This window comes from Neolamprologus brichardi, chromosome 3 (assembly GCF_056152115.1).
Source record: "Neolamprologus brichardi isolate AB-2024 chromosome 3, ASM5615211v1, whole genome shotgun sequence".
In the NCBI taxonomy this organism is placed as follows: domain Eukaryota; kingdom Metazoa; phylum Chordata; class Actinopteri; order Cichliformes; family Cichlidae; genus Neolamprologus; species Neolamprologus brichardi.
In genome coordinates, this window is record NC_142106.1 from 31149396 (window position 1) to 31220083 (window position 70688).

The 70688-nt window shown below is 41.9% G+C and overlaps 4 protein-coding genes across 8 annotated transcripts; 1 reads left to right on the plus strand and 3 right to left on the minus strand.

Annotated features, from left to right (window-relative positions):
- Nucleotides 1-1624: 1624 nt before the first annotated feature.
- mfap3l (microfibril associated protein 3 like) lies at nucleotides 1625-11831 on the minus strand. 4 transcript variants are annotated; one of them, XR_015717206.1, is made up of 4 exons: nucleotides 11543-11831; nucleotides 9612-10012; nucleotides 2516-3453; nucleotides 1625-2428 (listed from the first exon to the last, which is right to left on the minus strand). XR_015717206.1 is itself a non-coding variant. In XM_087836424.1 (3 exons), exons 2-3 carry the CDS (start codon nucleotides 9877-9879, stop codon nucleotides 2579-2581), a joined length of 1143 nt encoding a protein of 380 aa, XP_087692550.1. In that variant the 5' UTR covers nucleotides 9880-10012; nucleotides 11543-11831; the 3' UTR covers nucleotides 1625-2578. The 4 variants fall into 4 exon arrangements, 3 of the variants coding, with proteins under 3 accessions (XP_087692550.1, XP_087692553.1, XP_087692556.1); XM_087836424.1 differs by having other exon boundaries at nucleotides 1625-3453; XM_087836427.1 differs by having other exon boundaries at nucleotides 1625-3453; nucleotides 11452-11831.
- Nucleotides 11832-15461: 3630 nt separating this feature from the next.
- On the minus strand, nucleotides 15462-26632 carry aadat (aminoadipate aminotransferase). The gene is made up of 14 exons (XM_087836458.1): nucleotides 26335-26632; nucleotides 25777-25848; nucleotides 24172-24340; nucleotides 23849-23981; nucleotides 23571-23645; nucleotides 23279-23488; nucleotides 23020-23085; nucleotides 22822-22904; nucleotides 20655-20751; nucleotides 19903-19964; nucleotides 19735-19799; nucleotides 18111-18217; nucleotides 16874-16975; nucleotides 15462-16793 (listed from the first exon to the last, which is right to left on the minus strand). The coding sequence occupies exons 2-14, from the start codon at nucleotides 25841-25843 to the stop codon at nucleotides 16752-16754; spliced, it is 1278 nt and encodes a 425-aa protein (XP_087692584.1). The 5' UTR covers nucleotides 25844-25848; nucleotides 26335-26632; the 3' UTR covers nucleotides 15462-16751.
- Nucleotides 26521-31632, plus strand: ino80b (INO80 complex subunit B). Its single transcript, XM_006805504.3, has 5 exons — nucleotides 26521-27013; nucleotides 29349-29529; nucleotides 29616-29767; nucleotides 30434-30606; nucleotides 30760-31632. Exons 1-5 carry the CDS (start codon nucleotides 26974-26976, stop codon nucleotides 31222-31224), a joined length of 1011 nt encoding a protein of 336 aa, XP_006805567.1. The 5' UTR covers nucleotides 26521-26973; the 3' UTR covers nucleotides 31225-31632.
- A 25-nt stretch (nucleotides 31633-31657) lies between these two features.
- intu (inturned planar cell polarity protein) lies at nucleotides 31658-60277 on the minus strand. 2 transcript variants are annotated; one of them, XM_035914233.2, is made up of 17 exons: nucleotides 59842-60277; nucleotides 56902-57491; nucleotides 54222-54307; nucleotides 47569-47784; nucleotides 43778-43896; nucleotides 42856-42945; nucleotides 42150-42227; nucleotides 39609-39795; nucleotides 39252-39305; nucleotides 38625-38687; nucleotides 38138-38347; nucleotides 35202-35294; nucleotides 34688-35119; nucleotides 34155-34249; nucleotides 33878-34067; nucleotides 33363-33505; nucleotides 31658-32238 (listed from the first exon to the last, which is right to left on the minus strand). In XM_035914233.2, exons 1-17 carry the CDS (start codon nucleotides 59925-59927, stop codon nucleotides 32127-32129), a joined length of 2844 nt encoding a protein of 947 aa, XP_035770126.2. In that variant the 5' UTR covers nucleotides 59928-60277; the 3' UTR covers nucleotides 31658-32126. The 2 variants fall into 2 exon arrangements, with proteins under 2 accessions (XP_035770126.2, XP_006805566.2); XM_006805503.2 differs by lacking the exon at nucleotides 59842-60277 and adding an exon at nucleotides 58951-59261.
- Between the last annotated feature and the right edge of the window lie 10411 nt (nucleotides 60278-70688).

The window sequence follows — 70688 nt, forward strand, 5'->3', positions numbered from 1 at the left end:
TCCTCCAAGGACACGCTGACACTGTGTGTGTGTGGCAGGACAGAACAAACAGCTAATAGGTTTCCACTGATGATTCTTCTACTGATGATTTGCTGTGCATAGACAGTATGAAACATCTCTCTCATTCAGTCTCTCCTAATAATCTCTGTGGTTGCAGCTTTCTCAACAACTGCTCTGTCATATTGGAAGAAATCTGACACGTGAAGTTATTTGTTTATACATGTTTGTAAAACAGATATTAATTGCTTTTTTTGTGATGTTAAAAAAGGATTTCAAGTCTAAAATGAACTCTTGTGTCTTACTGAAGCGTCTGAGGTTCCCTTTAGGTGTAATGCAACAGCCTGCTGCTGAAACAGAAAATGCTTCTCTCAGATCGAGACATTTGTTTATTCGCACTGCACTTTGTGATTTAGCTCTTGTCCTCAGACTAGCAGAAGCTAATTAGTGCACACAGGAAATCTTATAATGTTGTCCCAAACGCAGGAATGGGGTTGAGTTTGAGAGGTTCAGGTTTCCCAGAGATGAACCAGCTTCTGTGAGCAGTCCCTGCCCAGTGTCTCAGCGACCTGACAGCGATCCACGTCTCCTCATATCCACTTACACATCTATCATTCATGACTCTGTCCTTTCCCTGTTCACCTATATTCACAAAACAGCGTCTGATCCTCTTGCAGATTCAAAAACAAACAGGGCTTTCTCACCTAAATCCATATTATCATCGGATTAGCTGTGTGAACATTTTGTGTGCAGCTTCTCAGTTTGTTGTTTGAATGAATGTGCTGCTGTTCACCTGCATTCTGAAAGAAATGAGACTTATTTTTTCTCTTCTCAGGAGATCTGTTTCCTCCATCACCTGTGTCTGGCACAGCCTCGTAGCCATGGCTACCACAGCCATTACACAAAAAGGTCTAACTTGCATTATTAACGCCTTTCACATGAATGCCTTCGGGAGCATACCATTTCAAGTTGAGGAAAAAGCACAGACCTTGAATGGTTTGTTATTGGACTGCAGTGAAAAAGAATAAAAGGACCAAAACTTCAATAACTTTGTTTTTCTTTTATCCTTTTTGTCTTTATTCAGCTTTTAAAGGAGGTCAGTTACTCCCACTTCCATCTTAGATTTTTATTCTTGATTCTACTAGAGTAACTTTGCATGAGTCATGGCTCAAAATAAGCTTTGTTAGTGTATTAATAAAGGGCATAGTTGCAGCCACGTGATGCTTTAGCTTCACTTCTCTCAGGCAATCAGAAGTAAGATGACTGTTCCATTTTTTTCACAAGAGGTCACCACAGCTCCATGTTTTTGTTTTGTTTTTTTCATGTTACACTGGATGCTCTTTCTGATACAACCCCAAAGACATTTGTCTCCTCCTACAATTGATCCAGGAACCTTTTGCTTGTTGGGAAAAAAAGGAAACACCAGAAAAAGCTGAGAACTACTGGTGTAAATGGAGAGGTGCTAATAATGGCTTATTTCATACAGGGTTGCTTGTGATAAATGATTACTTTGAACTGTGAATCATGCAAAGCTGCTGTAATAGCTGGAAATGAGTATAATAAGTTCCATTTAATATGCCAACTTCATGACTGATAATGAAAAAAGACATCAGACCAAACTGTGGAATCATTTTAAGCACAGCACTTTCATTTTATTCCACTACAAAAGAGAAGCATCTCAAGAGCACCAGAAGAAGCAGAACATCGCCCACTCATATCTGCCACAGACTGGACTGTAAGCCAAGCGAAGGGCCAAACAAAATGAGTCATTTCAGTCCCAGAGAAAGATGTCTAAAATCCCAACATGCAGCAGAAATACGACTGTACTGTAAAGCTTCTGCAGAAGCAAGACGAAGACGCAGAAATCGGGTCAGGAGTCAAATTAAAATAAAATCACAAAGGAAGCAAAGCTGCTCTTCTCTACTCAAGCGAAAACAAGACACTAGTCTTAGTAAGAAGATAAAAATGACTAAGAAACAAAAATCACAGCACAAAATGGGCAGTAATAATAAAAATACTCTAAGTATTTCAAAGGAAACATATCTAAGCTCCACCCAGTGTGTGTGTGTGCTCTCTCTCCTCGCTTACTTCCATGTTGTTAGAGATGCAGAGAGCTGTACAATCATGAGTAAGCAGTCAGACTGTCGGCTATTGCTCCTCGAGTCCGGCATGCATCTGTAGGCTGTGACAGTAGCTGGATGTGAATTCTGGAGTGGATCTAGGAAGCTCGAGGCAGATTTCTGAAGTATGTTGTTAAAAACCCCTAGCACTGTAAGAAACTACCAACTGAAAAATCCCCACAACTCTTTAAATAAGAACACAGGAAATGCCCGTTTACAATGCTTTGCTTTTACATTTACACTGATATTCCTCCGCCCGGATACATTCAAGCACCCAGAGTCTCCTTTTGATTGATTTTCAGTAGATGAGCCTGCAGAGGTTTAGAGAGATTGTTCACAAACGATAAATACAACTGATTGTTTCTCTTCGAAATGTGAACTTACGAATGTTTATGGACCTTTTTCAAGTGGAAATGCATAGCAGGGTAACATATCGTCTCTCTAGAGCTCGCCACAGTTTGTCACACGTGGCTCTCGTAGAACACCTGGCATGTGGGGGTCTTGCTTGCCACCGGTTCGTCGGCGGCAGCGACCTCCTCGGTGTCCTCGGGCTGCTCATTGTGGTGAAGAGACGACGGCGGTGGGGACGGGGACGCCATAGCCTCTGGCTGCTCTGCGGCTTCCTCGCTGTACCCGCCGACAACGAGTGGCGGGTGGACCGACACCTGGATGGCGATGTGCTGCGGCTGCTCGTGATCGGAGGAGTTGTCGGAATCGGCGGCGGGTGACTCGCTGCGTCCCCGCTCCCTCTCCTGCAGGATTGTGAAGACATCTCTCACCCCGATGGAGGTGAGCCGGCGTCCGTCGGGAGCCTGCCTGAGGAAGGTGTGCCTCATCTCCTCCACCCCCACCACCTCCAGGATCTCCTCCATGAAGGTGCGGCAGTTCATGATGAGTGGGGGCAGCGGGATGCTCCGGGCCAGCTCCTCGATGTAACGCGCAAACTCCATGGTCTTGAACTGCGTCACCTTGGCGAGCTCCAGCGTCTTGGCCGAGGTGATGATGGGGATCCTCTTGGCGATCTCAAAGGCTTTCTGCAGCTTCTCTGCGCCTTCGGTGCGGAAGAACTCGTTGATGGCTTTCTCCGTCTTCTTCAGGTGGCTGCTCATCATGCAGAGGCGCGTGACGTTCAAGACCATGATGATGGTGAAGGTGACCAGGCACACCACCATGTAGTACACGCCCATGTCGCCGTTGGTGAACACCACACGCAGCGTCACCGTGCAGTTGGAGCTGCCGTACGCGTTGGACGCCATGCAGGTGTACTTCCCGCGGTCGGCGAACTCAATGCCAGTGATGTTGAGGACACCGTTGTCGAGCAGCGACCACTTCCCTCCTGCAGACACAGAGAAGGTCACGGTAAAAGCACGGACCAATAAAAAAACTTTTAAAGAAGCAGGATTTTTGTTTTTGTGGCCCATCTGTTTGAAATGTGTTTGAAGAATTTGACTGTGTCACTGCTGCTGGTTTTCCCTGTTAACGTGCAGATTCTGTTCCTTGGAAGTTATTTTGGTCATGGCTGTTTTATCCTTACTGACTGAGCCAACAACATGAGATTTTTCCTGGCCCACACTGAGCCTCTGAGGAGTGACTTATGGGCACAAATGGTCTTTGTCTATTTAAGGCAATGACTCTGTTACCTTGTTTGACAGAAATGTAGACATTTTTATCTTCTATCATTTAGTCAAAGGAGCTTGCAAAGAAAAGCGTCTGGACTTCTTTAAGTTACTTGAAGACGTTTCACCTCTCATCCGAGAAGCTTCTTCAGTTCTAAGGTCAAATGGTGGCGAGTCCCAGATATAAACCTGGTGGGAGTGTCCCCCCACAGAGGGACAAAAGGACCCCCTGATGATCCTCTAATCGCCTGAGCCAAGGTGTGGAACTGGGTGTGGGTCCCAATCAGCCAGAGTTTCGGGTGAGTTCATTGTGAAACCTGGCCCCACCTTATCGTATGATAAGGACACTCCCACTAGGGTTATATCTGGGACTCTCCACCATTTGACCTTAGAACTGAAGAAGCCTCTCGGATGAGAGGTGAAACGTCTTCAAGTAACTTAAAGAAGTCCAGACGCTTTTCTTTGCAAGCTCCTTTGACTACGATGACCTGGATGACTGAGAACCTTCACAGACTTCTATAATTTAATAAGAAAAGCTGTCTGTTATGTTTGAGTAAATTAAATCCCAATCAAAAAATCTGGTTAAAAATAATTTTATCACAGCAGCTCCGACTGAGACGTCTTCGCGGTTGCCAAACATTTTAGACCATGCAGAAAGAAATTCCCGTCATTAGTTTTAGCAGAAACTGGACATCCTGACCAGATTTAGAATCATGACCACTCAGTGGTACAACACGGCCTACTGAAGTCAGAGTTTAAACCCTGAAAATCCTCTTAATGCATCAGTCTCCCTGCTCTGCGAGTCTGCTGTAACCTCTCCTCAGCTGTGTTTCTGCAGCTGCTGCTTTTGAAGAGGAGCACTCTGTTTTTTTTATCCCTTCTCACTCTGCGTTTTAGAATCTGTTCGCTCAGGAAATCACGGCGTTTTATCTTCATGCCTGTCCTGTTACTGTACAGAAAGTCTTTTAAAGCATCGGCACTCTCTTATTCACCTCTATGCTCAATTCAACAGTGCTACATGTTAATGAGATAAATGAGCTGACTCATTTTAGGGTAACATGTGGTTTGCATATGTGCGTGTGAGCGCAGAGCTGAAGTGACCTTAGTGTTCCTGCCATGCTTTCAATATTTAAACATGTCTCGGTGTGCTGGGGTTTCCAGCACTGATCGGCACACAAGCGATCTGTTTACCCACTTGTAAACAGATCACAGGTAATGACGTCATCTATAAAGTTTGGTTCCCTGCTAGCCTACATTTGATAACCTCAGTGACAGGGTTGGCCACCAGTTGTGGTGACAGATAACTAACAGCACCTGTCAGGCAGCACAGGAGGTAACTCGAGAAGTGTCTAATTAAAATGTGGTTTACAGTCAAATCCATGGCAGAGCGATTCATACAGGGTGTGTGTGTGTGTAGCCTAAATGTTTGCTGGTTCTGTATCAGTTCTCATTAGAATAGTGAAGTGGCTGTTTTAGCTGAGAAACTGCCTGGAGTCAGTGTGGTGCTGTTAACACCTGTGTGTGGTTTAAAGGGAAAGGAGAAAAAGCGCTCGATGCCTGCTGTTCTTACCCTCATGAGTTATTCTAGTGAGTGACAGAGAAGCAGACGAGTTCCTCTCACAGTCCAAAGACGTGCTTGTTAGTGAGGTAGCACATACCACATTGTCAATACCTGTATACATTTTTAAGTGATATAAAATACCACATGATGACTTCATTGTCACAGCAGCTCCACATGGTTATGCTCGCTGGTGCGTACAACACTCATCATCAAAACAATTAGATCACAGGGAGTTGCTTCAGCCTCTTCCAACACAGCAGAATACTTGGAAGAAAACTGTGTTCACCAGGGCTGGACTGGGACAAAAAATCAGCCCGGGCATTTTGACTAGAGACCGGCCCACCAGGTATTATAGGAAAAATCATAAAGCCTTTGAATGAAAACAAATGTTGTTGTGACAGTGATGTACACTGTCTTGTTGGTATATGTATGATTTCTATACGTTGTACATCAGATAAAAACTTTGGTTGTAAGATTCAGATAATTATTTAATAAAAGCTAGATATTTTAAACGAGAGTAAGAAAGAAAAGTATTTCTTTCCAGCGAACATCAGCTGATACTAGAAATTAATATTAAATAAATTCTAACAGCAGCTGATCAAACGTGCTGCTGTTGTTTAACGCTACAACCGCTGGTTTCCTCTTTCTGGCACAAAGTGGGAGATAAAGAGAGAAAAGCCGATCAGCTGATCATTGATGAGTTTCATGATTGAATGAGAGAAGAAGAGATAGCTGACAGCGTAAAGACAGAGAAAAACTCCAGCTTTGTGTCTTTTTCCATCCTAGCTGAAGTACGGGACAAACTGTGTTCCTTTTCACCTCAATACGAAACGCGTAATATTTTCTCTGAATATGGGACAATTCCGTTTTTTAGGGGATGGTTGGCAACTCTACTAACTAACTTTATGAATAAAATAAAGTTCACCATCAGTAACATCATAGCACCCACCCAGCCGTAGAAACTCTGTCATGCTAGCTATTACGCAGTACGAGTTATTGTAACTGACGGTAAAAAGTCAGCACAACGAAAATAAACTCCACCTAAACTTGGTTTATATCTGACCCAGATAGACTGCAGGTCATAACTTCTTACCTGAAGTTCAGTTCACCTGACACTCGGACCGGCGCCCGCCTCGGGTCTCTGCTCCTCCTGCCTCACCTTTCCCTCATCCACCTGGCCTCTTGTGGCAGCTCCGCCATAGCCACCACCAAACAACTGAGTTATTTTTACACATCTGCCAGCATCTGGCCAATCCATCACCTTTCATTGTTTATACTGTTATAAAAATAAATAAAAACAAAAAATCACCATCGGCCCACAGGGCAAATGCCCGGTATGCCCGATGGCCAGTCCAGCTATGGTGTTCACTGAAGGTGGAAACTTGTTTTACCACTTGAGGCAAAGATAAATAAATAAAATAAATAATAACAATAACCCATCATTAAGCATAACAAGGATATGCTTTGCTGGAGTATTTGCTAGCTGCACTCCATATGACAAATGGTGGATGAAAGTTACAGTAACTGTGTGGAAACATCCCAGGCAGAAAATATCAATTTCATTTTTATGTGACAATACTGTGCAGCTCCTGACGCGTTACAGGCTTAGATTATTAATAAGAACAATTAAAGCAAAGCGTTAAGCAGCTGTGTTATATTTGTGTGCTTACATTTAAACTTGTACTGCGTCACTCCTACTTTATCCATAATGTTGTAACCGGTCAGTGTTTTTTCTTCTTCTATATCATCATAAATATCATAAATTCTGCTGACATATTATAATATGACTTAGAGTATATCATCCACCTGTAATACCAAGTTAATTAGTGAGTGACCGTGGATGTGAGGTAGACCAAAGTGTATAGAATAAAGCATTGTATGAACATATTGCTGAGTGGGCTGCGGAGGTGCTGGTGGAGACATTGTTACTTTCAGACCAAACAACGTTTGTTGTTTCAACCTGATTCCAATCTTTGTGCTGAGCTCAGCTTAAGAGATGCTTGTCTGATAAGGTTTTGCAGCCCAGCACAGCGCAGGTGCATTCTAGTCGCTCTGCAGTCTTTCTGCAGATGCAGTTAACATCCCTGAGTTATTGCCGTTTTCTACCTTTGGCTGAAAGTTGTTTTTAACGACCTTATTTGCTGCATATTTCCCCCACAGAGCAACGTTTTAGTGCAGCGGTCCCCAACCCCCGGGCCTCGGACCAGTACCGGTCCGTGAGTCGTTTGGTACCGGGCCACGAGAGTTGAGGCTCAGGTGTGAAATGTATAGTTTTCTGGGGTTTTATCGGTTTTCAGCGTTATTTTGTTATCGTTTTTATCGTTTACTCGGTTTTCCTTGGTCTTTTCATGTGTGTTATTAATAAATTTTCTTTTTTTCGGTACCGGTACTAGTTTTATTTTGTTGTATTTATCCGCGACACATTAAAGGCCGGTCCGTGAAAATATTGTCGGGCATAAACCGGTCCGTGGTGCAAAAAAGGTTGGGGACCGCTGTTTTAGTGCATTCATCTCCAGCTACTCACTGTCTCTACTGTGTGGGAGCAAGAGATGGACAGAAATCGCAGAGGGCTTTTACAAATCTGCAGTATGAGGTCTTAAAACAACTTCTGCTCCTTTCTACTCGGCAATCACGATCAATTTCCCACACTGCTATCCTCCGGAGGAGAAGGATGAATGGGCATTCAGGAAATGTAGCCTGGCCGACAAGCAGTGTCCCACCCATCCGCCTTTTTCATGTGGAGGCAAGCATTTCTAATTTTATCACCACCACCGGATTATAAAATGACTGATGTGCTGCCGAGTACTACGAGCTAACAAACCGCAGAAGCCTGTGCTACCAAGTAGGATGTGGGGCTTATCGAGGGAACTTCAGAGTTAACCTTGGGTGTTTTACTCTTGCTTCACCTGCCACCTGCTCTTGAGCATGTTCTGTTTAAAATAAGAGATCAACAGGTACAAAACTACTGATCAATCAGCTCTAGGGAAAGGCACTATTCCTGGAGTATCCCTCAGATCTTAGCACTGAGTTAGTAAGAAGGTTTAAGGTTTGTTTTTTTTAAATTGGGTCTAAAAGTTGCTATTGTTCCCGGATGAGCATCAGTTTCAACTGTTTGAAAATAGTTTTTGTTCTTTTAACCTTAACATATGATCATAAAACAGGACACATATGTACTTTTGGACCTTCGCTTATCCTTTGATGAAGCCAGACACACACATTCATACAGCCCTTTTCCTCTCACACACCCACATCTGCTCCCTTCAGTCATTACCATGTGTTTAACATGTAACATTAAGTCTTTATCTTTGTAAAAAGCATGCATCGAACTTTCACCAGCAGATCTGTGCATGTTTCCGATTGGCCAGGTACTGCTAACGTCACCCCTCTTTCATTTGAAAGTGTTGGCAGCTACATTGATAAACCCTGAGTAGACTTATCGAGTCGATAACCAGCTTCTTGTGACAGTTTGACTGGTAATGTTACAATAAGTGAGACCTGATAACAGAAAGATGTCCTGGGTATGGTGAACTGGCTTCGTTTTACAGGATCCAGGTTAGTGACTCTGCTACATTTATTGCTCAGTGAAGTACTGCCAGGTATGGGAAAATCTATCTGCCCCTAATTATATTCCTGAGTGTAACCCAAGGGAAAAGCTGAGTGGTGGGTATAGACGCACTTCTGGGTTTGTAGGTCATAATAACAACTGCGGCTTCTCTTTCTCTCGCTCTCAACAGCAGGTTTCAACAGGTCGGTTCAGGAGGATCGCGAAAACAACAAACCACTGCTCCCTCCCTGTTTCTACTAAGGCGGATCACAAGCACAGACAAAAGGATAGTGGGCTCGAAAGAAAATCACTAGTTTAAGGCTTCCTGAATCTAATTGACACAGACCATCCATCAGAAAAAGAATAATCACTGCTGCCAGACAAAATAGAGAATAATTGGGCCACAATCCCCCCAGGAACACAAGTCAGACTCCTTTTTGAATACAGAGCCAGCAACGCTTCTGGTCTTTAGATTCTTACGATGACTGCTCAGAATGTTTAAAGCCCACAGCACAAGCTCCCGTGGGGAGAAACCTGTTGTGTTTATGCTGATTTCTAAGTCCTGGTTAACTTACTCCAATTAAGAAAATCACCCTAAACTCATGTGGTAACAATGATGATGCTGCAAGTAAATAAAAATGTCACTGCAAAAAGAAAAACAGTCAGGAACCACTCACTTCAGTGGGCTGCTTTAATGTAATGTGATCATTTTATAATGGGAAAGTGAGAACAGGAAACCAGGTTTATAATGAATAAAAAAAAGTCTATCTCACCGCTCGTGTCCACCCGGTGACCGTGGGAGTTGAACCACTGAACGCTGGGGAATGGGTCTCCAGTGACATTGCAATCAATCAGTGTACAGCTCCCCTCTCGGGCAATTATCTGGCTCACGCTTGTGAACACAGCGGGGACAGATCCTTCGTCTGTCGTGTTACCGGTTTCCGTGTAGTTTCCGTCTGCGTTAAGCTGTGAGGCCCCGGCAGTTTGCGAGGTGACAAAGAACACCAGGACCAGAAAAACGAATCCACCGGCCCAGTTCATTTTCTCTAGCTGAAGGTTTGTTACCCAAAGGGGATGAAACTGTCATTCCTCCAGGGACTCCATCCTGCAGACTGGCTATCTCGTGATGCTTGAGGGTAATTTGGTATTCAGCTCAGGTCCATGAAGCATCTCACTGGAGCAAGAAAGTGAGGGCATGCAATAATTAGAGACAGCCCAGGAACAAACAAATAATAATCAGATGTTTTGATAACTAGAACTCCAACCATAGGTTAATACACTTCTGTGAGACAGGATTACGTTTTTACATTTGAATTTTGTTCACACAAAGATCTAATATCTAAAAGTATCCATTTACAATTACACTATAAGGACAAAAGTACTGGGCCACCTGCATATTGCTCCTACAAGAGCTCCTTGGCCTCAAAGCTCCCAGGGCAGTTTTTGTGCTGATGTTAATGCCTATGCCACATCCCTCAGCACTCAGCGACCCCACTCCGTAACTGTATCTGGGACTTTGTGGGTGAGTTGCTGTGGTTCCTAAAGGCTCCCACGTTCCAATAACACCACTCAGGGTTGATTTTAACCACCTGAATTCAAAGATTATGAGGTGTGGCCCAGCACTTTGTTTTATATACACTATGAAGAAACGCACTCCATGTTTAATAACCTGCAGCAGATTCTGTTTCTGTGCTAGATTTAAAGTGACAACAATCTTAACCCTGCAACCTCGCAGTTACTTCCCCTACACTGCGTTCTTATTCCGGTAAATACCATATTTTTGACCACTGCTGCTGTTATACTATTACACTAATCGCCCATTTCCTTTGTGTCTCGCAGGGTTAACGGTATCTACTGTTCAATCAGCTTTCACTGCAATAAACTGCATCCGCATCTGAGTCAGTCACAAAGAAATCCACTCGAAAACACCGTTAAATGTTCATTCATAGACTTCAAAGTTAGCGACATCAAACGGCAGCATTTTTGCTAGTCTGAAGCTGACATCGAGCTAATATTCCAGCTAAAGGCTGGTAGTGTTACATCAGACAGATATAACGCACATAGTACAGCTTAACAACAACTACGATTAACAATGTTTTTTAACGTTTTATCCATATAAGCAGCCTTGCTTTGCGTTACAACCGCATCTTTGGGCTCGATTAGTATGAAAATAAAGGGAGACTGCCACATAACGGAGCTGTGTGTGGGCTCCGGCTATTTTCCGCTGTCACACGTAAAGTCCCGACGAAAATAACGTTACCTACATTACTTTATCAATTAGATAGAATACAGATATGTCAATGCGGATATTAGTCATGTGTGGTTGAGCTGTTAAGATTTTAAACTGTGCTTGAGGATAAAATAAAATAAAACAAGGGCGTGGGACCCGGCTACGTGCTGGACAGCAGATATATGTATGGGGACCCTTCCAGAACTGTGCCACCGCAGACTGTTTACACGGGACGAGGGTTCATTTCATGTATCGCTACAGTTAAATTGTCAACGTTACTGGACCAAAAGAGGAGAAACAAATAGCTGAAAAGACACCGGGTAATGCTGCAACGTTACCTCCTCGGCGGAGAGCCAAGCGGTCCAGCAAACCGGTCAACTTACCGTTGACAACGGCAGCGGCGGCGGATAAACGGTCCTAAAAATGGCAAAATCCGCGACTCTCCCGCTAATAAAACTCGGGCTTCATACTCACATCATGGTCGGCCGCTGTTTCACCTCGAAAGTTCGGTAGAAACTACCATAGTCGGCGGTTATCGCTGTGCTATTTCTGCTCGGGCATCATCGTCCTCCTCCTCATCGGACCGCTGACAGCTCGCTCTGCAAACGACGACGACTGAGCTGCTTCAAGGCACGGAGGGAGGCAACGTCGCCCAGTTGCTTGGGTTGCCCTGCCTCTACAGATGGCTGCCAGACTCAAACTGAATTCTCACTTTATACAATAAAATAATATTTGTGACATGGTTTCTATAACTTAATCCATTTTAACATTCTTTTCTTGATTTTTGATCACGTGGGGTGCGCAGAGGGTGGGGAAAATGCAACACATGAACAAATACTGGTGCAGTGCAATACTGCAAATTTTGGTGTCGATCTCATACCGAGTAAATACAGGGCCAGTACTGCCGATGCTTTCAACTTATCCAAACCATCACTAAACCTGTTTTCTGGAACGCTTTCAGGTGACCTCTTATGCTCTCTGGTTAATTTATTAGCAGCTTACACCAGGCAGGGAAGATATTGGAAATTATGTTAACTTGAGCTTGAGAACTTAAACCACAAAAAGCCACAAGTTAATACACAAAACAGGTTTTAAAAAAATTAGATTTTTTTTAAAATTTAATTAAAGATTAAGCATCCTGGTCTGATTTAAAATGATACCTGTGTTTAAATGGTTTACTTTCAGATAGATCAGACAAACCTAGATACACGAGGTAAGATATTAAATGGAAGCTTTAATACACAACACACCTGTGAGCATCAGTGCTGGAGCCTGGTTTATCCTTCCTCACACAGGCTATAACTGCTGCATGTTTATGCAGCCCAGCCTCCAGACTCCCACGAGGACAGAAGTAAGGTCTGAACAGCTTTCCAGTGCAAAAGACTGATAACCTCGCTCACATAAAGCCTTGTGGCATTTAATAGCATGGCACACTAAGTAGGTTATTTTGTGCATGTCTGCATTACAGCGTAGGCCTATAGTAAGAGGTAAATGGGCTGTGGTGAAAACACATTCTAAAAGGCCGTTCAATGAAAAGACTGTATGTGGATCACAGTGCCAGCTTCCTTTTGAAACAATTAAAGGCAGAATAAAGGCTGCTCTAAATTTAGACCCGGCCAGGGTCATTCAGCCTGTACAGGCTGTTATTCTGTTTACCAGGCCTGATAAAAGGAGACCCTGAAGCCACAGCGCGAATCGGGGATTGACGTTATATGCCACAACCTCAGTAGGCAGTCAATAATTAAGTCAATGCTTCATATAGAAGCTGTGGAGGTTAAGGAGGTGGTGTGTGTTTTAGCTCGTGTGGAAGGTTGTTTTTATTGTTTCAAAGTAAAAACAAAACAAAAGTTTATACAGTAACTTTAAGAGAATTTCAACTTTTCTGCTCTAGAGATGATTTTGGTGCTTTCATCCATTTCTGTGTTAATGTTTCACATTCTACCAAACAAATCTGGGGCACTGCTTCGGTTTTAAAGTTACTGTTGACTGAAACACATTCAAAGAGAGACCTCTTCACAGTTGCTCCTCTTCAGTTGTTGTTCAGATTCCCATCCTGGTATTTACAGAAATCTTTGCATTCAAATTTGAACGCTTCATCCACGACTGCAGTGAGAGGGGTAAAGTGTTAACAGTCTTGTATCTAAGCCACCTCACTGACCCCGTCTTCCTTTCCAGATGAATGTTTGAGCTGTACACAAACACTTCAGGCTGCTACATATTAACACAGCAGGGGCAGAAAGTCTGTACAAAGGAGAAAACAGTTCCCACCAAACAGAGGGACCCTGTTGTTGCTGTTGTCAGCAAGTGCTGTTATGTGAGAGCCAGCAGACTTTAGAAAAAAGGATGAAGAGGAAGACGAGTCGGTGCTGAATTGTTCATGACTTCACCTGAACCTGACCAGCTCTCAGGTCGACTTCCAAACTAATGTGCTCTTTATGCCACAAGTCAGGGGTCTGCAACCTTTAACACCCAAAGAGCCACTTGGACCCGGTTTCCACGCAAAAGAAAACACTGGGAGCCGCAAATACTTTTTGATATCTAAAATGAAGATAACACTGTATATATTGTTTGTTTTTTTTTACCTTTTTACCTACAACTAAAGTAAGTAAGTAAAGTTTATTTATTAAGCACTTTTCACAGACAGGCAGTCACAAAGCGCTGTACACAAATATTAAAATAAACAATACAATCAATAGACATTATACACAATGTAAAAGATCAAAAAATGTAAAGAATATAAAATACGTAGATCAAAAAAAAGGCTTGTTTGAACAGAAAAGCTTTTAACTGCTTTTTAAAAGAATCCACAGAGCAACTAAGGTGTGTTGCTTATGAAAAGTGCTACAGAGAAAATTACATTTTATTTATGTAAATAACACATTTTGAACTCTTAAAGAAATATAACAAAAGGAAAGACACCCAGCTGAACTAAAATGATCCAGCAAACAAAAACTGCTGTGAACTGCCAGCCTTATATCGCCTTTGGGCTTTTAGAGCCTTGACCTGACTTTTAAAAAATAATTGGAAAAAAGAATTATGCTGCTAAAAGATGAAAAATAGATATTTGCAAAATTTTGCCTAAATATGTATTTTACCTGGTTAATGTGTGTGGCGGGGCGTGGTCTGCAGTGCCGCTGCAGGGGAGGCGGACGCATCTGAGCGGCACCCGCAATCGCGCCTCGCTGCCTTAAAGTCTGTGCTCTCTCTGCTGTTGTTGGTATGTGTCGGGCTGTGAGCTGAAAAGCTACAGCCGGCTGTATGCGTACAGCAACCATGTGTGAAAAGTGGTCAGTAAAGAGATGCTGAAAAGCATCTTCATGGAAACATCGTCGGGTCTGCCGTGGTATGTTTACAATAAGACTTATCGTCCCGAACCTCTGCGCACAGCATCTGCAAATCGGGGCTTTCATCTTTAGCAGGACTGTAAGCTGTCGTCTGTGAGGCGTGAGCGGTGTTCGTTTTAACATAGTTCATGGTGGAGCTGCTGACATAATGTGGATCCGAAGATCCATAACTGGCCTACCTGGGGTCGAAAGTCTCGATAAATGCACAGCGTTTCGGCGGGTATAGCGGCTTCCCGAGTGTGACGCTTATTTTGAGCAATGAAAAAATAATAAGATATAATTTTATTTTTATATTTCAAAATCACGATAATCTTCCAATTTAGAACTACAAGTTAAAAAAAGAACTAACATAAATAAATTACACTTCAGCTAAATACTTCTAATTTATTTTCCCAAACCTCCCAGAGCCGCAAAATAAAGACTAAAGAGCACATGCGGCTCCGGAGCCGCGGGTTGCCGACCCCTGCCACAAGTGTTCTGCCCCATTATAAGAAAAAAACTCATCTCATGTGAAGAGTTACTGGTTTCCAGGCTACTGAGAAAAAGCTCTGCATCACAAAACCTGCGCAGCAATCAGACAAAACAATTTATAGAGTCACAATGACTATATACATAATATGCACACTAAATTTAAAAGATAATGTAATGATATCAAATGTTGCAGACAGGAAATAAATAGTGCCATATTTAAAAAAAAAAAAGCTGAGGACTGAGAAGGCTTTCACTTTAGGGGTGGCTGCAAGTCAGTTTTGTAGCACAGGTCACCTGTTAATGGGAAGGTTGGTGATTCAATCCCTCCACTTTGCATACCAAATATCCTTGGGCAAGATACTATCCTCAAGTTGCCATGGATGTGTGTGAATGTTAGCTAGAACAAGCGTAGAAAAAAGCACTGGTGTGAATGAGGCAAGTTTTCTAAAGCGCTTTGAGTGCTCAGAGTAGAAAAGCACTATGTAAGAACCACACCAATTACTTTGTAAAGTGAAATCAGATCAGTCCACCTGCAATATGATCTGATTTTATCATCTGCACCAACCCCTGAGCAGCAAACTACTCAAACAGACTCAAAAAAATACAACAAAATACAAAAGGTAAAAAGTCCTTACTTTATTTCACAGATGAGATAAAACCATGTTCTCATGCAGTAATGAGTTTGTGTAGCCATTGTTCATTATACAGCAGTAAGGCTGTGTCTGCCATGTTTGCCCTGGTTTGGGTCCCAGGGGTCAGAGTTTCTTTAGAGGGTTTTTAATGTGTTGGATATTCTGATCCTCTTACTTTGAGGTTGCTGCTGTGCTGAGGTTTCGATTCAGCTATGTGGTGCTTCAGGCCTTGCTGTATTCTACTTTCTTGGAGTTGAGTCCTTGCTTTTTTTTTTTAACGTGGTTTCAGTTCCTAGTTTTAGTTTATTTATGTTTAGTGTTTTCAGGGTTTCGTTTTCTGTTCCTCCCTCCACCTCCGCCTTCTCCGTTTCCCTTTGTATTATTTACTTGCTTGAATGTTTCAGCATGAAAGTGAACCACTTTCATAGTACAGAAAACTCAGGGCTAACCTTGAAGTTACCCAGATAAACCTAAATCCTGCTTTGTAGCAGAGGCCTCTGGTTTACTTTAAAATAATTATATCAAGAACTGTTAAGATGAAGCTCTCTGACTTCATGATGGACCAACCAGGTCTGATTCCTTGATGTTCCTGGTTCATTGTGCGTTCAGCTCCTTGAAGTATTTTTATTTTCTTTCCCAGAAAATAAGAGGACTTTAATTCTAACAAATGAGCCTGACTGCCCTTCTTGTTTTGAGGTTATCTGTCATTACTAAAGAAAGCCAAGACACATTAAATCTGTTCGTCCTTAAGCTTAAGAACAGAATACAAAAGATTTTAGATGATGGCACTAAGGCTGTGTCTGAAGTCCTGATAAATGTGCTCAGTTAAAGCTGATCATTTGTTCCTGCTCGCTAAGGAAGGGATCATTTTTCTTCTGGAAAATGATCTGTTTGTTAACATGAATTCATCCCAGAGATTATGACGTCTCTGTGATGGGTGATGGTTAGATTTGGAAAAACTAGATTTAGAAGAACTTCATTAAGCGTTTAGGGTGTGCTGTACCGATTTCTTGGTCTGCTAAACAAACTCTGAGCTGAGGAAGGCGGGCATCACTCAAATGATCAGATACCTTCTTCACCCGGTCAGCACACCTATAGTTTTTTTCTGTGTAGGTCCTGATTTGGGGCTTGTAACACTATAATTTTGACAGTCATAAGAACACACTATTAAATCTAAACTAAGCCCTTCAACCACATATTTAAAAAATCCTGCATCTGCTAAGGACGAATAAGCCATCACAAAGCCTCTTTGATGAGCGCAGAGAGTCTTTTCAAAGCCTGGTGGGGAAAGAAATACGAGATTAGATTGAGTTGTAGAGATTGTATGTGTTTATCTGGTTGTTTATCCATTTGTTTACCTCATCAATCTGCTCCGGTGTGCTGAGAGAAAAGGCCGCTCTGACGTAGGGGCAGGGCTCACTACTGTTGATCATGAACACACCTCCAGGAACTAGCAGGACCTGTAACACACATAAACATGTATCACCACAAACAATCTCAAAACCTCTTCCCACATCCAGTTTTTACACAGGGAATAAAACATATTACATATTGTCTTTTCCTACATTAACCCCAGCCAATCTGTGTCTTGAGCTAACATAAAGCCAGGCAGGTCACCAGATTTTACTCTAAATGATAAAAATTACAATCGTGTCCGCCTAAGTCCAGAAAATTAACGGACTTTGTACTGAATTATTGTATAGTATTGCGTTTGCTAATACCTCAACTAATAAAGCTTACATTAGCTTTCCAGCAGCTCACTGAGTAAAATGACAACTTTGTGATATATTTTAGTTTCTGCAGGCTTTTTGTTAGGATTTCAGGTACTGGTTACAAACTGTGTGCCAAATGTTTCCCTTTATGCCAGGTTGTGTCACCGTCGTATTTCTCTCTGTTTGGTAACCTTTAAAAAAAAAAAAGAATTTACTATTTGTGGCATTATTCATGTGAAGTGAGAGGAACACTAGGAATAACTTCCAGGATATCCTCCATGTTTGGTCAACATCCTGTCTTCTCTGTCTCTGATAACCAGCTTTCTCACCATGATATAGCGGTTTGGATTGGGTATAAATATTCTGGTATCTGTTTAGATCTCACAGGTTGTAAACTGTTCCCCGTGGCATTTATGACAGCACTGAAAGACTCATTTTAGATTCAGCTGCGCATTATTCCTCCTCTGTCCAATGACACAGTGGCGTTATTATCTGCTGTATGAAGGCTTTAAATGCTCAGGACTCAGAGGACACGAGCCTGCTGTGCAGAGGCCTTGGAAAATCCCAATTGTACCCACTCTTGTTCATACACAGCTAATTCAGTAGCATGGATTTACAGACACACTGTGTGTGAGTGTGTGTGTTTGTGAGGAGATGTTTTGCACCAAGGCCGATGCAGGTTTTGTGTCTCGGCAGAGTGTGGGATGGTGCTTGTAAAGCAGCCTTTGTGCAAATGTTTTCCCTCTCACGCGTGCGTACACACACACACACACACACACACACACACACACACACACACAAAGTGCCTCTGGGGTATCTGCTGTTCAATTGGCAGGTCTTAACCTGAAAAGAGAACAGCACCTGCATGTTTGTTCACACTGACCTCTTTCTCCAACGCCTTCTCCATGATCAGCTGCTGGGTATCAGCTATGCCTTTCAGTTTCATCCACAGGAACATGCCTGCTGATGGTGTGTGCCACTCTGCTACATCTGCACGCACACACACAAACAAAAGTGCCTGAGCATTTTTTCTGTGATTCACAATGCCTCTTTGGTCATACAGTCCTTTAAGTAGGCCAGACGGTCACTGGTTTAGCGGCTGCTGGTGCAGTGAGCCACAAACTCTCACTTAGATTCAGTGTCTTTGGTTCCTGAAAAGGCTACTGGGCAGAAAGTCCAAGAAAAGTGACTGAGGAAGATGAAGAAGGATGAGAGGAAGTGTCAAAAATCACTGATAGTTCACTACACCTTAGTTCTGGGTTTGTTAGTGAATCTGCCGCCAAATGATTGTAAGTAATTTTACAAAAATGACTGCTGTTAGATGACGGCACTATTGCCTTACAGCAAGAAGGTCCAGAGTTTGACTACACAGGCCGGCCGTGGCCTTCCTTTGTGGAGTTTGCATGTTTGTGTGTGTGTTCTCTGTAAGTAGTGGGGTTAGGTTAACTGGTGATTAAACTGCCTCTGAGTGTCAGTGGTGTCTGTTTCTCTGTGTTAGCCCTGTAACAGACTGGCAACCTGTCCAAAGTCTAATTGTAAGTAATCATAAGCTTTATGATGAATGTAAATAACTAACACTTTTATATGGGTGTGGCCCCACTACAGTACTTTTCCATTTATACAGCATGACCTTTTGGCTCCAGGCCGTTATGAATGAAGGTCAGAGCTGTCTGGATGCAGAGGTAAGTTTTCCTTTTTCCATTAATGGGGATATAATAAATATTAAATATGTTTAATCCATTTCCTTCCTGAGAAACCAACTGTAAACCAGACATTTTCCTAATAATTTGAAACACACTCAAATTTGGAAACACCAGTTAACGTAACGAGTTGGTGTTTGGACTGTGGGAGGAAGCTGGAGTACCCAGAAAGACCCACACAGGCACAGGAAGAACATACAAACTGTACACAGAAAGGGCCTCAGCACACTCAAATAATCTTGGTCATTGCTTAATAGTGTTGCTCTTCTTCAGAAAACTATACAGGAACCTTAAAACGGAGTATGCTGACAACAGATTTCACCTTCAGCCTCAGTGGGTGTGAGCCTTCCACCTTAGCTCCCATCAATGATCTAAATTTATGTTTGCAAGCACAGACTGTATATAAAGGATGACTGTTGCTTCCAGCAGGAGGCGACACCTCTGGATGCAAAGAGAAAATTACCCTATTGGTAACTTGACCTCATTAAATGCTTACCTGCTGACTTTATGGTTCAACCACTAGTTTATTAACATACCTAATACAGCATGGAACAATTTAAAGTGAACTAGAATATAAAGCATGGTAGCCTTCACGGCTTGGCCATGTTTAAAAGCCGTTACTGTTTGACTATCAGATCCACTCATGTCAGTCTGGAGTGTTCACACATCAAAGCTGATCTGACTGTGGCTACATCACCTGTTATATAGAGTCTATGAGTCCAGCTTAAAGGAAACATGAAGTAAAGTGAACAGGTCACTGCTTGTTTACATGTGGATACTTTGGGCTTCATCTGTGAGTGCACAAACCTTTGAGCCATTTGTCTGCAGAGCTGATCATGGCATCTCGCTGTTTCCTGTAAAACTCAATCACCCTGCAAGAGGAAAGAAAGAAACTGTTTGATTTACTGTTGGAAACGTAACTGGATCCAAGTCAGTTTTTAACAAGTCAAACTGGTCAGACAAGAAGTGACATACCCGTCTATGTGCTGGAGGAAACCCTCCTGTCCCCAGCTGTGCAACAACTGAGACACCATGAGCTGAAGGAAAGCAGGGCACTCTGATTATATATTGGCATCACTCCAAATCATTTGACTGTAAAATGACTCTACAGCAGATAATAAAACTGCATATTAGTAGTTTAATGAGTTGAAGAGGCACGCTTTCCTCCTTCTCACACGGGGTTTTTATGTGTGTGTTCTGGCCTGAGCTGTTTGCATTTTAAATCTTTCATGCATTAATAACATTTCTGGTTTAGATTAGATGAATATGCAGAGGTGAGGATTAAATAAGAGGTTGGAGGCAGATCTTTTGGAAGTCCTCATTAATCCTCTCCTCCTTCTTTCTGAGTAAAATCTCCTCTGCTGCTTCTGCTAGTTCAGACACGCAATAAATTCTTTTTCAGCTTTGAATGTAGCGTGACAGCAGCACACCACTCATCCTCGCCTGGTTTGAGTTTATGTCTGTGCAAATCAGGCATGCCTGGTGGGTGGGAACTTAATCTGGCAGAGTATAAAAGTCAGTAATGACTCTGCTCACAAATATGCTTCATTGCTAGCACACTGCGTACAGACACTGCACAACTGTGCTGCCCTGCTCTGTGTTTACTGCTGCTTTATGTGATGGCATACTGTCACTATCAACAGCACTTCACGCTGAAAGATTTCTTTTAGTCCATTCAGGGTGAATACGATGAGATTCTGGGTGGTGTTAAGTGGGAGATTTCTCACCTGTGTGAAGGTGCTTGTGTGCATCGTCGAAGCCTGGATGTGCAGCACCACCCGGTCTACGAGCGGTTTGGGGCCGGTCACGAAACCTATCCTCAGCCTGAAGCAACAACACAACCAGCTGAATAATTCAAGTCAGAAACACTCACAGTACATAAAACCTGGAGTCAAATATTAACTTCACTCTTAAACCTAAGACGTAAACACTCTCCGTGACCGGATCCTGTTTTAACAGACTGTGTTTCGCAATGTGACTTCACTGAAACTGAGGAACTGAAGCCTGGATAAGCAATGCTGGAAACACACATTACTGTGCAGATAAAGGCTGGGGTGCCATATTTACATTTTGTGTCCATGAGGATGTTGCTTGATAAACGAGTGTCTGTACTACGTCACTTGGCTGGAAGCCTCTGAATGTGTCGACAACATAAGTCAGTAAACCCTGCTTGAACCCCTTTAGAAATAGCTACACACTATACTACTGTAGTCTTTATAATTCCCTACAATTCACCTCACTACTACGATTGTTTAAAAAACTGCATTTGTTGTTTTTTATTTGTGGTTAAAGTGTAAAAGTTATTCCATGCGTTACCTTTGGCTGCTCCCTTAGTCACAAGGCAGTCACCACAGCAGGTAGCGCTCTGTTTGATTTGGCAGATTTTTATGCCTGATGACACAAAAGGGATTCGTGTCTCCTCCCGGAAACAAACCGGGGAACTTTTGCTTGTTAGGTGAATATGTAAAAAACTATGGAGCCACTCTCCAAAGCCATCACATCATGTAGTTAAAAACATAAATAAATAAATAACTGGAGGGATTTTTCTAGATAAACTTCAAGCGAGTGAGTGAGCCATATATTTTTATGTGGCACTGTGATATATTTTATTTAGGAGTTTATTTTTGAGCATTTTTACCTAAACTGAAAATGGCTGAGAGCAGACTCGAACCTGGACCCCTGCAGTGACCCTCTAGCACAGGGGTGTCAAACTCAAATACACAGTGGGCCAAAATTCAAAACTGGAACAAAGTCGCGGGCTAACGTTAATATTTATTGAAATATATTTATTCCTCCAGATATAAGAATGAATCTTTTCTTATGGACTCAAACACGTTTTGCTGAAAAACTGAATATGGAACAAGCAAAGCTTAATACTAAACAATATATATATTAGCTGTATAATACCAGTAGGCCAGCTCTAATAGTAATTTGGGATGGCTTCGCGGGCCAAATGTAATTAGGCTGTGGGCCAAATTTGGCCCGCGGGCCAGAGTTTGACACCTATGCTTTAGCACATGGGCTGCCTTCTAGACCTGTATGCTACATCAGTGTCTGATCTTTGAGGTACTTTGACTCATAAAAATGTTTCCTGACATTTTTTCCCCCCCAATCTATTACTCCTACAGCTTTTCACGGGTCCAGTGATGTGGCAAGAATACCAATAGAGTAACACATGACACTGGAAACATGTTATTTTAACATTAATAGTACTGATTTTCCACTTTTACCATTAAATACAATTTTTTTTTTACTGTGAACTGCAGCTAACACAACAAGATTACAAGGTATCCTGAGGTGTGTGCAGTTTGACAACTGAGCAGCTGGAGCTCAGACACAGGCCACGGACAAACTTGTTGCTTTCAGGCATATTTGGACAACATTTGTTGCCTGAAATACTTTCTCCCTGTTACTGATCTCTGTGTACATGAACAGTTGGTGGCCTTCAGAGGCAGGTGGTGTTTCAGTCTCTTAAAAAAAATCAGCCAAGTATGGCATAAAGATCTGATGAAAAAATGTGATGCCAGAACCACAAATAAGTACATTAGAACATGATTTAACATTTCTGCCATAGACAAAAGGGAACGCTACAGTTGTGATAAACACATATTCAGCCATTTAAACAAACTATTCCTGCATAACATATTACAGGTCATACATCACCCTATTCTGTCATTTTAGTCGCTAAAATAGTTTGTTTACTTGAGGGCTGACCCAAATATTTGTGTTCCTGAAGGATGCTGACGTTTTCATTCCTACAAACATGTAAAAGTAATTTATGTGTCAGGTTCATAGTCGCTAGGGCAAATCAAGAAATGGGAACATCAGTTCCACATGTACTGGGAGTAAAACAAATCCACCCACCTAAACGGTCACAAAGGTTGCGAAACTCACCCTGAAGACAGAATTTTGGAGAAGGAGTCGGTCCTGATGATCCTCCCATCAACATCCATGGAAAGAAACGTGGGAGCCCACGGCTGCCACACAAGTAAACATGACATGAATTAAATGTGACCTTTATTCATTATTAATGAAGGTCAGATTAACAGGCTGCCGTTTGTCATTTAAAAATAAAATCTCTTGTCTTTGCACCTTTTCAAACTGTAGGAAATAGTAGGGGTCATCCTCGATGATGAGCATGTCGTACTGCCTGGCCAGCTATTAAAGAGAAGAGAGGTTTAAATAAAAAACAACAGAGTGAATCTGCAGGGAAAGCAGCTTTACAACAAGCTGTAATTAGCAGAGTGCACGCTTCACTGGTTTGCTTTGTACAACCGTGACTCAAGAGAGTCAAAATCTGCAGCGTGTGCATGTATTTATCTCACTGAGTATGACTTTGGTGAGGACTTACCTCATACACTTCCTTCTTCCTCTCTGCTGTCATGGAGGCCCCGGTGGGGTTTCCTCCATTAGGGATAGTGTAGAGGATTTTGGGAGCGGTGCTTCCGGGCTTGTGGACCTCTGACGGATCCCACCGGGACAGGACTTCCTTCAGGGCTGCAGGTATCATGCCATGCTGATCGCTGGGAACGTTTATCAAGTTGCAGCCGAGAGGATGGAGCTGCACAGGAAATGAGAGCGTCAGGTGGTCGCAGTGCTTCGTGTCACAATGTTTGTGTTGTGCAGAAGAAAAATGCTCTTACTGCTGCGAGCGTGCCCGAATACGTGGGCGCATCCAGAAGAACATTGTCTCCGGGGTTGACCAACATCTCAAACACCTGCACCAAAACCAGCAAACACACGAGGTTAAGACACAGGCTGTGAATGTTTTCCTTGACATGAAAAACTGCTATAATAAATAAAACTATATTAAAATATAGAGATTCTTACTTTAAAGCTATAGCTTAAGGGTTTCAGTGGGTCTAAGCTGTTCAGCTGATGTCAGATGGACAGGTAAATCTACAGGTGGTGGTGTCAGTACCTTGCAGAGCCCCTCCTGGCTCCCCGTCGTCACACACATCTCCATCTGCCCGCTCTCAGGGCTGTAGCTAGCAGTCGGCGGGTTGTGGAGGTTCTTCTGCAGGTTTTTCATCCATGTCAGCAGCTCAGGTATTCTACGCATTGAGGAGAAATCAGGTGTTTCCAAGACAAATCTATTTTCATAAAATAGTAATCTGTTTTATTTTCACATAAATACTGCACATGTCTGCATGAGCGTCTGTCTTAATCCTCTATTCCAAACTGAAATGCTGTTCTGAAGACTGTCACAAAGCAGTGACCGATTCTGTCGTCTGGATTTCTCACCCATTAGAGGCGGAGTACTGCAGAGCTCTCTTCATCGCCACCTCATCGAAGGTGACTGTCTGCCCGTTCTTCACCGTGATGGACGCTGACTGGAAGGGGAAGGTGTTGGGGTTAGGAGCTCCTCCGGCCAAAGAAATCAGCGATGGAGGTGACCGCTGCTGCAGCTCAGCTTCATATGGGATCATAGAGAGAAGATGATGAGAAAACCTTCAGCTCAGCCTCCTGTCTTTTATTCAGTTCCACCGTCTCACCAAACCATACATCACAGCATCACTACCATCTTGTAAACCTTCCCTTTTACTCTTGCTGCTATCTTTCTGTCACAAACCACCCCTGATATTCGTCTCCACCCGCTCCAACCTGCCTGCACTCTCCTCTTTACTTCTCGTGTGCTGTCTGTTGCTTTGCATGGATGACTCCAGGTGTTTAAACTCATCCACGATCACTACTTCTACTCTTTGCTGTTATACTGGTCTCCCTCTCATTTACACACATGTATTCTGCCTTGTTTCTCCTGACCTTAATTTCTCGTTTCTTCAGTGCATATCTCCACCTCTGCAGGCTCTCTATCAACCTGCTCCACACTCTCACTACAGATCAGTGTCATCTGCAAACATCAAAGCCCACACAGATTCCTGCCTGACCTCATCTGTCAGCCTGTTCATCACCACTGCAAGCAAGAAGGGGCTCAGAGTGAATCCCTGATGTAACCCCACCACCATCTTGAACTCCCCCGTCACTCCTACTGCACACCTCATCACTGTCTCACTCTCCTCATGCATTTCCTGCACCATCTCACATACATCTTTGCCACTCCTGACTTCCAGATGCAGTGTCACAGTTTCTCATTTTGCACCCCATCAATTTAGAGTCACCAGTTGGTCTAAAATGCATGCTTAATTCTGATTGTGCCCACACAGGAAGAGAGAGAACATACAAACTGCACACAGAAAGGTCCCAGCTTATAGTCACATCACCACCCAGGCTTACAAATGTTTAGTTGTAACAGAAATATTTGTATATAACAGAAAAAGTTTAAAAAAAAAAACTGAAATTGTCTTCTGCTTGCTTTTTCTTCTGTTCTATTATTTCAGCTGGTCTTCTCACCTAATCTGTCATGTGCAATGAAACAGGGCAGATTTGGGATGTGCCTTTGACGTTTTTTTTTAACCATATAAACTAAATAAAACTGGTATTTTAATGTGTTCTGTTCATTTCATCTATTTCCAGTGGAGCAAATAGAGATGGCATGGAAAAATATGAAGCTTGCGGTTAGAAAGATCACTGATGTAATTGATCATTTTTGTTGTAGTTAAATAAAAAGCACAACAGACAGGAAAAACTGAAAAAAAACTCAGAAGACTTGCTGTTTTTTGCAAATTCTCACACAGACATAACTCACACGAAAAAGAGGTAAACACCAAACACGGGTGCTACCAGTGACATCATAGGCTCTATTCTACATTAGCTACAGAGCCTTAAAGTGATTAGGAACACTCTTCTTTTTTTTTTTTACCATTTTGTGTCAACCTGGCTACTGTAATAGGTGCATTAGTCTTGTTGTACAACCGGACACGAGTGTATTAATCAATGAAAAGTACTCACTCAGCATCCTGATGGGGGAAGGCTTTCTCGCTGCACTGACAGCTGTCAGAAACCGAGCGTAATTCATGTTTCCTGTCAAATTACAAGGTGAAAAATATCAGCTGCCTCCCCTCACACAGCGGGGTTATCTGCCCATTAAGCTTACACCTCCTTCCACAGGCTTTCAGTGAAGCATTTACGCTGTTTCTCTAAGTTAATCTGTAACTGTAGCTCTTAACTGAGCCAGCGGTTATGGTAGAAATGTGCTACCTTTTTTGGTATGTAACGTAAAAACAGATTCATATCTATCTATCTATCTATCTATCTATCTATCTATCTATCTATACAAACACACACACACACACACACACACACACATATATATATATATATATATATATATATATATATATATATAACTAGATATAAACCCGAAACAGCTATAAGTTGAGCTAACACGGACACACACACTATGGGAGGCTACAGTAAACACAGGACTAAACATATCATAGGTGTAAACAATTATTTTAACTGTAGTTATGACATTAGCGCTACCACACACTCTGCAGTGTAACTGACCTTGCGCGTGTGGCAGAATCGACGCGGGGGCTTCTGGTCAGTGTATTTCTAGATGCGTGGCGACTTTCTGTGGTGGTTAGCGTCGGTGACCGCTTCTTGAACTACATTACCCGAGATGTACTACAAATAAAAATATTAACGCCTGCCTGCTTACTGGGCAGAAATGTCTGGATTTTCTGTTGTCCGAGTCTGTGTCACAAAGCGTTAGAAATTATTTCACGTTAAAGAAAATATCGGCTTCTCGGTGCGAAGCCTGAACGAGACGTTGTGCAGCAGTTTCTGGTGAATGTTTATTCCTCTGGTCCCCGCTAGGGTGCAGTGAAGCGCGGGAAAGCGGAAACAGCAGGAAAACGACGAAGAAGCGGAACTTCCGTGTTGTTCAACATGGAGTGAGAAAATGTAGCTTATTTTCGCTTAGTTAATATCTAAAATGAGTTAGTTAATGTTTTGTGTAGCGTTTCTTCTCCAAAGTTTATTGGTAATTCGTTTTTTATCATTATTTTGAGCCTTTTGACTATATTAGCAGTTGTTTGATGCTAGCAGAGGAGGCTGAATGAGGCCGCTCAGTGTTTAAGCTTTAATGTTTGTTTACCGTGAGGTTTCTGCTGCTATGTAAGCTGCTTTTGTTTCGTCGTTTCAATGGGAAAAAGGAAAGACATGATTCACCCCAGATTTCTCGGTGAGTATTTGAGAAAGCTTATACTGTTGCAGTCGCACGTTTTCGTATATTCTTTCCTTGTGCTTAAAGTCTCCCGTTTGTCTGCTTAAAACCACAACCTCCAAAAAGCTGATTAAACATATCCATAAAACAAAACAAAACATCGGCGCATCTAAACCAGGAGTGACCTCTTGGAATATCCCACCCTCATATAAAGCTTAACGTGGGCCTTTTGTAGTGGCTGGCCTCCGTTTTAAGCAGTAAATGGAAGCTGTGTGTGTTGATAGTTTGGGGGGATAACAAAGAGGAAGTTTGGCTGATATTTTGAAATGCATCTTAAACAAATGTTTATAGGAGAAACCTCCTCCAAGTTGGGACAAAACATGTCCCTTCACAGTTTACTTTGATTTAAAGAGTTTCTTACAGCAGTAGAAAAGGTATTTTCGTTGTTTGTTTGTTTTTTTAATCTGCCAGCATTCAGACTGTGGGTCAGTTGTGAGCCCAACAACACATAAACTACACATAACAAATGTTGGATAAAGCTTTTTATGTGACTTAAAGGAAAAATACTGGTGCATATGTCAGAATATTGGCTTTTCAAATCCTCAGGTATTGGTATCACTCCCAAAAGGTTGATTCTGTTCATCTGGACGTAGCGTTTTTCAGTGGGAGAAAAGTTTCGTCATTCATCCAACTGTGACTTCTTCAGTCTTAGCTGACTGACGGTTTCCCCAGCCTTATAAACAGTACCTTTTAACAATGACTGAAACTAGCACCACTGAATGAACAATGGACTGTGAGGTCAGTTTCTTCATTAATGTGCAAATTGTGATGACCATTGATCAACAACCTCTGATCAAAGACCACTGATCATTCACAGAGAGTTGGGGAATGGCTGCAATCACAGCATTGTAAGATGGTGAAAGATGTACCCTTAGGCCCTGAGGAGGTTCTTTCCCTTTTCACATAAATGGCCTCCTTGACTCTGCCCTCAAACCAGCGTTCCTCCCTGTCCAGGATGTGTACATCCTCATTATTGAAAGGGTGTCCAGTGGTGTAGTCTGCAGAGTATCAGTGTCAATGATTTGGAGACGGTGGCACTGACAAAAAGACAGGTGGTTGAGCTGGAGATGTTAAGATTTTCAAAAATAGAAATGAATGTAACAGAGGGACAACTCAGGCCAAGCAGAAAGGGAGAGAGGCAAAGATGAGATGGTGTGGCTATGTACAGAAGAGGCATAGTGGATATACTGGACAAAGGAGAGATGGAGCTTCCAGGCAGGAGGGGAAGACCGCAAAGCAGGTTCATGGATGTAGTGATGGACATGGTGTGACAGAGGAGGATGATAGGAATACATATAGGCAGATTATCTGCTTCAGTGACCTCTGTAGGAGCGGCCACTCTATTAAAAATGACAAACTAGAATGAAATATTTTTTTGCCGAATGTATTTAAAAAAAAAAAAAAAGGTAAAATCATAATGTTTTTACTCTGAGCTGATTCATTTGTAATTTTATTGTTATAGGGTTCAAATCGAGTCTGTTTATTAGGCCTTTTAAAAGGCAGCCATCACTGACCAAAGTGATGTAATTAATGTAAGTAAGTAATTAAAATTTTACGTGGTTTTTAAAAGAACACACAAATAAAACAAAAATAATCAGAACTGAGACTGGTTTAAAAACCCGAGAATAGAAAGGGATTTGTTTGTTTGTTTGCTTTTTAATGAGGTCAGGTCTTAGGTTGGTGTTTCCAATGCAGGTTATTTTACTTGTGTCACATTATTCCTTTGTTAAATACATGTTGGTATAGGTTGTGATGGAAAGCTGAGAGACTTGGAAACAGTTATTTCTTGTAATGAGTTTCTTTGTTTACCTGACCCAAAGGGGGATATAAATGACATAACTAGATCCAAACATGTGGATTGTTTATATTAAAACCAACTTGGAGTTCTGATTCTTGACCTTTGATTTCTGGTTCAATTCTGTAGAAAACAAATTAGAAAAATTGTCTGGCTCTGTGAATGGGAATTTGATAAGCAGAAGATGAATGGATGTGGATCTAAACATTTTATTTGAAAAGAAATCATTTTGCGTTTTAGCTCATCAAGCTGATGGACCACTGCCCTTACGCTGTGGCGAGGTGTCTGTTCTTCCACAGTTCTCCTCCTACAGATTTGATCAGAATTTAATCAAACTTGCACATAGTGATTGTCTAATCATTGGGTCTTAACCTAAACTGTGCTCAATTAGCCATTTAAAAGTTCTAAATTGTGAACTGTGATGTACCATGAGCTGGATGAGCAACTAAGTCACTGACGGTCTTTGTATTAATCTGTGCTTTGTCCCGTCCTCTGCAGGTGAAGGTGGCTCCAGCCTGCACAGCGCTCACAAGCGGAAACACAAAAAACACAAGAAGCACAAGAAGAAGCACCACAGCTTCCCCGAGGTGCCGGAGCCTGAGCCTGTAGTGGTGCCTCGGCCTCCGCCGCAGCTCCGACTGAAGATCAAACTGGGAGGACAGACGCTGGGAACCAAGAGGTGAGACGTTTGAGCCAGATTTCAGTATCGATAACTGTTCATGAATCAGTTTGATCAGTCAGTTAAAAGGACATTGTGCTCTCCAGTGTTCCCACTTTCACAGTCCATCCTGGTGTGGCTCGTCCACCCTCACCTTTAATGATCATTGACAACAACGTTGATGACGACGATGATGACGATGATGAAGATGATGATGACGAGCCCTCTGTTCCTTTGGAGCAGTATCGAGCCTGGCTCGGTGAGTAAGCAAAACAAGTGGACTCAATTCTAATATAGGAGGAGGGATGACCTCAGCTTGATCGGGACTGTTGACACTTCATGGATGAAACCATGAAGGAAGTCATATTTGAAAGAAATGATTACTAGTTCCCGCTGTTTAGTTTCAAGTTTCTGCCAACCTCCTGAGATCTAAGCTCGTGTAAAAACTTTGTTGCATACTTTAAAAAAAAACCTGGTTTTGTTTTTTTGTTTTTTTTCTGGCAGTTTTGTTGGTTTTTTCTGCATGTGTTTGTCACACGTCTTTGACATAGAATTTTTATGTTGGAAATGGTTCCTTTGCCAAAGATTAAAACATTTGTGCTGTTTGTTGCCAGATATTTTCTTATTCCCAAATACTTACTGCTTTTGTCTAATCTGGTTGTGAACTGAATATTTTTTTATCACCTGGACAACATCCTCTGATATTTACAAACCAGTTTATAAACTGTGATTTGAAAGAAATATTCCACACATTAATAAGTATAATCTGCCTGCATCCCTACATGACTCCAACTTCAGAGCTGAAACAAAACAGTGATGTCTGAGAATTTGCTGATGGTACAGAATAGCACAACAGAGCTTGATCTTGATTTTATTTTAGCCTTGCAATAAAGACTGTCTGTGTATCTTGATTCTTTTGTACCAGATGAAGACAGCAACCTGGCCACATCCCCTCTGCCAGATATGGACTCAGATTCCATGCTGGGCGGGCCCGTGGACGAGGAGGAGCGGTGGCTGGACGCTCTGGAGAAAGGAGAGCTTGATGACAACGGAGAGCTGAAGAAGGAGATCGATGAGTCTCTGCTCACTGCCAGACAGGTGAGAAGCAGCTGTCAGTGTTGTGGAGAAAATTTTCACCTGTGCCTGACTTTAATATGAGAGGTCTTCCAGCATTTGAAATCAAGGGTAAACCTTTGTTTTTTTTTAAAGTAGCTTAAAACATGTATTTTTTTCCTTGTCTCTCCCCCTCAGAAAGCTCTGCTACACAAGCAGCAGAGTCAGCCTCTCCTGGAGCTCCCCATGGGCTACAAGGAGAAAGAGATGACCGCTGAGATGATGCAGAAGCGGGAGGAGCGTGCCCGAAAGAGACGCCTGCAGGCCGCCAAGAAGGCAGAAGAGAACAAGAACCAGACGATAGAGAGACTCACGAAAACCAGCAAGGCCAAAATCAAAAGCATGAAGGAGAAGAAGTCCAAGCAGAGCCAGTGCCCCATGGTTCGGTACAGCGATTCTGTCCAGGGAATGGCCATCTCCTTCCCAGCAGGGGTCCCCGCTCCTATTCCGGCACCTCCCTGCCCTCCTCCTCCAGCCCCATTGAACTGTGGAGTGAGTGGGTGCACAAACCTCAAGAAGTACTCGTGCTCAAAGACCGGAGTTGCTCTCTGTAGCCTCGAGTGCTACAAGAGGAACCTCCTGCTCGTGCAGAGCGCAGCGTGAACCCCAGACAGTTGAGTTTATGCCACCCTGGGATGTGACGATGGCGAGTATTCATGCTCGTGTATTTACGTTAACAGGACACTGGTGACCGTGCAGTGGTAGGAAGGTGATTTTGGACTTTCCTGTCCAGTGTGAGGAGACTGTATATCAACATGCTTTTTTCATGTGTCATGATAATGATTCTCTGTGGAGCTGCTCGTCCAATTATGTACAATTTTTTAAAAAAAAAAAGATCAATCTGTGTACAAATCAAATATTCAGTATTTATGATTTGTAGAACATCGTAATTTTTGGTGCAGATAAAGTGCATCTTTTTTGTTTCTGAGTTTTGAGAGAGTAGCTGTTTCCACTTTTCTTTGTTAATAATGTGAAAAAACAAATTGGTCTGGAAGCAATAAAATAATAATAATTTTCATTTTTAATGTTCATTCATTAATGTAACAAATGAGTCAATTTCCTTACAAAACTGTACAAAGTTTAAATTAAGCAACTGAAAGGCATTTTTACTTCACTGTAAACTGTGAAAACATCACTACACCCCTGTGTGCTGTGTCCGCGTGGAGATGTACGCTGCTGCTGTTGCAGGAAGGTCTTGCATGAGTTTCTGCACTATGGCGTCATAAGGTATTCCCTGATTGACTTGAGTGGATTTTCATGTGCACATAAAAAATGTGTCTATGGTCTTTTATATGTGCAATAAGGCACAAAATAGCAGTCGGCCTAATATCACTGTTGAAAAAAAATGTAAAAAGGCTCCCTACATTTATGCTTGCGTGCTTCGACAAGCGTCACAAGTTGAATTATCTTCCTGAGGATGTTACGGATGCTTCACTGGTAAACGAAGTCTGAAAGTTTCTGTTCATCACTGCCGCTGATCTGGTGCAGAAGAGGATAGCGACAGGTCACAAAGCCAAACCAAAGGAGAGTCTGAAGGCCATTTCCACGGGAACCTCGGGCACAGAGTCATGGAAGCACACGTAGAACTCCTGAGGAACGGGCTCCAGCAGCATGCGTCTGAAAGCCGAAGGAAGGAGACTGAGGTGAGAAATTCAATTTACTTAATTTATATAGTGCCGAATCGTAACAGCAGTCACCTCAAAGACTAGTCTAAGTTAAAGACCGTACAATAATAGAGAGAAACAATCATATGACCCCCTATGAGCAAGCACTTGGTGACAGTGAGAAGGAAAAACTCCATCAGAACCAGCCATCTGCTCTAACCAGTTGGAGGTGAGGGGAGGAAGACGGAGGAAAAAAAACAAAGATAGCCAGATATGATTAAATGCAGAGTATAAACGCAGTGAGTGAAGAAGACACAATGCATCATGGGAATCCCCCAGCAGCCTACACGTATTACAGCATAACTAAGGGAGGATTCAGGGTCACCTGGTCCAGCCCTAACTATATGCTTTACCAAAACTGAAAGTTTTAAGCCTAATCTTAAAAGCAGAGAGCCAAGTGCTCTAATGGGGTGATACTGTACTGTAAGGTCTTTAAAACAAGGTGGGCCATTATTATTCAAAACCTTGTATGTGAGGAGACAATATATGATATATATAGTGTATGTGAGAATGAGGCGGGGGCACATTTACAAAAAGCCTTGGATAGAAACAAGAAACGTTAAAATTCATGTTATGAATCGACAAAGGAGCTCAGTTAATTCATTCTAAATTGTTCCCCTGTGACCCTTCCTTACAAATCCTGTTTTAACTCCATCTCTAATCTGCCTGCCCCTCTCCTCTTTGACTTACTGAGACTGGGAGTTTTTCCAGGATAAACACAAAGTTCCAATATGAAGAGTTCCCCGTCTCCTCCCCGTGTTTCACTGAACACACTGCACAATGCTTCGTATTCATTTCAGCCATTAAACAGCAGACTGAGAAAACAGAGTTACTGGAAGTCTCCCTGAATAGGACCGAGACCAGCTTTATCCTCCAGTAATATTATTTACTAAAGCTCTGAATCAGGTTTGGCTGCTCGATCATTCAGGTGAAGACAGAAAGTTGAACGGTTGCAGTCCCCAGATGAGGACTCAACCTGGGCACACTTCATTGCTCCAGCTGCCGCCTGAATAATCTGAACATGTAAACCTGTGCGGTTAAAAAAGCAAATAAGTGGATAAGTGGAAGCTGACGTACCCAATGACCCAGTAAGTCATGGTGGGAGCAGGTTTCTTCTGGTCGGTCCAGTTCTCGGGTTTACACTGAAACAGAACCCCGTGTTCTTTGACGGGACCCAGACCCCAGCCGCGGCCCTGCGGCCTGTCTGCTGCACGGCGGCTCTACGGGAAACAAAATCACACCAACAATCACCTGATTCATTCAACACATTAATGCGCAGAATACAGAAGACGCCCGCTGAGCCCTGCAGGAAACAGGTTTCCTTTAACCACAGTGGAAACTTGTGTTTTCACACCTTAGTCTCTCCATGCTGGGTAAAGAAGTCCTGACCAAAAAGTTACTGTTGAGGGAAATATGAGTCTGTAGCCTCCGTTAATGTGTAAGATCAGGAAAATCTGCTGTATTCATGATGGTCCTGATGTGTTTGTCTATGAAATAAATCACAGCTAACCCTTTTTATTGTCAGCGGCAGAAACAAGCTTCCACACAATTCTGGAAACCTCACACTTAACGGAAACACCTTTCTGTCTCACCCTGGCTGGCAGACTCTGCTGGAAGGCGGCTCGTATGGAGAGGCAGCAGTGGTGGAAGTTGCGAATGAGCTGTGGGTGAATGGAGCCGCTCAGCTGAGCCACCTCTCTGTGAGTGGGAGCGATGAAGATTCCCTGCACGGTTTCCATCAGGACGTAGTGGAACAAGGTGTTCTCTGCACCCGATGTTAGTCTGTGGCAAACACAGGACCTCAGGTCAAACTGAAAAGAGATCGTTTTTATCTGGTTAGTAAAAGTAACCGGATAACCGGTCACTTACTTCATGGTGTTGTACATCTCCTCTGTTTCTCTCTCAGTCAGGGTCTTCTTCAGGGTGCCCAGATAAAAAGGGTTTGGGTGCTTCATCCTGGGTATCTGATAAAAACATATAAAGTGTATCAAAATGTCAAAGTTAAATAAAATCTGCTTTTAATTGGCTTGTAGACAAAAAAATATTTAAGCCACTCTCACTTCACCTATTTAAAAAGAAATTCTATTAGTGTGCTTTTAATTTTTTTAAGTTTTATGCAGTCCATCGACTTCCAGCTTTGTTCCCTATAACTTGTTTTATTTGTGACCAGCTGGTTTGTTGCAAACAATTCAGGCAAGTTTTCTGCATTTTCAATGAAAATACTTTGAGCCAAACCTTGTTCAAAACCTCTGTGTTCAGCACTTTTCCATTTATGTGCAGATTTATTAGAAAATAAATTAGATATTTCACATCCTGTAACAAATTTAATTCACTGATATTGGCTAACAGATGAAAAAATAAACAGGAACAAATATAAACTCCTTAAAAGATTACAGATGAACCTTGAAGAGTCCTCCGCTGCCTCCGCTCCCATCAGACCCTCCAGACCCCAGCGAATCCCGACGACCTCCCAGCTTCCTGGCTGAGTCCGGTGTGGAATGCGGACTGAGGCCTGGAGCCGCTGACGAACTGGACCCCGACCCGGCATCCATCTGCCCCTCGCTCCCGCTGTCCGACAAGCTCCTCTGCGGGCTGGCCCTCCACGACTTCTCCCCAAACAGGGCGCGAGCTCTGGACCCGGACGAGGAGGCTTTAACGGCACCGGCGAGCTTGCTGAAGACGGGCGAGGAGGAGGCCAGGCTGTCGAGCCGGTCACGAGCTGTGGCAGCAGGGAGGAACCAGTCGGCGCAAGACAGGCAGGGAGCAGGTGGAGCATTCAGACGCTCTTCGATACCTGGTTCCAACACCTCCAGCTGCAGCAGGGTGGCTTTCACCTGGGGGCCAGAACAACACAGAGCTTCAGTTTGATGTAAATGATCATGGCAGGAATTCATCTTCAGGTTTTAAAAAGCCCACCTGATCAATGTAAACACAATCAGGTCCAGGAGAGCCCAAAGCTGGGGAAGCACAGCCGCCTGCTTCCAACAGTACACACTGCATAAAGTGTCTCTGAGGACAGAGGGAAAATGATATCATGAAGAAGCATCAATACCGGCAGATAACACACACATGGGCAGAGACTGAGGAGATGAGGCAGAATTACAGTCATGATAAAAAGCACCCCATGACTGCATAGCTTGTAGAACCACCTTCAGCAGCAACAACTTGAGGCAGCTGTTTTCTGTCAGATTCTCACATTGAGTCGGATGAATTTTGGCCCACTCTCTGTGTATAATGCTTCAGTTCATTGACCTGTTATTGAGGCTTGCAGGTATTCATCTTTCTTAAGGTCCCACCACAAAATTTATATCAGGCTGGACTTTGACTGGATCGCTGTGACACTTTTTTCTTTTATAGCTACTCTGTTGTAGATTTGCTGCTGTGCTCAGGACCAATGTTCTGTGGCATTACTCAGTTTAGGCCAAGTTTAAAGCTTCTCAGACGGCTGTCTTCACATTTGACTCAAGAATATTTTGGTATACAGAGGAATTCATGGTCGTCTCAAACACTGCAAGATGCCCAGGTCCTGTGGCTGCAACCCAAACCCAAATCATCACCCCTCCACCACCGTGGACAACAACTTTGCAAACAAAAGCCATGTTGTTATTATATTTTTAGAGAAAAGAAGCTTTCTCCTGCAAACCCCTGTAAACAAACAGGTAACTGTACCAAAGACTGTCATGAACTTTAACATTTAACATGCTAACTGAGAGTCTGAGTCTGAGATGTGGCTCTTGTTTTTTGTTGTTTTTTGTGCAGTTTCTCTCAGCATTGCACCGTCTGACGTGTCTCACGTCCACTCCTGGGAAGACTGACAACTGCCTCGAATGTAAATAATCTTTTTCACTCTACAATGATGGATTTCCAATTGATTGTCTTCCCTCCTTGGAACTGCGTTAACACACACCAAAACAATGTTCCCTCTAAGCTGCGCGTGTGCGCAATTGCGCACTGCTGGCACGGTCTCTGCGCACAGAAAATCTGTGTTGCGCACAAAAAAAAAAAAATTAACCTGAATTGAAATTAAAGTAATTATTTGTTAACAATTCTGTTTTGCAGTGTTAGTCAGTATGTGATTGGCTGCTCCTGTATGGGATTAGAACGATGCCACCTTATCCCATAGTCCAGCCAATAATGCGATTCACATTCGTATATACGCAGCTAATCAATGTCGTTGACAGGTTATGACAGCGTCCTAATGTGCCGACACCGGTGTTTTAGCTAGCAAAGCGGCGTGGCTGATGTGGAGTGAAGCCACGTTAATGACAACGTGTACAACCATTGGAGATGTGAGCAGGACAGACGGAACAATTGATGGAAAAAGTGTGGACTTTATACCAGCTTTTAAATTGTGTTGATCGGCCACATGAAGCCAGAGTTATGATAAAAAATATGCAATGTTTGGTTTTCTTCCTGAATACTATCGTTGTTTATATTTACTTCAGGAAGAAACGGTAAAAACTGTGTTTTACAAGGAAAACGCTCGAACGCACTCTCCACCTGTGAGCAAAACCAAAACCAAAAAAACCCCACCCTTTCCTATTGGTCGTAAAATGTACCATGTTGACCAATCAAAAAATGATATGGCAACATGGCATTTAGTTGTTTAGGAAAGGGGAAGTTTTAGGAGTGACGGCGTTGTTTTGAGATGTGAGAGATTTGCGACGTTTAGCGCAAATCTTGTGTAGTTAGTGTGTAGTGTAGTCAATAGTTTTGTTGTGTGTGTCAGAACAATGAGGCGACTGCTGAATGTTACAGGTGTTACAGCAGTGATACATCTCCTGTTGTCAGGCCTGCAGGTATCAGGCTGTTGTTCTCCTTTATCTCATAATGGACAGAAATTATTTTTTGGAGTGGCACAAATAATTTGTGTGGCATCAGATATGATGCAGAACAGCTGATTGTTCTGTAAATAGTTTTAAATGTTTATTTTAAAAATTTTAAAGACATGCAGCTTGTGGGGATAGGTTAATTGATTAATCCAAATTGCCCATATGTGTGAATGTGCGGGTGAATGTGAGCGCGAATGGTTGTCTGTCTCTGTGTGTTTGCCCTGGGACAGACTGGCGACCTGTCCAGGGTGTACCCCGCCTCTCGCCTTATGACAGCTGGGATAGGCTCCAGCGCCCCCACAACCCTGGAAAGGATAAGCGAAAGCGAATGGATGGATTGAAAATAACGCCTTTGCTGCATTTTTAGGTAAACAGCTGCAAAAAACTTTGTTGTTTGCATAACTCAGTTACTTTTTTGAATAAGTAACTATATAATTAATTGCCCAACATTGGTCATTATATACGGTATTTTGCAGACAGAGAGTTACAGACTCTCTCCCAGACCACAGACTCATAATACAAGTCAGAGCTTTATAAAAAAAAAGTTAAGTTTTCAGAATTGGAGTTCAAGTTATTTTTACTTCCAATAGTGTTAACATACTACGCAGGTCATGAACAAGATTTTTTTACATCTTCATTCTAAAGCAGTTAATTAAAAGTAGTCCGACATAAATGTAAATGCTGCAATTTGATTATTTTAATAAACCATGTAACTTGGATGGATTCGATGCTGGCGTGACCACAGTGCACACGTCTAATGTTGCTCACAGTGGTCCAAGGGACCGCTCAGGGAGTTTGTGTGTTCGCTCAGACACATGAAAAATTAGAGGGAACATTGCTTAGAATTTAAAGATGATGTACTTTTTTCTTCACACAAGGAGGATGAATTTAAAGAGGGATTAAAGCGGGTTTTGTGTAAACACGATAATTAAATGCTCCTTTTATTTGAAATGAGAAAAGGAGTTTTGTCAAGAAAAAGAATAAATATCAATAAAACAAGTCAGTGATTTCCTTCCATACCAGCCCCACAATGAGGAGGAAGTGTCGGCCCTCTGGCTGGCTGTAGCCCGGCGTGGCTCCGTTAGCCCTCTGCTGGGGAAACACCTCTCTCCAGATGACCAGCTGACCCACGCGCTGCTCTGACGCCAGCGGCAGCAGGCAGTAGTGCTGGCAGTACAGACACACGTCCAGCAGGTCCTCCTTAGGCAGGTGGTTGGCGATCAGGTAGGACTGGAAGGGGAGAGAGTGGAAACATGAAAGGATAAATTACTGTCTCCCTTATCCTCTCAGTTAATAATTTAACAGCTTAATTTGTTTGTAAATTTGCTGTTGAGCCACAGAACACACTCATCATCCTGTTATCCTGTGTGAAAGGCCACCTTATGTACACAATGACTGTTATCTGGACGAGAATAGCTGTGTAGACGCTATCAGATGAGGAAGTAAAAATACAATAAGGCTGCTGGCGCTGAAGCAGGCATGTGCGTGTTGTGACTATGAAACTTACCTTATAGAACAAACAGGAGCCGAGGATTATATACAGACGCCTCAGGCCAAAAAAATCCTCAGACTGTAAAAGCACAAAAAAGAACAAAAAAAGTCACATTTAAGGTTTTCTGTGTGACAGTGTTGTGTGAGTGCAACATTAAGTGAAAGCAGTAACAGCTTCATTGCTCCCAGCATCAATAATCCATCTCTAACCTGTTAGCGCTGCGCGTACAAAGGGACACACCAGACCTCATTAGCTGCTCATTAAAAATACACACCGAGACATGAACACCTTCCTATAAATAGTCTGACCTTCTCCCTTCCTCTGCTCAAGACAGAAGATAGATCTCAGCAAACATGCACACATGCTCAAGAGAAGCCCTTATGATGGTTGTGTGTCTTTGCCCACTTAACCTTTTACCCCTGAAAGCCTGCTGCGAGTAAACCTTGAAGCTCTTTTCTGAACAGAGTGGTTTATTGATGTATAATGGGTGTGAAAACTCGTCATTAAGGGTACGGGGGCAGGTCATTAGACGTCTTTATGAGAAAGAGTTAAACCTCACTGACTTGCAGCTGACTGCAAAGACAGCACAGCTTTATATGTGCAGGAGAGAAGGTATAAAGGTGGAAAACTAACATTTCTTACCATTTCTCCAAAATCAGAAGACTCAAAGTCAGACAGAACCGTGTCCACCTCCATCTGCAGATGAAAACAAACAACCAAACAAAACGCACACACATAAATATTATTAACACTAAAGGTGCCTTAAGCAGTCATTTTTAATGTGATTTTTTCATGAACTCTTACGCTTTATTCCCTCCACCCACTGTCATTATGAAGTCCATTAAAATTTAATCAGATTTAATAAATAAATCAAAATCAAGCAGGTATTGTTTTTAATATTGAACACAAGGGGGCACCAGAGCTAAACTAACAAGCAAAAGCCACATGTAAGAACAGAAAGATAGAAGAAACTTTGCATTCACAGATCCAGCAGTGTACCTTGATTTCTGGAGGCAGCGTGAGCCATCGAACCGCCGGCAGTCCGTCCAGGAAGAGAGTCCCTGAGATGTCGGGCGGAGGTGCCGAGGAGGAGCCTTCCCTCAGACGCGAGGGCTGGATGAGCTGCTGGAAGAACAGGCAGAAGAAATGGTCCAGCCTGGGAGCGTGGTCTGCCTTACAGAACGCACTGTGGGAGGACACAATTAGAAGAAATCTTTTTAAAATATATATATATTTAATTTTATTGTTTAATGTTAACATTCATGAAACTGGCAAACATGCAAAAGCACAAGTTCATCTAGTAACAACAGACATGAGAAAAACAACTGAAAAGATGAAATAAAATTGCACACATCCCCACACTCACAGTCATGTTCCTTGTAATTAGTGTTTGCAGGCATATGACATAAGCACCTTTTAGATTCATTTCTAGAGTTGAAAAACTATAACATATAACACATTTAAATTACAGATAAATCACAGATGCACAGACAGAGAAGAAACACCTCTGATTCAAAAATGTGTTGCATTTTGACCAGTCTTTAGCTGTGTCCAAATTCATGGGCTGCATCCTCCTGAGGACCCGGCCTTCGCGGTCTATGTGGGCCGGGTTCTCAGGAGGTCGGGTAGGCCGGAAGTAAACGGCTGTGAAATGGGACGGTCTAGCCTTCTGATTAGCATCACCGCTGTCTCGGTGGAGTTTAATAAACTCGGCCGTCTGCTCCTTGCTATCTAAATATAACAGGACACTGGAGTTCTCGACCGTCTCACACTTCTGTTTAATCAGTTTTCTGTTTGACGTTTATTCAGCTGTGTGAAAACCAAGGAGGAACCCACCCGATGGATTAATAAAGTTTTATTTTATCTAATCTAATCTAATAACTTTACTCTCAGCCAAACCGATTTACTCACGAACAAACAAAACACTGAAAAAAGCCCAACAATAACATTTTTAGGTTGTCTAAGTGACTTATATATTACGTTTAACCTGAGTAGCGAAAGTCCGCGGTGATCTGAAAATGATGTGCCGGGAGTTGTGCCGTTCTCGGCGGCTTCAGTGACCCTCGAGATTCCGGCTTGCTATCCAGCTGGTGGGTAACAGACGTCTCCGAAAACGTCGAAGCACTTTTGCAAATATGCAATATCTTAATAAACCGAGCAGATATTTGAAATTTACACATCTACATTCTCGCCTGAAAATATGTTAAAAGTTTATTTTGTGACCCAGAAAGAATAATAAGAGTAATTTTAAAACTTAGTAGCGGCCGCCATTGCCAGAAACTGGAGTTTGGCTGGGCCGCGCTATGAATTCTGGGATTTGGTAGGCCACGAAGGACACACCCGACCCATCCTTCAAATTCGGGGAAAAGGAGGACGCATTTGTCGGCTGCATTCGGAGGAGTCTACGAATTTGGACAGCCTTCGGCGCGTCGCTGTGACGTAATCGGCCTACAAATGCGGCCTCAGGAGGATGCAGCCCATGAATTTGGACACAGCTTGTGTCATATAAAATGTCATCTACTTCCTGTGTGATTTCTAGCCAGTCTTTAATAGTCGGGCATGTTTCACACAACCATCATCTGATTACAGCTTTTTTGCTACCCACCATTAGTATTTAAAAAGTATTTATCTTTTTCATCGAGTCCAGATGGTAGGTTTCCTAGATAAATTACAGTGAAGTCAAAGGCCAACTCCTGAACCAATTATAACATTTTTTTCTGCCAGCTGCCTCAGTAGGAGAACAGCTTTGGAAGAGACCTGCAGATTTATTCCTACACATTGTCCAGTAGTGCTCCTGCTCAGGATGAACAGTTTCTGACACTTTATCTTTGAGGTATAAAATCTTTACCACGTTCTTCCAAATAAATTGTGGTGTATCAGCGTGTCTCACATAAATTCATCCAATCAGGATTTTTTGTTAATTTTATATTTGCCTCTGCCTCCCATCTGCACATAATATACATGATATACATTTTTCCCTCCTGCAGAGATTTATACAGTCTGGAAATAAACTTAAAAAGTGTGTTGCACAGCTCTCTCCGTCCCTTTTATATAATATATTATTCAATATGGTTTCTTGACATTTTTTCCTCAAGGTCAGGTTTGAACTTTGGCGCCAAAAATGAAGGTTAAGGTCAAATGTTTAGACTTATTGTTACATTTGCTGTGGCCTTGCCCAAGCTGTACCATCTGTGATCTACCATCACACAAAATTTGAAAATGACAGCTAGAAACCTGCTAACAAAGAGAGACAAACAAACAAGTGATTACATTTCCCCCTACTCCCTCCTTACATACATGGGCCTAGAAATGAGTGGAACAGGTCCCCTTTAAAAGAAAAAAAACATGCTCAGGAGAAGAAACTAGATCAAGTTGACAAATTGAGACAATAATGAGTTTGTGGGGAAGGTTTGCGCTTTACAGCTAAGACATTTTACTTTGATTTCAGCATATTTTGCATAATGTGGAAAAATGGCAACCAGAAAGAGGAAGTTCCCACCAACTCTCAGCAGGACTGACAGAAAGGCAACAGTGACCAACCTGTCTAAGGAGCCGTACATCACTTTTAGTGTGCGGACTACGTCTCCTACCACGGTCTGCAGATACAGCAGAGGAACCCTGGAGGGAAATGGAAAAAGTCAAGTTTATCAAATATTTGGATTAACAGCCAGCAGCCACAGAGAAAAACATTTTTACGGCAGTGCTTTTTTTTTCTGCTTGTGGGTGTTCTTCAAGAATCGATCCATTATTTCCAGGCGTGAGACGACGACTGGTCGGGGCTGACCCGCTACAAACATAAAGGTGGCTAATGTGACTCATCTCGCCAAGCGTTTTACGACCACGTGCTTCTTAAAGAGGCATTCATCTGGCCAACAAAGGACAAAGAGAAGCACATGGTAAAGTTAAAAGCGAGGAGAAGAAGAAAAAAAGACGGTCCTTTCCGATTGTTTTTACAGATTGTGCTCTTAAATCTTTCCTTCTTTCCAAAAATACTTCATTTCTGGAGCACAGGTCATGCTCGGAGGATTTATTGCCACATCAGTGACAGGGCAGCAATTTAAAAAAGGAAAAAAGATATACGTGAAAAATTACTGTCAAACTTTAACACCTGCCATGTGCTATCGACTTATGTAATATCTACACAGCATGTTGAATGTGCCTGCAGTTGACCTCACAGTATAAGTGTGTGTGTGTGTGTGTGTGTGTGTGTGTGTGTGTGTGTGTGTGTAACGCTGCCTGAGGCTACCTCTCAGCAGGAAGGCCGATGACCAGAAGATTGTTGCTTTCTTTCCAGTAGCCAACATGTACCAGATGTTTGCCGAGTAGGAGAGACGAACTGGGAGGGAAAAAAAGGATGGATGAGGATATGAGAGATGGTGAAATGGGTGAAGAGATGACTTAATTTTAATACAATACAAGAAACACTCTGCGAGTACACACACTTCTGCCAAGGCAGCTCACCCTCTGGGCAGTGATTACTTTAAGGGAACAGTGTTGCAGTTTGTTTTCTTTGATTTTTTTTTTTTTTTACGTACATAATGTGGGTGGGTGAGTTAACCAGTACACCATGGAGCGACCTACTGGGGCGGAGCTGCTATAAAAATTAATTGGAAACTTAAATTAAAAGTGGCTTCATTGTGACCACAACCAGGTTAATCAGGTTAATAGGCAGTAAGTGTCTATAAGGGCAGTGAGCTCCAGCCTGACAAAGTATCAGAGCGTTTGGAATCATAAGCGCACCATGTGTGACAAGAGACCAGTGTCACTGGCAGTACACACAATACAGGAGCTCTCTTTCCCCTTACATGTGAAGATATCTTCCAAAGATCCCCTTATCATCTTAACACAGATCTATATGGCTAAGCATTATATGATGATTAATGGCTCTGCAGATCTGATTAATAAGCCCAAATACTGAACAAGAGTAACTATTTTTTGTACCCTAAGAGTACAAAAATACTCTTTTTTTGATATATTTATGAATACTGATCCGAAGATACTGTGTGTGGAGGTAAGAAACCCTGTATGAGGAATAAACTTCATTTTCTGGACATGGTGTGAGAGAAACTACAGACTATGAAACAAAGATGACAAACACTGGAAATGTAAGATTTTCTTGTGTGCGTAGCCTGGATTCAGGGCGCTGCAGCACATTTTATCTTTCCTACCTGATGATCCGCCCGCCTGTGACATTCTCCAGCATGTCACACAGAGTGATGAAGATCCCCCTCACTCCTTTCAGCTGGCCGGACGCTCCAGACACAGGGTACTGGTACAAGACTTCCTCCTGCAGACACAGACAGCATCGTTGCTTAGCATTGAAACAATCTCTATTGTTAAAATCACACACGCTGCATAGAGGGGAAAACAAACTCTGGTTAGTTTTTCAATAGCAGAATGTGAAATATCTGAACTTGGCTGCTACCAAATGCTCTCTGCCATAAATTATGGGGAGAAAAAAAGAAAGAATGGATGAGCCACAACTCAACAATGTCACTTTGGCTCCAAAAAGCAACAAAAATATGTCACTTTAAAGACCAATGTTTCCAAACACATTTAAAATATTTGACTTTCCTGTCCTAGAGGACACACGGGAATTTAATTGCCATTCGTTCTCAGGGACATAGCGGCACACGGTTAATGTTCAGCTAGTTTCTGTACAACTCTTATTCCTGCGACTGCAAAAATCTGCAGGTCCAAAATCTACAGAAAGAAGAGCACAGAATCAGAGCACTCTGGGGCAGATCCAGCGCATTGTTTGAGTTATTAGTATTCCTCCAAGCACGCTGGCAACTTTAAAGGAGCGGATAAGATCCAAGCCGCCAAGAGGACGGTGGGTGAGGGGTAAAAACTTTGAATGAACGGCCTCTTATAGCCTTGGCAACCAGAACAAAGGCACAAACGACTGCCGATGGGAGATATTCACCTTGGGGGACAAAGCACGCACGGAGAGGCTGCTACAGAACAACCACCACAGAAAGCAGCTTCAGCCTGTACACAAACATCAGCAAAACATCGCACAGCTAAAGCTCAAAAATATCACCACTGAACCTCTCCGGTTTCTGCTACCCTACAATCAAAGGACTTAAAAAATCAAAGTCAGAGTTTAGCGGGTTCGTGCGCAGCACTGTCATTTAGAAAAATCAACCGCTGGCTGATGTGGCTCCAGACAAGCTGTACTCTCTATCACCAGTGCTCTTTAGGTCGAGATAAAAAAAAAAAAGAAAAGAAAAAACTCTGGCGTGGAGAGACACAAAAAGGAACTGCAGAACAGTGAAGTGCAACCATAAAGGCAACGTCAACCTGCCAGCAGCGTCCACGGGGAAAATGTGATTACAGTGTGGGAGGTGTGGGTCAGCAGAGACTTTGGGATTAACACTTTACTACAAGTGAGCTGTGTCCTACCTACGGGATGTTAAAACGGCACCATGCACATGGATCTAATTAAAATAGGAAATGTTATTTTGTTTATAGCCCGACTGGAAGAACAGCTCGCTGCTGCTGCAAAGGGAACGTGGGGCAGGACAGAAAGTTCACTGCATTAAAATGATGGAGAGCACCTCTCGCTTTTCTCTCCACTCTCTAGTTTTGGTTGGTAGCACCCGCAGGCGCTGGACGCTGTCCAGAGTAGTAGTTTTCTGAAGTGTCTGACTCACATCAGAGAAATTCAGAAGAGAAGAGAAGCTCACCACTCCCAATCTTGGGGTTTCCTACACAGCTAAGGCCATTCTCAATACTCCATTATCAGAATGCCCTTTGTCAGAATGTGGATAATTAAATCAGTCTGTTCAGCACAGCTCAGTGTCTTAAATTGAGTTTTATAGAGTTTGCTCCGAGTCATGAGAGCCTTTGACCACAAAAGTCACGATCAGATTTCCCCAAAAACCAATTTACTCTCCAAAGGAATGGGAAAATATGTGGTCATCCGGGGTTTGGATATCAACAGCGGCCTTTAGGTTTCTGTTTATTCTGCCAGTTTCAGTTAGGTCAAACCTATCAGCAGTATTTAAGGTCTGAAGGTGGCTTTCTCTTTTAACAGCTCCCTACATGTTGTTCTTTAATAGCAGCCTGTTTTCAGTGGAGGACCTCCAGGAACCTTTTGCAGAGAAACACAGGAACTCTGCTTGTAATTCAACTGGAAGACCAAAAGTCTAAATGTAGCTCTTTGGCCAATAAATCCTTCAAATCGTACCTTTAGTGCTTTGGTGACAGTACTTATAACCACTGTGGAGTCAGCAGCACTGCCTTTTTTCCCAGCAAACTTTAACGCTCTTCGTTATAACTTTAAATACTAGCTATAAATGAGTGAAACAGAAGCACCAGAAACTTTGACAGAAAAAAAAATGAATATGAAAATAAACAATTGCTATTTTTTTATTTGTCGATCCTTTTGGGATTTAATAGAGTCTTTAAATGCAAAAATGTTTTAACATTTTGCCAAAAAAATTGTGTCAAAGCCAATGCTTTAGCTTTAATAATATCCTAGATGTTGCTAAACCTCAGTACTGGTGGCTAGCATGGTTGCATAGACATAACTGGGGAAGGATACAAAAATTCCCCCAAAATACTTTAGGTTTGCTTTCACCAAACAACAAGCTGCTGGTTTACACTTATGCTGGACTTCAGTCAAAATTAAACAGACAAACAAAAACAGGTACTGTAAAGTTTTATAGCTACTGTTTCAAAATAGGACATGTCTGCAGATATTTCCCATCCACTTCCCAAATATTTCATAACAAAATAAGTAGTTTTATTTTTTTTTCTTATACCTACATAAAGCAGTTAACCTGGTATCACTGCAATGAGCAGTATTGCCAAATAATTATATACTGTATAGCTCACTGTAGAGTACCCATGTGGTTATTAATTAAAACATTTAAATAGTTCATTAGTAATGTTGACAGGCTCACTTATACTTAATAGGCTGGGTCATTACTTAACTCAAATATGTTTTGAAGCTCTGCAAATTTGTTTGAAAATGGAAAAAGAGGCCCCTGGACTTTAAGTTTGTGAAGGCGCTTCACCTTTTATCCAAGAAGCTTCTTCAAAAAGATGATGAGAACCAGGCACTTAAACCCTAATGGGGGTTGTCCCCTTTGGAGGTGGTGGCTGACCCACTATTGATCACAGCAGGAAAACACACCATGCCACGGAGCTCAGATCCTCTCAAACTGGCTTCAAGAACATGACAGTGAGCTCACAGTAGTGTACACAGTCACCATATTTCAATCCAGTAGAGCACCTTTGGCACGTGTTGGAACATCGTGGATGTGGAGTGAACAAATGTGCAGCAACTGTGTGATGATGTCATGTCAATAAGGACCAAAATCTCTGAGGAATGTTTCCAGCACCTCGTTGAATCTGTGCCATTAAGAATTAAGGAAGATCTGAAGGCAAAAGACAGTCCAAACGCCATTTAGTACTAGAGTAGGTCTTTGAGTATGATTTATGGCTCCATGTCTGTCTGTGTAACTTTTGAGCTACACACAGGATATTGAGCAGGAAGATTACTGAGACACGTTCATGCACAACCCTCCAAAAAGGCAACCGCATGTCTGCCATCTGGAATAAGATATCTGTATGGTTAAATACTGACTGGCTGAAAAGCTGGCTCAAACAGGAAAAGAAGCCACATCGGACTTTGTCATCGTGAGAAATAAGCAAAGCAAAAAACAATGAAGACCAGAGAAACACAGAGAACAAGCACAAACAATGTCTGCACTGGAGACTTTTCTCTGTTTTTAAACACTCGAGTTTCATTTAACTTCAAAGAAGTTCTTTGTCTATAAAACTTGTAATTCTCTGTGACGTGGCAAACCTAAAGGATCAACAACAGCACAAACATGAACAAGAGTGAGACTGCAGACTGCTGCAAAGCTCAGCGCAGCACCAACGCAGCACAAAGATTTCATTAAATGAACTTTAAAGACTGTTCATCGTAACATTTTTATTGTCTAACCTCCTCCTGTGGTGATGTGGAGTCCAGTTTGAGTGACAGGTACATGACGATATGAGGGATGTGCGATATGGACATCTGAAGTTCCGCTGTGTCCTCGCCCCACAGCAGCCGCACCAGCTGGCTGACTGGAGGAGAGGCCTTTGTCCTACGGATCAGGGAAGCGTCGCCAGCGCTGACCCGGTCCAACGGAGCCACGGTCTCCAAGGTCAGCCTCACCTGGAGGAGGAAGACATGAGGAAAATCAGAGAAAAACTACGGAGAAATAGTTCTGAGTGTAAAGGAACAAACCGAGAGACAAAGAAGAAAATCAGCCATTCTTTTACAATATCACTTCATCAGTCCACCTGCCAGGGCCTCTCAGAGATTTCATTCATTTCTAAAAATTCTGCAAGTCACTGCGTCTCCACATGATTATACTTGGCAAGGTGTGCATGTGTGCCATGCTTCCAAAAGACGGGAAAAAAGAAAAAAAAACCTTCAATCATTACACATTCACTAAGGAGAAAAGTGAAAAGCGGGACGGCGACTGTCAAAGAGAAAGTGACACTGACATCTAGGCTTAACCGCAGCATAACACATAGCAGAGATCAGTGCGGTTGTGTGTGTGTGTTTGACTAAAATTAAAACCAGACTGCTTCACAAGGCCGAGGAACAGCGCTGAGGCAGCGGACGGCACTGCTGCTCTCATTCATGCAGCAGTTTTACTTTCCATCCACAGTCCTCCATTTCACATTGTCATTCATAGAAAGTCGCAGTGGAAACAGACACAGAGCCGCATGGAAATCGGACCATCCGCACATGGAAACACATGTGTCCGAGACGCACATGAGAGGATGAGAAACTGCAACTCTGCGGTGTCTCTGTTTAAACAATTTGTCAGACCTACATTTAAGTGTGATTATAGCTGGAGTCAGAGGCTGCCTGTTGACCTCACAGATTAGGACACGATAGACGAGTCTGGAGACAGATGAGTTAAAATCATCGTGCTGGAGTTTTGATTGAAGATCTGTATTTATTTAGTCAAACTTTTTAGTTAGGCCCTGTGATTACTGCTTTCTCCATTTCAAGAGAGCCTCTTTTATGCACATACAGATTAGAAACACACCAAAAATGAATCAACACAAAGAAAGACCGTGTGGACGTATATGCGCTCATACACAAACCCTGAATTAAAGAATCGTTCAGGCTGAAGTTAGTGCTGACGGCTCACAGTAAAGACACGCTATAGCGGCATACCTGCGCACATGCTGTGTTGACTCTGGGCTGAAAGCTGTCAGCACCACAGAGGCCAATTATGGAGCTAAGCTGATGCTAATTCAAGTAAATCAGAGCCAGAGTCCAGATGTGAGAGGGAACAGCTGGTTAACATAATGTGTGTAAGAGTTGCTCAGGAAGAGCTGGATGAATAAAGCTTTACCTTCTTCCTTCCTTTAACAATTTGAAGCAGGCCTGTGGAGCTTTTCCTTATTTTCTGTCAGTGGTTATACAACATTGGATTATAGTGGTCAGATTTCAAATACTGAGCTGGGCATGTGCAAAAGAACTCAGAGTGCTTTAAACAGTGAGTTTCACGCATTTTTTTCTTCAAATCTTTAATCTGTATGATGGGGTATAGAAACCATATCACTATCATGTTCATCAGAGCACATAGTCTGTGAGCGTAGAAGCCCCGCCCACATACCATTCAAACCTTCTGTTTTTGAGGTACAACCAATCAAAACAAAGCTGAGTTAAAAGCAGGACAAAAAATGTTGTGGATATTATTAAAGATGATACACTGAAACAAATAAGCAAGTCTTTTCACAACTTATTAAAAGACTGTTTAATCTACGAAAATAAAAGTAATAGAAGATGAGTGACAGCAACATTTAGGGTCTGTTGTTCAGTTTGCTATAATGCCAAGACCTAAAGAGCTCTTTAGGGGGAAAAGGACGTGAAAAAAACACATTTAAATTATTTAAAAATATATATATTTCACTCCAAGGAAAATTACCTACAAGTGGCAGAGATTTTAAAGGGCTGGTAGCCAAAGCAAGTTTAATCCAAAACCAAACTGATGCTAAAAGACGTCTCCAAGAACTCCCTAATTTCATTAGAGGACCTGTAGGTAACTCTTGATGTTAAAGTCCATCTATGATCAAGACTGCACAAATTTACCTCATTTAAATTTAACCTACATGGGAGGTGTGCCAGGAAAAAGACTTTGTACTCCAAAAAGAGCAATAGAGCAAAACTATAAGTTGAACAAAAAAACAACCATCTGAGTGAACCCTGGCTTTTTATAATAATGTGCTCTAGACAGACGGGAGTTACAGACAGATGGACACACGGATCAGAGTTATTATTACCAGACGTCTTTAGAGCAGACAGTTCTTCAGGAGAAGACGCTCATACCAAATGTGAAGCATGGTGGTGGAAATATTAGAGTCTGGGGTTACTTCACTGCCTCGGGGACTAGAAAATATGCCATCATTCATTCGAATGCGAATTCTGCATCATATCAAACAGATTTATGACACAGGGAGGCAATCTGTGTTAAAGCAGAAGCTGAGCTGGAAGAAGACCACAGCTATAGTTTGTGGAAGGCTCTGTCACAGAAGCACAGGGTTTGAACTGTACTCAAATGCTGGAGGGGAATTTGAAACAGGCAATTAAACAGGACAGGACTCAGCTGTACACCTGCACCCAAAGAAAAGAGAGATATATGGTTTGAGAGATGAATAAAGGAGGCCACCTACGTCCACTGTGACTGACCATCGGTGAACAGACGTGGCATATGACACCAGCTAACTGCCACCTATAACGCAGATCCATGAGAACTTACATGGTGAGCTACAACCACTACACCATCCTGACCTTTCATGCAATCAACATTCAACAAGTTGATATGGGGAGACAACAGGTTGTTGTGGCTAAACTACACAATATTAGCCTCTGAGACCAAAGCTATACTTCATTCTTAATTTTTACACACATAAATATTATATCTAATGAATCTTTTGTAAAAACCGGCTGAAGAAAAAGACATTTCCTTTATGTGGTTGTGTTAAACTAGGTCACCTTTATATGAGGATTAAACCCAAAAATGAACGATTCAGTAAGCATTGGTATTTGAGATATCTTCAGCTAAAAAAGTTGTTCTCACCACATCACATTTTATTTAGTATTTCAACCCGTGAGCGCCAGTGAGACTTTAGCGTGGTACAAAGGGGCAAAGCAGAGTATTGCTTAAAATACTGTGTTTAGCCAAGTATAAATTTATGGGATATTTTTATAGACCAGCTCAATTTCTTTTGTCTTAACTCAAGACTTTTGTTTATAAGAAACTGCTCCTGCTAAAACACAGAGCGCAGTCCCACTTTCATGATTTCCAAATGAATAGTAAATAAAAAGCCTTATAAATACCATATGGGCAGGGCACTTAATTACTTTTTTTAAGCTGGTATGTTTATTTGACCATCGGACATAAAAAAATATATATTCATTTGTGTGTGTTTTCATTTTTGTGCAATCATATTTTGTTTACCTTAAACAAAAACCTATAAATCACACTGATGATATAGAGCAGAGGTCCCCAACCCCCGGCCACGATCGGTACTGGTCCGTGAGTCGTTTGGTACCGGGCCGCGAGAGTTGAGGATCGGGTGTGAAATTATGGTTTTCAGGGTTTTTACTGTTAACTCGGTCTTTTCCCGTGTTGTAGTTTTGTGTCTGATTTTGAAAGAAATATTTACCCGTTACCATAGCGACCAGAGAGCATTAAGGGGCAGAGAGGAGGATGTTACTCTCAATGTTGTTGGGGCATTTCAGGAGGATGCTGCAAATAAAGTTACACAATTACACAGTGATTTTGTGTTTATCATTATATTTACAAAATACACGACACCTTAAAGGCCGGTCCGTGAAAATATTGACTGACATTAAACCGTCCGTGGCGCAGAAAAGGTTGAGGACCGCTGATATAGAGGTCTCAAAAACTCTTGTATCAAACATGATACACTTGGGATTAAAGGGTTAAGTGTCTTTCCTGATTAAAAGTTAATAAGCTGACATGAACTGAAGCAATATGGTTGTGCTTGTATGCTGTTTATCTCATGTCCAAGGTCAGCACCCTATGGGGTGAACCGAGCTGCTTTAAGTAGTTTTTTCTAAGTAAAATGTTTGCAGGAAAAGCAGAAAGGCGAAGTCAACAGAATTGAGACTTAACCTCAACCCACAGTGAGTAAGTTTTAACCACTACATCCTCACTGTCACTAATCACACCAAAACTACAATCTGGTTGTGAAACACAGAATGTGAACTATGCCATTTATTGCACACTGTAGAACCGCTCACACTGATTTATGCGAACAGTTTTCAAAAGAAGAAGAAAAACTCAATCTGGAGTTAAAACTCTAACACAGGGATTGTTTGCTCGGAGAAGTAAATAATAAGCCAATGCAGACTTTCCAAAGGTATAAATCTGTATTTATTTCTCCCAACTTTAGACTACATGGAGCCTACCCAATATATTTTAGAAAAAAGATCAAATTACCTGTTCAAAATGTTTAAATCGTATTTCTTTAAACCAGCGATCGCTCCCAGAGAACTCTCCAAGGCCTGTCAGCACTAACCACAGGCCACCCGCCTCTCCAGCAGGCGCCTACATCTGGGAGCTCGGCCATTTGAGCCAATTTAAGGGTATTATTAAAGAAGAAGTTAGCGCTGGAGAAACACCAGCTGATCTACCTTTCAAACTCAGTGCTGCAAAGTGACTTCTAAAAGCTGCAAAAGAAAAAGAAAAAGAAAAAAAACCCGATTTAATGATAGCATATCTTTAATTATTTTGGGTGCACAGATGATGAAAGTGGTTCTGAGCTGTGGACATCAAATTGAAATGACATGAAAAATAAGGGTGTACCAACGTTTGAAAGAGGCTGAGCATAAATTGGGGAAATCTCTGAGTAAAGAGGCCGAGTGGGCTAACTGCAGCACTTTCTCTCATCATAAATTATAAGGATGTGGTTAGACTGGAGTGTGCTCTTGCTAGAATTCCAGTCTGTTGATGTCAGTCATTTACCGCTCATTCATGGATGGACACACACATGCAGGCACAAAGGAAAAGCTGTAGTTCATTCAGGGTTGGTAAAGGCCATGGTGGACTGACTTTAATACTAATATTTGTCCCTTCAAACTTAATAACTACTGTCTGTGTTCCATTTGGCAGGCTCGGCGCACAGAAACACACTCTATCCTCCAACAAACCCACACGCACACCAAACAATGATTCTGTCAGCAGTACAGCTCTATTTCAAGTTTCTGAAAGTCATCACGGTGCCTGAGGAGCTGCGCATTTTTCCCCAAAAATCTCTCTCGCTCTTCCCGTACGATGTAATTTAGTTTCCGACTACAACTTCTAATCAGCTGAGCTTTCAGTCCCGCAACAGCTTCCTGTGGCACCGAAAAATAGTCACACCGCCGTCCCGTGCATCCGCCATGTTTGCCATCAACCCTGCGTACACTCTGTCATTTGCAAATTCCTTCTTTTTGATGGTCTGCTTTTTGGTGAAAATGCACATCTGAGACGCAGACTGTGGGTTGTTGTTTTTTTTTTTCTTTGCTGACGATCAAAGGATCATTGAATGCTTTCTAAACAGTGCTGGCTTATGCTTTTTTACTCACAATTTAGCAGCTTGGCAGGACCGCTGCGTTTTAAAGCAATTTGATCTGTATCTGCATTCGACAACTGCTGCTCATGACAGGCAGCGGGATCTTAAAAGCATACATGCTGCCTTATACATTTAGAAAGCTAACCAAATGAAAAAAGGGCAACACAAAACACTCACTAAGTGGCCATCAAATAAAAAAAGGGCCTCCCAATATTGACAGTAAGACTTCTAGCTTTATTTAAGTTATACATTAACTCTTTAGGACTTGGAGCCATTTTTATACAAAAGACTCAAAAGTAACTTGACAACTGACTGATGAGCAGCTTCATGACCAGGTAAGGCCAGTTCCTAAGTACACAAAAAAACAAGCCAAGAGTTTGTAAAGAAATGGGATATTCCTCAACCCAATAGAGCATAACTGTTACTGAAAATCAAACATAAGGCAGAGAGACCCCAAAACAAGGAGTAACTTAAGGTGGAAATAAAGCATTTTGTGAAGTTCACGGGTTCTAGACTTTAGACTGCAAAGGATTTCAATCAAAGTGTAAAAAAGTATTCCTTATATTTAAATTATGTTAATCTTTACAATTAATGTTGAGCCTGTGTTTACAAAAAAATGTCTGTAATTCATAAACAGTTAGTGGAAAACTAGTTTAAAAAGATAAGCTGAAAGTCCGCACTTCTTCATTAAAATCCACCGTGGTAGTTCACAGAGGCATAACTACAAAACAAAAAAACATGTCACTTTGGAGCTAACTGTTAACAGAGGCTGAGAATACAAACTTCTTTTGATTCGCTGTGTCAAATAAAAAAAATAAAAAAAGGCCATAAAAGCCATAAATGAATGTTGCTACAGGTAATGCAGGTACTTCAGAGCTATCGTCACGCATGTCAGCTTTATCCAGATCTGGAAATCATCACTGACTACACCACCGGCATGTCACCATGCTGGTGTCCAAACACCAGCAGAAAAAGTGATTTTGGCAGCTTCACGCACACACTGACCTGCGTTGGTCCCGGGATGCAGGAGAGAACCCTCTCGATATTCTCCGAGGTCACGTCGACATCGTCTACAGCTACGAGCACATCGCCTGAGCAAAACATGCAGAAAATATGTATTTATCAAGTAAACTGGCTCAATCAGGACAAAAGCAGCAAGTTTTAACAAATACACTGTCATCATACAGAAAGATAGACATGCCGTGTATATTATACACAGCATGAGACATACAGTGAGAGTTAGAAAGCATCTGGTAGATATACAAAACAGATTTCTTTAATGTAACTATAACAAGGAAATGTACCCTCATTTTTTTATGCCAACCCCTTTCCTGTAAAAACTAATTATATGCAACTGCGATCTGCTACTAAACCCACTGCTGTTTGTATTCGGTAAAGAGCTTCACCTGCTCGTGTGCAGAGAAGTGCTCCACCGCCTCAGTAACGGAGCTATTTCAGGTATTTAAGCAGTCTAATTGTTCAAACATGTAGCTGCACTGCATAAAAGCTCCTCTAAACCGTAACTGATGTGGGTAGTCATTTGTGGTGAAGCACAACTGGCATTCCTCTGTTTGCTGGTAAAACAAAAAAAAGATTAGTCCTCCAAGAAGAAAATCACTTCAGAGATGCTTAGCTTTCAGACAGACAGGACCACATCTGACCACACAAAGTCCCAGTCACTCTGCAAATCTGCAGTAAAAGCTTCATTTAAGGCGGAGGATCGTAAAGGTTTAGAGTTGGTCATGAATAACGATTTTCTTTAAAGTAGATGAATTAGGTTTAAGGCATTTTTTGCTAATCTTAGAGACTTAGAGCTTAGAGACTTAGAGCTTTTTATTGTCATTGTGCAGTTTCTTGCACAGCGAAATTGGGTAGCTGGACCACAAAAGTGCTAAAGTAAGAAGAAGAGAAACCAATATACAACAAAGGTGGAAAAAATAAATAAATAATTAAATAAATAGAATAAAATAAAAAGCAGTGTATATGTATACATATCTATATAATCTTCTAATCTTCTAATGATATTTTACATTTTCCTGATCATTGGTATCATTATTTTTATTTTTACAGATTTACAATAAAAATAATTCATTTGGATTTTGCTGATTTGGCTCTAAAGCAGCAACATCTCTCTTTGCAGTCGCCACTCTGAAGTCTAGAGCAATATCTCACCAACACCCGCTATCTGATTGGTTACATGACAAGAGTAAAAGGCCATCACACAAGTGCATTCAGTCTGAAGCAGCTCCTGAAATCTGACAGAGCTGCGGTTTGAAAGTAAAGCAGCAGTTATCGCTGGAGTCGCGACAAACATCGCAGTCCTCTCGGTTGAAGTTACAGGACCACAACTGTTCTCGATTTCATCGGTGACAAGCACGCAGAGCTTCAGCTACTGTAAAATGTTAACGGAGGCTTTATTAAGTGACAACGCAAACAAGTATGTGAGGACTGGATTATAAGAAATGTGGCTCTGGTAAGAAAACTGAACGTGATTTTCTCCCCCTAAAAAACTGGGATAAGTCGATCCCTAGTTTGTTCTCCTCTTGGATCTTCGCTATAGAGGGGATATCCCTAACATGTCATGCAACACACAAGAGCCCAACCCACAAACGTGTTTGTGAAGGGAAATCAATCAGAAGAAAGCTAAGCTGAAACCTTTTTGTTTCAAGCAGACAATAAACTGAGTGACTCCAACACAGCCTGGGATAAACAAATAAGGAGTTTAAAAAAAAACACAACTGTGAATCATGTAAAGCTGCTCTGAGAGAATACATGAATAAAAATATGGAACTGAATAAATTTCTTTAAACAGGGCAGATAGGTCAGTGTGCTCCAGACAGATTTATACTGCTTACTAGCACTATGGTTTCAACACACGTGGCTACTACCTACACTGCTAGAAGCCAAATTAAATAAATAAGATATGACAAACGTAGGTTACTTTGTTTACTATGATAATGATGATAATAACAAGTCAATTAACAAATCCTAAGAAATGAACTTTATTTATAGACATCATTTAGATACAGGTCACATCCCAATTTGAGTTTAATTGGCTAATTTAAAATAAAACAGATTATTAAACAGAAGGCAAACGGTGTTCAGACTTTTCTCTTTTCCCTAAAAATTTTTTCTTGTGTTGCATGCTAGAGTCATCATTTAGGCTTTGCTTAGGTGATTATTAAAAAAGAAATCTGTGTGCAGTCACTATGGCTATGTCGTCATAATTACAGCCCGTGCTTTGGCAGGGCACTTGTGTGGTGTGGAAATTAATGTGTCAGTACTAAAACACGACTCCACTAAAGCCTGACCAATCTAGGGTTTTAAAAACCGATACCAATATTTGGTGATTTTTTAAATCCCAAACACTGGCTGTATTTTTTTTCTCCCATCTGTTCTACTTTTTAAATTTTCATCTTTATCAGTACTAAAACAACTAATATCTAGACTCTGCTGGTGATTGTTACAGAATCTTAATGGCTACAGTACATAGCTACTTTTTCCTCACTTGTGAAGGTAGGAGTTTATTTCTGAGGATGGCGCAAGCTCCTCCGCAAACAGTTTTGTTACAATTAAGTGATTAATTTCTACCCAAATACTTTTCTTTCTCTGAAGTATAAGCTTTGAAGTAACAAATATATCCCTCACTGATAAAACCAGCTGACTTTTGGATTTATGTTCTTACCAATTAGGATTTGGCCACATTTGATGGCTGGACTATTTGGTATTAATCCATGAACAGTCAGTCTTTCCTCCCGTGTGAGCACTGCAGGGTCTTCCTGACCTCTGCTCCAGGCAGGGCGATGCACCACACCCAGCAGTGCTTCCAGCAGGCCTCCGCCATCACACAGAGGGGTCGAAGAACCTCCTAAACGTTTAGGGTTGAGGTAGACACACACCTCCTTCAGCTGCTGCTGCTGAACAGTCACACCCTGCCTTTGGCTTTGCTGGTTCTTCAGGATTGATGCTGGAGGCGATGAGCTGTCTTTACACCCATCCTTCCCTCCTCTACGCTGTGAAGGCCGCCGTTTCCTCCTCAGGATCCTAGCCAGCTTTTTAAGCGTGGGCTCACCTTTTGCCCGTGAACCACAGCGCTGCTTCTTGTTTTGCTCTGTGATGATCTCTGCCTCTTTTTCACTGAAGCGAACATGATTGGTGGATACACCTTGATTCACCTGCTGGGCCAACGCGGCCTCCTCTTCGCCCTCGCTCAACTCGAGGTAGAAGAGCTCGCCGTTCTTCTGAATGTCGTCCAGCCATTCTGGTTCCAGGTCACTGAGAGAAAGCAGAGGATTTAAGCCTTATGTACTGTTCATATTCACCGTATGGTTCCAAGAATTCCTTCATAATAAGTGTCTACAACAAATTTTGAACTGCAGGTCAATTTAGAATGTATAAATGGCATGGCTGCCATTAATAAATGGAGGATTAATCATGAATTAATGCTTCAGAGAGCGGGGAGAGAGCATTTTTTAGGTTTTACAACACTTGTTTTTGCAGAAAAGCATCCATTATCACACAATATCAGGTCCTGTTTTACCTAAATATGTTTCCCACACTTACTGAAATGCCAGCTCAGGTGGCTTTAAATCCTATTATATCAAATGGTTAAAATCTCCAACCCCTCTTTGATCCCTGTTTTAATCTCAGTTAGCTCAAAATAAATGGATTCTAACTTCTTTATTACTAGATTATTTTTTATTAGTGCCAACAAATAGGTATGTAAATGACTTGCACTTTTCTATTCGTACTGACCACTGAAAACTTGTTTTAGTGGGTTACACTTTAACCGTATATTTATATAGCATTTTCTAAACTTCACACAGAAAGACACCAGCCAGGATTCAAACTAGGAACCTAGGCGACAGTGCAAACTACTCCAACACTGTGCCACCCTTTAATAAGATCTCATATTTCTGTTAAGCCAACATCTGACCTCTGTGCGACCTCTGTTCCTATTGTGCACCACATATAACCACTATTTTAGTGTTTGAATATTCCCCCCTGATCCCTAAAAGGCCAGCAGCAGTCTCTGTAGGAATCTAGGTAGATGTGGTGGAAATACAGAGAGGTCCTGTAGCAGTGTCAAGGTCTCACTGCCCCTTAAAAAAAATACACACAAACATGGCATGGACAACTTGACAGCTCCTACATTTTCTTAACCCAACATTTACATTGATTTGATGAAATCACAAATCTCAGCATCAAATATCAAAACAGGTCAAATTTGATCCAAACACCACATAAAGGTAGATGAAGACAGCTTTTTTTTTCTCTGATCGAAATGTTGCACTTTTGTTTGTTTCTGGGGGGGTTTCTGAGTGAACTGTAGAACAAATATCAAAACTCCTAAAATATGTCAATGTCTACCATGTGCATGCTGTAAAAACAGTACAGAGAAAAACACCATATGTACAAACACCATATGTAAAAGAGTTAGAGCTATTTTTGCCTCGGCTCTTTCTTCTTTTAACTTTAAGAAGTTGCGGTAAGTAGCTTTTACACGGCATCCATAAATTTACTAAGAAAGCATGTAATTATTTATGAAGGTTTACCTCCCAAGTTGAAAACATTGCCCAGAGCTATGAAAAGCACAAGGGAGGAGACGGAAACTGCGGACACCGCTCTCTGACAACCTAGTAGTACTCCCACTCAAAAACAACATTTATCTGGACATTTGAAATGGACAGACAGGTGAAACGTTTCTAGTCTCTGACACATAGTGTGTCCTTACTCTGAGGAGTCGGAGCTGCTGAAACTCGATGCTGTGGATCCACAGTCACTACCTTCGTCGCTCTGGGCTGCCTCTTCGTCCGTGTGGCGGCTGGATACACTTTTCCCGGCACCGTGGCGGGGATTCGCGGTGGCCATCAGTTTATGAACGGCTTAGTTTACCAAAAGCGCGGAAAAACAGAGGAACTTTCACCAAAACAAGCACCAACATCCACTCGCCATGTTGTAAGCAGTAGTGAGCGCTGTGGTGTGGTCACGTGACACGTGAGCGCTGAATTCTATTGGTGGATAGCACAGTTGCCACTGACAACGCAGAAGCTTTTGCTTCTTGCTAGCTGCTTTCCTGCTGAAGTTTCCTGTTAAAATAGTGTGTTCCGTCAACCACGCCGCCAATTATTAGCAACATAAGCATATCACGTTATAACGGGTCGGGGATACGGTTTATTTCATATTTACGTACAATAACACACTTAACGGTTTATTTGGCACCGTGAAGCTATTTCCTATAAAATAACGCAGCAAGCACACAGACAACAGCTCAAGCCATCTCATATTGTACGTACTATGAGTAATAATTAAGTTTAACTGGTAATGATATATATGTTTTAAATTTAAAAAATAAATCCAGTAAAGACACTGAAAGAATATGGAGCCTTAAGTAGCCTATATAAAATATGACAATATGGGCTTTTATTTTGTTAATTTGCACCTTTATTTTGATGCTCGGTGCCTCCACCTCCCTGAATACATAAGGTTTTATAAATCCCCTCAGGATTTCAGCAAAGCAGTGTCTCCGAGCACGGGACGTCGCCTTTGTAGAAAAATAAATAAATAAATAAAGTGCGTAAATGCTCTGTATGCTCACTGAGGGTAAAGTGAAGTTTAGACTGACCTGTAAAGGAGAACACTGCGGATGGAGTCAAAGTCCTCCAGGTTCTGAGAGAATGAACCTCCATCTATGGAAACGTTGAACATCATTTATGTTTCATGTTTCCGCCGGGACGAGCCTGTCCGATAAAAGAAGAAGACTCCCGAAGAGAAATCCTTTAAAACTTTTATTAGTCCTCCTGATGGATGCCTCTTCTCCGTCCTGAAGTTTCTGTATGCCCGAGCAGCAGCGTGCAACCCAAACTGCGTCTGAGCCCAGACAGGATCCTCCCCCTAGTTTCTCACGTCAATCACAGGGTGCACGGTTCAACAACTATTCAAAGCGGGTCCTCCTTTATTTCTTTTCTCCTTTCATAGTTTTGAGTGTTTTTGCAGGCCAGCAGGGCGGAATGTGTCCCGGCAGTCTTCTTGGCAGGTGGAGCAGAAACACGCCTACCAACAAAAAAAGCTCTGCAGGCAAGCCCACATTTATATGTACATAAAAAAAATCCACAGAGAATCACGCAATGCTGCTGCGAGTGATGTAAAAATGCTCATTTACTTAACCACACAGTAAAAAACACAGTTTGTAGCGTTTTTATTGCTGCAAACCTCTTGGAAAAAAGCTGAATCAGTTAAAATCTTACTACTAAGAATTGACTACTTCTTCGTCCCAAACCTTATTTTGCCATCAGTTACGTTTAGCTCGATTGGTAACATAGTTATATCAGACCATGCTACAGTTTTCCTTCATTGCAACGTCAGGAATCCGGCCCCCCAGGATAGACATTGGCACTTTGACCCCTCTATCCTGTACGATCTTGGATTGACAGGCTACCTCACAGAGGAACTTGGACAGTTCTTGTTAATTAATACACCCTCCACGGATAACCCGTCGTTACTCTGGGAGACATTAACGGCCTACTCAAGAGGTCTCATTATTTCATATACTAAAGGTAAAAAGCATAGACAAGCAGAGCAAAAGAAGGTTTTGGAATCCAAGCTAAAACACACAGAAGGAGATTATCTTAAAAAACCTTCTAAGGGTAAACTCAAAGAAATTTATGCTCTACGTTCGGCATTAGACTGTCTACTGACAAAAGATGCAGAGACTAAAATTAGATTTGCTAGGCAAATCCAAGATGTAAATGGTAAACAGTTTTTTGACAACACCAGTATTAATAATATAGTTAGAAATTTCTATGAAGACCTTTATAAACCCCAAATTCAGACGAATACAGCAGACCTATTGGATGTATTTTTTGCCCCTCTTAACCTTCCCAGGGTGTCTGAAGACCAGAACCTCAAATTGGACTCTCCCATATCAAAACAGATGCCATTAAAGAGCTGAAGGCCGGCAAAGTAGCAGGACCAGACGGACTATGTGCCGAGTTTTATAAAGAATTCAGAGAAATTGTAGCTGGCCCGCTGTTGAACATGTACAATGACTCCTTTAAAAAGGGCCCAATTCTCTAAGGGAAGCCAATATATCCCTTATACTTAAAAAGGGTAAGCTACCTGAAGATTGTGCCTCCTACAGGCCAATCTCTTTGTTCAATGTGGATCTGAAAATGCTCTCCAAGATATTAGCAAAACGTCTGGAACTTTTACTCCCTTCGCTTATTAATGAGGACCAAACGGGTTTCATTAAAGGGCACAACTCATATAATAACATGCGTAGGTTGTTGAATATGATCCAGTTCTTCCAACAAAAATCTCTGCCTGGTGTGGTAATTTCCCTTGATGCCGAGAAGGCATTTGACCGTGTTGAATGGTCTTACCTGTTTTTTACACTACACCAATTCGGTTTCAGTGGAGACTTTATTGACACTTATTAACACTTGTTGTGTTGACTCGGCCGGAAACATCAATCCCCTCTCTGGTTGAAACTAAGTGAAAGTTTAGTGTTTAGTGAAATCTCTGGCTATAAAATTAATTTCAATAAATCAGAAGTGATGCCATTGGGCAGTCTGAAACAAAAACCACGGGCCCCTTCTCCATTTCCCTTCACTTGATCCCCACAGGGCTTTACGTATCTGGGGATTAGGGTTACTCCCGCTTTTGAACAGATGTATAAAAGTAACTTTACCCCCCTATTTGAGCAGGTCAAATTAGATCTGGAGAGATGGAAGTCCTTACCGTTATCCTGACTCGGTCGTATCGCTCTTCTGAAAATGAATATTCTACCCAGGCTACTTTACCCAATACAGATGGTTCCGACCCTTTTCCCACATAAAACTATCCTAACTCTAAATGGCTGGTTTAGCTTCTTTGTTTGGGCAGGGAGGAAACCTCGTCTTAAAATATCCACGTTATGTCCATCCTTCCATCCTCAAAAGGGGGCCTCGATTTCCCAGATATAAGGAAGTATCAGCTGAGCACCCATATGCGTATAGCTGCCGACTGGGTACAACAGCCTTCTCCTGTCTGGTTGGATATTAAGAGCTCTATGTCTAACTTCCCTTTGAAAAAATTGCTTTTTGTGGGGAAACTTAAGACCTTAACGAATTTCTGTAGCAACCCACTCACATTATCTACTGTTAAAGCTTGGCAAATGGCTCAAAAACTAGAAGGAAGGTCTCACTTAACATCTCTTTTCACTCCCTTATCCGATAATCCTCTTTTTTTGCCTGGGACCACCAACCCCAGCTTTCGGAATTGGGCTGCGAATGGTATTTCTACCTTTTCTGACTTAATGGACGGGTCTAACCTCATGTCCTTTGACCAGTTAATCTATAAATACAACATTCATAGGCATGACTTCTTTAGATATTTACAAGTGAGGGACCATATGCAAAGGGCTACAACAATACTCACTAATCAAACCGTCTCTAAATGTGAAAAGCAGATATTTCAGCCAAATCTTAGAACTTCTATAAAAATTTGTTATGGCCTGTTAACAGAATTTGGGGTCACTGACACAACCTATTTGAAGAGGACTTGGGAAAAGGAATTAAATATAGAGATTAGTGACGAGGTATGGGACGAAGTCTGGGAGAATGCTAAATCTCTGAGTGTCTGTAATAAAGTTAAGGCAATCCAAATTAAAATCCTACACAGAGCTCACATATCACCTTCCCAACGCCATAAATACAATTCAGACCTTTCTCCGCTGTGCCCTAAATGTAAAATAGAGGTGGGCAACCTCACGCACTGTCTATGGTCCTGCCGGAAAATACAACAATTCTGGTTTCTCATAAAGTGTGAATTGGTTAAGATCTTCACCACTGACACTGAATGCAATCCACTGTGTATGCTACTTGGAGTGGCAAACAGCAAAATCAGGGGGAAGTTTGGAAAGCAGCTCTATGCACTGTTAACATTCTGTGCAAGGAAATGTGTCCTCTTGAACTGGATCACAGACACGGCCCCATCTAAGACTCAATGGCTAACATACAGGCTACATAGTAGGGACAAAAAGTTTCATAAAATATGGGACCCATTTATGGCGTATGTCGGTTTGGATATTTTTGCTATTTTCTCACGGGCCTTGGTATAATGCAAGCAGATCACTGCTATTTTACATATATGTATTGCTAATCGTATCTCATAATCAAAATGTCTGGATTTTCCATTTATTTCTCTGTATTCATGAGCCGGGTTGCCAGTCTGTTTGTTTTGTTTTGTCTGTCTTGTTTTGTTCTGCTATGTTGGTTTTGTTTGGTTTAATCTTGGTGTCAGTGAAAAGTTTAAAACTCAATAAATGCACAGTTACAAAAATCTTACTACTGCCTTAAAATATTTTAAAATGTAATATAGCAATGTTATTATTATTAATAATCTCTGCAAAGGATGTGCTTCCCCAGTAAATTCTTCTGTGGTGCTAAACAGAAGATAATGTAGCTCCAACTTGCCAAGCTCTGAAAGTCTGAAGACAGATCGTGGCTTAAAAAAAATCTAATTATTTATTTATTTATGCCAAGCTTTCTTGACCTCTTGTCATATTAATGCCATGATACAATTATATTAATACTGGGGATAGCAGTCATTATTTCAAGTTAAATTCTTACTAATGAATGTGTTTGGTTTGAACGTCAGCTTTGTAGAAAACAAGAGAATAAAGGGAATAATAATAACTAGCTTGATGTTGCCTGCATTGTAGATGGGTGACTTTGGCTCCACATCTAAACAGAAAAATGAGTCAGGGGTTAAAGTGGGACTCAGATTGGTTGTAGTGGCGCCGTGTGGTGAAAAGAATCACTTAGAAATGAGTCACAATAATTTCTGTTTTGAGCTCCAGTAGATTTTTCTGTGTACAGGCTGTGATCAGCTGAGCTGCTGCTGCTTTTTGTGGATTTAGCTAACTGGATTAAACAAGCTATCAGATGTTACATGACTTGTCTTGGCTAACATCTAACCCCTGGAAAATATAAAGGTGGAAGTCAGTGTCTAAATCTGATCAGCATCAACATCTTTAATTTAATCTGATGTCTGATACACTTCATGTAACCTAACAGTGATCCCATAACTACTATGCACCAGTCCAACATACTTAGGGTAATTAGCACAGTACTGCAAACTAATCAGATTATCTTACACTAAATTCCTGAGAATTTTCATGCAAAGTTAGTACATTTCAAATATGTTTGGCAGTAAGAATCCTAGTTGTATGTGACCTTTTATTTCAAGCACGAGGTAATTATTTGTTTATCAAATGGACAGAAACAACAGGAAATGGACAATTTTGTTAATAAAATTAAAACAGATTAGATTTAGAGCCTGGAAAATCCCTGATTGTTGAAGTGCATTCTGGGATACCTGGCTGCTCCAGTTCCCCACCTCCACCTCCACACTGCACCAGCCTCTAGACAGTGACGCCTCGTCACTGGGCCGGAGTCCACCATCACTCAGAGCTGTTGAGTAAGCTTTATTCAAAGGGCTCTGACTGACTATGATTACTATGTTTTGTAATAGGGAATAGTATGTTTTCTTTTATTTCTGTCCATTTAATTAAAAAAAAAACTTTACTAGCTAGAGCCAAAGGAATGCCATCAGTGTTGTAGTAAAATTAATTTTGCTAAACTTTTTTTTTTTAACTAAACTGTTGCGTGATTTATTCAAGTATGCAGTTTCTTGATCATCAAATAATCATACATATCAAGTAAATGCTCAATTTTTTTGTCAAATAAGGCATGGGAGAGCCGTTGATTTTACTGCACATGAACAGATAAAGCTTATTGTCACATCATCCTGCTACGCATCCTTAGATTTTGCACAATTTACACACACTGTTGTGCCTGAAATCCTGATTTTACATATAAATGATTGAATCCCTACAGAGATGTCAGAAAGTGACATGTACTGGATACATTACTGGAAGTAAAAGCACTAACACAATTACAATTTTAAAAAGAAATGGCAACATAGGTGGGACACAAGGGTAAAAGGGGCAAAAGGAAGACACATCCAGAATTCAAGGAAAAGTGGCACAAGTGAAGACAACAAGGAGAAAAAGAAGGGGAGGAATCACATTTTATTGATTAAGAAAAGGTCACACAGGATTAAACTCACTTTGTAGCTTGTAGGTGGAAAGTGTTATGCAGGGCTGTGTGAAAAGTGTTGAGGGAAGGAACCAGTTGAACATGTTTTATTAAAATGTAGTCGATACAGAGGAGCTGGAGAAATCTTTAAACTAAGATACAGGACCAAGAGGGAACTTTAGAGGTTTTATTATCAGTGGTGGTGTGACAACACATTTGAGTTTTTTAAGGGAAAGCAAAATCCAGGGCCAAAAGCAGTATTACTGTGTTGGGGGAAAATCAAGTGTAAGGACTCTTTGTGGGAACCTCTCTGTCTCCTGCTGCTGTGTTTTTGAGTGTTGTATTTCCATTCCAGCAAGGTAGGTGGCGGCAATACACCTTTATAATAGTTGTATAAGGAGCTTGTAAAGAAAAGCGTCTGGACTTCTTTAAGTTGCTTGAAGACGTTTCACCTCTCATCCAATAAGCTTCTTCAGTTCTAAGGTCAAATGGTGGAGAGTCCCAGATTTAAACCCAGGTGCTGATGAGGAAGAGGTAGAAGTGCACATCCTTTGAATTTTGACATGTCCAGCTCTCCACAGCAGCTTACTGCTATTAGTGGGGGTTTTTTGGTCTCATTTTCTCAGCAATAATTCAGTTCATGAAAGTGTTTGAAACAAACTGAATGGTCAAATAACTGAATTTTGTGTGTTTGCAGCCTTCGTTCTGCCTTTTTACTCTGCAGCACTGCCATCATGTGTCTAAACACACAGTGTACAGTCAAACTCAACATGGCACATGTTTATATGATCTGACATACTGGAGTAGTAGCAATCATTATCACTGTGATATTTAAGTATGCAGGACACGTGGTGAAAACAGATAGACACAACACACAACACAAAGCCTACCTGATCTCCTGCCTTTTGCCCCCATATCAGGGGGTGTTGGGGCTTAAGAGGTTAAGACACTCCAGCTAGCCTGGCCACTTAAGTAAGTATAAAACAGCTGTCCAGAAGTGGAACTGGTGATCGTTTGATCTCCTCTGGTTATGTGCCTGTGTGATTCACTGTGTGGTACTGTGTGAGGGTGTATGTGTGTGGCAGTGTGTCCGCTTGTGGGAGCCTGTCTTGGCAGCCTCCCTAGCCCCTATCTCACTTAAATGGCAAAAGGCAATCCGGTCTTTAAGTCTGACGTCGTTAGCCGTGTCTGGGCCCAAACTCCGCTGCAGGTCCATAAGTCAAGCAATCACTGTGGCATCACTGAGAGGCAGAAGACACTGTTACAATGTGTTGTGAGTCAACACTATGTGTGACTGGTTAGTAAGCAGCTGCTTGTCTGTTTGAAGCTTGAAATCCAACAGGATCTTAATCCTCTTTTTCTCCACCACTTGTATCCTACTGTTGGCAGCATGTGATCAACATGGTCAGATCTGCTGCAGAGCTGCATATTTTCTAAAGCAAGAAAAATCCATGTGATGTGTGATCATCCTTGCATCCTAACTGTTTGTTGTTTTGAACAAATCTCCTGAAAAGCTGTGCAAATGAAGAATTTAGTATATTTTAGAGTGGATGTAAAACTTAAAATCGTGAAATCGAATTCCAATAAATTCGGACCTACAAAGGAATACAATGATTATATTTTATTCAAGAAGCAATTTAGGCATTAAAAGGTCACACTGAAAACATAACATTACAGAATAAAATATTTGTTCTTCTTAGCAGTCTATGACTAATTTTGTCTGAAAGACTAATGTTTGCCACAGTCTGTTTGCTGACGGGTTTATTTTTACCTGGAAAACAGGAAATTCCGCCTGTGGTTTGTTTGAGTCTGACGTCTTCAGGTTACCAGATATCTTGGGTTTTTTTGGGGGGGTGGGTGTTTGCCCATAATGGAATAATAGCAATAATGCCACTCATAACACTCATTTATCTTATTGGCTGGTGCTACAGAAATAGTTCTTACACCGGTAATGATGACATCAGTGTGACTCCAACCTGTCTGCTGGACTCACACGCACAGTCAACGTTGTTCAGTTAACAATTGTGCACCAGTTCACAAAACAAGATCACAGTGAGATGTCGACTGAGCCTGGCTGTTATGAAATGTCTCTACTTTTAAACTGCTGTACAATGAACATAGCTGTAAAACAGCAGAGGCCATGCTCATACAGGAGGACAATGATGGAGATGCTGCAGATATAAAACCACAAAGACTAGATTTTAATTTTAGTTTGGATGAAGGTTCTACTGTGAGTGAAATTAATAAAGTTTTTGTTGTTTTTTTGTTGAGAAAGTGCAACTAGCATTACAAAGATGTAACATAAATGAAGCTTACTGATAGCTGACATCATAGACAGATTATAAAGACAATGAAAGACATAAAAATAAGGTTGAACGTCTGACAAAGCAGGCAGGGCAACGGCCTAAGCACCCTCAAACAGTGCAAAGGTGATTGGATAACATTTTTTACAGAAAGATAAGAAGAAAAAATAGAAAAGCAAAAGGCTGCAAGTTTAACATTTTTAAAGGAAGATGAAAAAATGCTTGAATGAGGCCAAGACACATTTGTTCACATAGGATCCAGCACAGGGCTCGGAGTTGATTCATAATGCTGATACGCAGAGTCTGGCAAAGATTTTTTTTGTGTAGATTACATCTATGACAACATGAATAATTATGAATACACAAAACACTAGCTGGGCTGAGAAGATGACTCGTATTCTGAAAAAGAAGGAAATTCCAGCAGGATCACAATCAAACTATTCAGAACTATGACTTGCAAAGTGTGTCACCTAACTAAGAGAGCACCTCTGAATATCACAGAAAAGAAGCACAAAACCGGAAAGAAGCTTAAATGCTTGCAGTGGACAGGAAATGTGAACATGTCACACAACTTCTGTGGTCAAAGCTATAGGGGCTGTTTGAGGTTGGTGTATAAGGGAAAGAAGCACAGAAAGGTGACAGAAGGAGGAGCTGAATAAAAACTGGTTTTATGCATTTATTATCAATGCAAAGTCAAACACTTTGAGATTAGACGCAGATCAGCGTGCAGGGCTGGACGTGAGGATGGGGCACTCTTTGCTCTGTTTGCTGGGGTTAATCTGTGAGTACAAAACAAATCTTCTCTGTGTGAATGGTGACAGTGACAGTGTATCCCTGCTTTAACCCTTTTGTACATTTTTTTCCAACTTTTTTTTTTGATTTGGTGATCATTTTAGCTGTGATATAGCTTGTGGCATGGATTTCTGGAGGAAATCTCTTTTTGAGTCAAATTTATGAAATCTAGAGTCTTTTACTCATACATGTCATCCATACTGTGTTGATGATCTTGACACCTTTGTGTACAAAAATGTAACAAAATCCTCAATAAAACAATATTTTTTCTACTTTTTTTCATAATTTGCTTAATGAGACTCCAACAAGTCTCAGCTATCTTTATAACAGAAAAAAGATGCAGACAAAGCGCAAAAAAATACAGAACCTACAGATATTTGTTGCCAGATGCAAACATGACTGCTTGAGGTTTATGTTTGCAATTCTGATTTACCACCTCTTCACCTGATTGCCTCCCTATCCTGAGCAATTTTCCGATTGAACCTGTGGTCTGATTCGCTTCAACTGTCAATTTACACTTCCTATTGGATAGAAAAATTAAGTCACATGCCCTTGTGGTGGTTGAGATTAGCTGCAGTGTGAGACAGCATTTGTCCACACTCAAAGAGGAGATTCAGGAAGTGTAAATTAAAAGGAACTGTGCTGCAACAGTTTTTTTGGTGAATTTAGCTGAGCTGAGCTAACTAACCCATCCATCCATCCATCTTCATCCGCTTTATCCGAGGCCAGGTCGCGGGGGCAGCAGCCTAAGCAGAGAGGCCCAGACCTCCCTCTCCCCAGCCACCTCCTCCAGCTTATCCGGGGGAACACCAAGGCGTTCCCAGGCCAGCCGAGAGATATAATCTCTCCAGCGTGTCCTGGGTCTGCCCCGGGGCCTCCTCCCGGTGGGACATGCCTGGAACACCTCACCCAGGAGGCGCCCAGGGGGCATCCTTGTCAGATGCCCAAACCACCTCAGCTGGTTCCTTTCGATGTGGAGCAGCAGCGGCTCTACTCTGAGCCCCTCCCGGATGGCCGAACTTCTCACCCTATCTCTAAGGGAGAGGCCAGCCACCCTTCGGAGGAAGCTCATTTCCGCCGCTTGTATCCGCGATCTCGTTCTTTCGGTCACTACCCACAGCTCGTGGCCATAGGTGAGGGTAGGGACGTAGATCGACCGGTAAATTGAGAGCTTCGCTTTTACACTCAGCTCCCTCTTCACCACGACGGACCGGTGCAGCGTCTGCATTACTGCAGCTGCAGCCCCAATCCGTCTGTCGATCTCCGGCTCCCTTCTCCCATCACTAGCGAACAAGACCCCGAGATACTTCAACTCCTCCACTTGGGGCAGGAACTCATCCCCGACCTGGAGTGGGCACTCCACCCTTTTCCGGCTGAGAACCATGGCCTCAGATTTGGAGGTGCTGATCCTCATTCCCGCTGCTTCACACTCGGCTGTGAACCGCTCCAGTGCGAGCTGGAGGCCCTCACCCGATGAAGCCAACAGAACCACATCATCCGCAAAGATCAGAGATGAGATTCTGAGGCCACCAAAGCAAAAGCCCTCCGCCACTTGGCTGCGCCTAGAAATCCTGTCCATAAAAATTATGAACAGAACCGGTGACAACTAACCTAACTAACCTAACTATCCTATTTGTTGATACATTGGCATTCTGGTCTCTAGTTCCCTTTGCTGATAGGTGAACTAGACTTCACATTACATTTGCTGCTATTATGGTTGCTTTAACTTTTTGATATCTGCCTTTGCTTGTTTTTGATGTTATGTTACCTCCTACCTGTGTTAGTGTTACACTATGTTCAGTGCAGCACCCGTGCTAGTAATAAGAACAACAACAATGAAAAAATCAAATGAAATAATAATAATAACATGTAGTATGATTAATATGACTACTGCATCCGTGCATTTTCAAATAATAACTCCTAAAAAAATAATAAAAAGAAACAGTGTTGGATATAAAAAGGCCACTGGGCAAGAATTATGTTGTAGCATTATTTAAAATTTTTGGATTTTATTTTCAACATGGCAGCTTAATATTGGTATTTATTGATTGGCATTAATGCAGTAGCATCCCTGTTTTACGTTCCATATATGCCCTGCCTGCTAGTATCTTGCACCCTTCCCTTTTCACGTAAATGGCCTCCTTGACTCCTCACTCAAACCAGCGTTCCTCCCAGGTGTAAATAGACTGCGGAGTCCCGACAAAGGCTCTTAGGGTCCTGTTAATCTTGTATACTTCTAAGCATTCCAGGATCCAGGTGTGGGGCATCGAGTGACAGGCTTTCTTGAAGGTTGGTGA

Excerpts from the sequence above, each read along its gene's own strand:
- aadat (XM_087836458.1), bottom strand. The coding sequence starts at position 25,843 with ATGAATTACGCTCGGTTTCTGACAGCTGTCAGTGCAGCGAGAAAGCCT. Across the intron at positions 23,489-23,570 it reads ATTCGGGCACGCTCGCAGCA|CTCCATCCTCTCGGCTGCAA; the intron begins GTAAGAGCATTT and ends TTTCCTGTGCAG. Across the intron at positions 20,752-22,821 it reads TCCAAAATTCTGTCTTCAGG|GCTGAGGATAGGTTTCGTGA; the intron begins GTGAGTTTCGCA and ends TTGTTGCTTCAG.
- intu (XM_006805503.2), bottom strand. The coding sequence starts at position 59,087 with ATGGCCACCGCGAATCCCCGCCACGGTGCCGGGAAAAGTGTATCCAGC. Across the intron at positions 47,785-54,221 it reads GCATCCCGGGACCAACGCAG|GTGAGGCTGACCTTGGAGAC; the intron begins GTCAGTGTGTGC and ends TTCCTCCTCCAG. Across the intron at positions 43,897-47,568 it reads CCACATCACCACAGGAGGAG|GAGGAAGTCTTGTACCAGTA; the intron begins GTTAGACAATAA and ends CTGTGTCTGCAG.
- ino80b (XM_006805504.3), top strand. The coding sequence starts at position 26,974 with ATGGGAAAAAGGAAAGACATGATTCACCCCAGATTTCTCG. Across the intron at positions 27,014-29,348 it reads GATTCACCCCAGATTTCTCG|GTGAAGGTGGCTCCAGCCTG; the intron begins GTGAGTATTTGA and ends CGTCCTCTGCAG. Across the intron at positions 29,530-29,615 it reads CAGACGCTGGGAACCAAGAG|TGTTCCCACTTTCACAGTCC; the intron begins GTGAGACGTTTG and ends TGTGCTCTCCAG.
- mfap3l (XM_087836424.1), bottom strand. The coding sequence starts at position 9,879 with ATGAACTGGGCCGGTGGATTCGTTTTTCTGGTCCTGGTGTTCTTTGTC. Across the intron at positions 3,454-9,611 it reads TCACCGGGTGGACACGAGCG|GAGGGAAGTGGTCGCTGCTC; the intron begins GTGAGATAGACT and ends CTGTGTCTGCAG.